This window comes from Cherax quadricarinatus, chromosome 82 (genome assembly GCF_038502225.1).
Source record: "Cherax quadricarinatus isolate ZL_2023a chromosome 82, ASM3850222v1, whole genome shotgun sequence".
NCBI lineage: Eukaryota > Metazoa > Arthropoda > Malacostraca > Decapoda > Parastacidae > Cherax > Cherax quadricarinatus.
This window is the reverse complement of record NC_091373.1, coordinates 3,783,662-3,848,576: the sequence shown is the minus strand read 5'-3', so window position 1 is coordinate 3,848,576 and position 64,915 is coordinate 3,783,662. Positions and strand designations below refer to the sequence as shown.

The 64,915-nt window shown below is 40.6% G+C and overlaps 2 protein-coding genes across 10 annotated transcripts in view; both read right to left on the bottom strand.

The window, feature by feature from the left end:
- Nucleotides 1-4,196: 4,196 nt before the first annotated feature.
- Nucleotides 4,197-35,886, bottom strand: LOC128702878 (metalloendopeptidase OMA1, mitochondrial). 8 transcript variants are annotated; one of them, XR_008409172.2, is made up of 11 exons: nucleotides 35,616-35,852; nucleotides 31,134-31,356; nucleotides 28,978-29,141; nucleotides 28,582-28,721; nucleotides 26,759-26,932; nucleotides 25,934-26,041; nucleotides 16,079-16,282; nucleotides 15,349-15,537; nucleotides 13,215-13,352; nucleotides 12,960-13,075; nucleotides 4,197-11,593 (listed from the first exon to the last, which is right to left on the bottom strand). XR_008409172.2 is itself a non-coding variant. In XM_053797358.2 (10 exons), exons 2-10 carry the CDS (start codon nucleotides 31,340-31,342, stop codon nucleotides 13,070-13,072), a joined length of 1,332 nt encoding a protein of 443 aa, XP_053653333.1. In that variant the 5' UTR covers nucleotides 31,343-31,356; nucleotides 35,616-35,852; the 3' UTR covers nucleotides 4,197-13,069. The 8 variants fall into 8 exon arrangements, 5 of the variants coding, with proteins under 5 accessions (XP_053653333.1, XP_053653331.1, XP_053653330.1 ...); XR_011394293.1 differs by having other exon boundaries at nucleotides 4,197-11,273; nucleotides 11,413-13,352; XR_008409171.2 differs by having other exon boundaries at nucleotides 12,960-13,352.
- Nucleotides 35,887-58,444: 22,558 nt separating this feature from the next.
- The window catches only part of LOC128702879 (carnitine O-palmitoyltransferase 1, liver isoform), a 115,461-nt gene continuing 108,990 nt past the window's right edge, over nucleotides 58,445-64,915 (bottom strand). For both annotated transcript variants that reach the window (XM_070102528.1, XM_070102527.1), the window contains exon 18: nucleotides 58,445-58,797. In XM_070102528.1, the coding sequence (XP_069958629.1) occupies nucleotides 58,597-58,797 (201 nt within the window). In that variant the 3' untranslated portion in view covers nucleotides 58,445-58,596. The remainder of the gene's footprint in view (nucleotides 58,798-64,915) is intronic.

Below are 64,915 nucleotides of genomic sequence, written 5' to 3'. Positions count from 1 at the left end.
TAATTTAGACTACTCGATGACGCACTGACTTTCTTGGGTTATCCTTGGTGGCTAACCCTCCGGGGTTAAAAATCCGAAGAAAATCTTATCTTAATGACACACTACTATTAGAAAGCCGCTTGTTATGCTGAACATTCCGGGCAAATTAGGTCAGTTTTGTCCCAGGATGCGACCCGCACCAGTCGATTGATGCCCAGGTACCCATTTTAAACTGATGGGTGAACAGGGACAGGGACAGCAAGTGTCTTATGGAAACACCTCCCTAAAGTTTTCCAGCCCGTACCGGAGGAGATTCGAACCCCGGACCTCAGTGTGTGAGCTGATTGCGCTAGCGATAGAGCTACGGGTCACCTATTTGCAGAACCAGGAGCAGGGCCAGATAAGAAGTCTCCGGGCCCTAGGCTATTCAGATTGGCGGGGCCCCTTTGAGTTAAGGGGAAGCGAAGCAACCCCTTCCAGCTTGGGGGTGGGGGGGGGGGGTAGGTGTGAGCCTTTTTAAGGTCTAATTAAATACATTCTGGCTATTTAGATTAAATTTAATAGGGAAAGTACATCAAGACAACCAAAACCATTTACCAACAGCCATTATAACTATCTTGTTAAATCATGCATTTTAAAGAGAATAAACTCAAGACAGCATAGTATTACTAGATTAGGCTATTAAAGTAGTGACATCATGTACCTATTATATTCAGCATAACCACTACAGCACTTTTATTCCCTTTATAAATCACTGACCATTGTTGTTATCATTGCATCATGCATAAGACTATCAAATCATATAAACTCAAAGTAAAGAATTGTTTATATTCACAGGCACTTCTTAAATAAACTTTTTTCTGGATTTCATATTGGCAAAACCATCAATTATATTCTGAAAATAAATATTTCTTGTTAGATCAGACTCAATGATCAACAAGGCTAGGTTACACAATTTGTCTTGGCTCATTGTTGAACGGAGCTGGATTTTCACTCTTTTCAAAACAGAAAATGAACGTTCTCCTTCACAGTTAGTAGCTGGAAGTGTTAGGTAAAGGCGATACACTATGTCAACATTAGGGAAGGTTTCTGAGATACCTGCATTTCTTAAATGTTTCAAAGCAGCTGAGGGCGCACATTTTTCAGGTGGAGCTTTAATCTGATTCATATACCCAGAAAAATGAACTATTTCTTCAACAAATGTGTCCTGAACATCTGCTGAAAGGTGTTGTTGCAACTTTAAGAACATAAGAATGTAGGAACACTGCAGAAGGCCTACTGGCCCATACGAGGCAGCTTCTCTCAATTCTGCATCTGGCATAGTAGTAATTTTGAACAGAAATCCAAACTTGTCATTGAAATTCTGGTAATTTCTTTTCTTTTCACCAATTCTGTAATCATTGAATCCAGAATGACAAAGTATGTAGCTGTCTTACATTTCTGCCTTGGTAGCAACACAATTTCATTGTCTGGCTCTTCAAAATTGCGTTTCCTCTTCCTTGACCCCTGATGATCAGCCTGGTAACTGTAGTCTTTCACCAGCAGTTTAGCTTTCTCTTCAAACATTTCAAAAGCTTCATTGCGAAGTGAGCTTACAAATTCCACTAAGCCTGCATAGAGGTTAGCACAAGTAGCCATTTCAATTTCAATTTTCTGAAGGTAGTGACCCCTTTGTACTTGCACCATGTGCACAGTCTTGGATGAGCCCCTGAACCCCTTGGACCGCGGGGCCCTAGGCAAATGCCTAGTTTGCCTATGCGGTAATCTGGCCCTGATCAGGAGACCCTAGTGGGTTTAGCTCTTGGTTTTAATAATAATAATAATGCAGAACTAGGCATGGGAGTCCACCTGACCTAATTGGCAACTGTTTGTTCCGGTGTCTTTTACAATGGGAAATCTTTTTTCTTTACCTTCTTGCCCATTATTATAATAAAAACCAAGCACTAAACCCATAAGGGTCATACAGCACCTTGCCCATTATTATTATAATCAAAACTAGTCGCTAAACACACCAAGGTTTTACAGCACTGCACCTTCTTGCCCGGCTTTGAGGACTTGTGTGTCAAGTTTGATCTTGCTCTTGCCTGGGATTGGTAGCAAATTTTCCCCGTTCTCTCTGGGACGCCAGTTCCCATCATATTCTGCCCACCAGGCACTTTAAAGGAGTGGTATCATTCATCAGCTCCATTTCTTCCACTCACAGATATTTCTTTAACGGTTTTGGATGGAAGCCAGTTAAGATAAGGTTTGTTGGGAATTTTAACCCGGGGTAGGTTGAATTAGTCACCCAGGATAACTCAAGAAAGCCAGTGTGACATGGAGAGCTGTCAGTCTTTTTTCCATTATCCTTCAATCTTGTCTCCCAGAATGCCACCCCCACCAATTGACTAACACCCAGGTACCTACTTACTGCTAGGTGAACAGGGACAGCAGGTGTAAGGAAACATGCCCTGTGTTTCTACCCTTGCTGGGATTGAGTCAGGGACACTCAATGGAAGGATAAGATGATGATTTATTTATTAATTATTATTATTATTATCGTAAAACAAGGGGACTAAACCTGCAAAGGTCATACCAGTTGGTGAGATTCATCAGTAAAACCTGAATTTGTGGTCACAGTGGGGCCCATGCTAACTATTCTAGTGTGTACAGAACTACATCTAGCTTAAATAACAAAAGAAGGCACAATACCATGACTGGAACAATACACAAATAACCCGAACATAGAAGAGAGGAGCTTAAGATGACGTTTCAGTCTGACTTGGACTTTGTAAATGGTTCAAGTTCGACTGAAACGTCATCATAAATTCCTCTCTTCTATGTGCGGGTTATGTATATATCTAGCTTGATTGAATCTTATTAGACCAATATTGTATAACAGTTAGCCACTATCAGGACTGACTTTCCATGGGTTTGAACTTTACCTGTTCTGCAAGTTGGTGAGTGAGACACGAATTGCAGAGGTGTTTTTATGGGTACGTTTCACCACAAATTTGCTTTATGAAGTGTCAGATCTTTGCCACTTCTCTGGTGTTCTGTAAGTTTCCAATTGTGTTATGATTAACTGAGTCATCTGTTAGGATCAAGGAGCATAAATATGCATGCAACAGGGATGACCAATGTAATATCTGCATGTTGCATAAAGACATCAAGGGACATTCTGATAAAATGGAATGAGACCAAGATGGTCATCTGGGAGCCAAATTTAAGATATCAGTGTTTAGAGTCATTTCTGGTGCAGAAAGATATAACACATCTGCCATGTTGGTACACAAGCTTATTGATTGATCGTCACCCCACCCACCTCAGGATACAGCTGTCAGGTGACCTTAACAATTAAGCTCGCCTTGCTTCACTAAAGTTCAGCTTACCTCAGATGTAACTTTTCTTATATAAAACTGTTTCAAATGCCCTACATATATTTGGTGCGAAGAAAATTCCAGGAACAAAACATATCCATACTAGCAGTGGCATTGCTAGGGTTGGTGTCACCCAGGGCTGCATCTTTGGTGTCACCCCCATGAAATCCAAGGGCAGGGGAATGGGGGGAGTAAACTCCAGTTACATCACTACAGCATGCCCAGTGACTAATGTTTAGCAATGAGAATGTTAAAGGGCCATTAACCGAACAGGAGAATACTTCTCAACTTTATTAATGGTAAAATAAATAGTCGTAGTAATATTGAGGAAACAAACTCAAATACCACTTTGAGTACAGGCAACAGATCCTACATTTATTAATTTTCAACAATGCAAAAAAAAAAAAAAAAAAAAAAAACTTGAAAAAATTAAGAAAAACATTGCAATATCAGTGAAACACTAGTTCTGATTTGACCTTGAGTACAGGTAACATCTCAGTGACTCTGATCTTACATTTCCTTGTCTTCAATCCTGCAAAATCATCTATCACATCATGAAAATAAATTATTTTCCCTATATAGGCCTATTTGTATTCTGTAATTATATAAGAGGCTCTACAAAAACGAAGGATTCTTCTCTTATGTTGCTGCAGCATTGTTTTGGGCATTAGTGTCACCTTCTCAATAGGCTCTATGATGTCACCCCTTGATGGTGTCACCCGGGGTGGCCTGCCCCCCCCCCCCCCCTCCACTGCATAACAGAATCTTCTAGGTGTTTGCTCATGTATCTTAAACCTCAACTTGTCAGTATCATATACCAGATTTTCAACATTCAAAGGTTTAATAAAAACTGCAAAATAAATTTTTGTGCATTTAATGGAAGGGCTAGAAATTTTACCTCTCTCTCTCCCTTCTTTTATATATAAAAAATAAATACTGTATTACCAGAGTGAAGGAAAGACACATTCAAGATTTTATTGGGGCAAAGTTTCATTATGTAGAGATTTAGCAAGTCATACAAAAGATGCAAAAACACACATATACTCGAGGTGAAGAGGTGAGGCAAGGCAAGTGGAATCATTGGTCTGTCAAAATGTAGGTCTGTAACTATTCAATTATGTTGAAATGTCTGTTTTCTGGCTGGCACATTCATCCCATTCCAGTACAACACTACTGTTAAAACTGGCCCTTTTATTATGATGTATGCCCATGGTTTGACTAAGCTAAAAATTCCTTGGTCCTGTTCAATGTTGTGTGTACTAATTAAAGCTGCTTCTAAACATTATCTTCTGAACCTCTTCCTATATTTGATAAAGTGTTTGGCATGTTGCTATACCATAAGGATTGAATATATACCCAGATGAACTATACATATGCACTGTTGGTATTATGAGTCTTAAAAATATATTGGCATTCCTGAATTCTGCTGTTTAGATTACCTGAAGCCCTGCCATTTATTGTATTCATAGGAAGTGCTAAACCTGTAGAGGTCATGCAGTACCAGGGAAACTGGAGGCAAGCTTGATCCATGAAAAGAGAGTGTAGGTCCAATTCCTTAGATCAAGAAGAGCTTTTCACCAACATAAGGAACCTCTCTTGAGAAGTCATCAAAGAGACAGAACAGAACACCACAGCCGGAACAGCACTAGTGCTGGAGTATATACAATACCCTGCAGTGGTTGTGACAGACAGTACACTGGTAAAATTTCATGCTATCTAAAGACTAGAACTCAGGAACAATAATGTGCTTCCAAGGACTCATAACACCAATAATGCATGTATAGTTCATCTGGACATTCACATCTCACAACATGTCAAAATACCACTCCTTGTCAAAAAAAAGGAACAGGTCCAGTTGTCTAGAAGCAGCTTTAATTATTACACAAACACTACTGAAAAGACTCAAAGCATGTTTAGATGAACCACCACTGGCATACATCATCAAAAGGACAGACATATTAAAGGCAACAGTTCAACATATATGAACAATTTACCTCCTCACCTAGCCTCAACTCTTCCTCACCTCACATGAGTTAATACTGTACATGCATGCGTGATATCTTCTGTATGACTGATTAACCTTTCAACAAGTGAAACATCACCCCAATAAAAGTTTGTTTAGCAACCTGTTTTTTTTTATTATTATTGTTGGTAGTATGACATCTGGATTCAAATATTACCTAAAAATATTTACCACATAAGACAATTATCAAATACAGTTCAACTCTTTGTACTAAAATTTAATATATTAAAATCCTTCATTTAACTAACAAAAATAGATGCTAAATTACCTATAATCTAAAAATCTTTTTTTTTTCTTTTTAACAAGTCGGCTGTCTCCCACTGAGGCAGGGTGACCCAAAAAGAAAGAAAACCCCCCAAAAAGAAAATACTTTCATCATTCAACACTTTCACCTCACTCACACATAATCACTGTTTTTGCAGAGGTGCTCAGAATACAACAGTTTAGAAGCATATACGTATAAAGATACACAACATATCCCTCCGAACTGCCAATATCCCAAACCCCTCCTTTAAAGTGCAGGCATTGTACTTCCCATTTCCAGGACTCAAGTCTGGCTACATAAAAATAAACGGTTTCTCTGAATCCCTTCACTAAATGTTACCCTGCTCACACTCCAACAGCTTGCCAGGTCCCAAATACCATTCGTCTCCATTCACTCCTAACACGCTCACACACGCTTGCTGGAAGTCCAAGCCCCTCTCCCACAAAACCTCCTTTACTTCCTCCCTCCAACCTTTTCAAGGACGACCCCTACCCCACCTTCCTTCCCCTACAGATTTATACGCTCTCCATGTCATTCTACTTTGATCCATTCTCTCTAAAGGACCAAACAACCTCAACAACCCCTCTTCAGCCCTCTGACTAATACTTTTATTAACTCCAAACCTTCTCCTAATTTCCACATTCCGAATTTTCTGCATAATATTTACACCACACATTGCCCTTAGACAGGACATCTCCAGTGCCTCCAACCGCCTCCTCGCTGCAGCATTTACAACCCAAGCTTCAAACCCATATAAGAGTGTTGGTACTACTATACTTCCATACATTCCCTTCTTTGCCTCCATAGATAACGTTTTTTGTCTCCACATATACCTCAATGCACCACTCGCCTTTTTTCCTTCATCAATTCTGTGATTAACCTCATCCTTCATAAATCCATCCGCTGACACGTCAACTCTCAAATACGTATCTGAAAACATTAACTTCTTCCATACTCCTCCCCAATTTGATATCCAATTTTTCTTTATCTAAATCATATGATACCCTCATCACCTTACTCTTTTCTATGTTCACTTTCAACTTTCTACCTTTACACACATTAAAGACAAGACTGTAGGTTGCAGCCATGCTTCTCTTGTTTACATTACCCAGGTGCTGTATGAACCCTATGGACTTAGCACTTCCCCCTGATTATAATAATAATTCCTTTATATAGTATTCCTGCAAGATTACTCTTCAAAATATTTTTTTTATAGTACTTTACTGTATGCATTCTGTTTAACTTCATTTTGCACATGACCTAAAGGTGTTTGAACAGGGAAAATTTCAAAATACTGTACTAGAAAATTCTGCCATTATGGCAATACCTCCAGGGGCATGAGTTTTATGACACATTGCCAAAAACAATTTTTTATATTCAAAACCTTTTTATTTTACCCTCATTATACACACAATGTGTCGGAAGAAGGTATGCAAACATGCTCATTTTCACAGTAATTTTTCCTTTAAGTGATCATTTGGGTTTGTACCTGCTAAGTTCTGAAAGTTCTGAGTATAGTACTGTACTGCTTATTGATAAACAAAAATAGTTGACCCCTGCAGGACATAATTTCAAGTAAAATTTTTTTAGAAGTCCAAAGGCTTTTCCATTTATATAATAACCTCTCATACTCACTTGCTAGGGTTGTTGCCTGCTTGCTAAGAATGCAAGGCTTGTTCTACAGCACTTGTTTGGATCTGTGCTCCAGTTCCCCAAATTAAGCCTGAATGCCTTCCACATCCCCCCCCCCCAGGCGCTGTATAATCCTCCGGGTTTAGCGCTTCCCCCTTGATTATAATAATAATAATACAGCACTTGTTACTGATTTTTTTTTTTTGCAAGAAACCAAGTGAAAGAAGCAAGACAATACATTTAATGTTTTTTTTTTTCCCATTTCACAATGCATTACAATTTACCCAGTACATGTATATACAAATCCAAAAGCAGCAAGTGATAACATTGCAGTGGTGCAAATAAAAGCATTACTGTAGATAAAGATGTCTTTGCTGTGTTGATACAGGTGGAAAAGAATGTGACATCACAAAACATCTTGGCCTTGCTAAATTAACAGTACAGTATACACTATCTTGTGTAAACAAAATATAATTACATTAAGTGTTGAGCATGCAAACCCTGTTGCTGCTGCTATAGTATTGGCAGACAAAATAAGTATTTAGAAGCTATGGAAAGGCTTTTCAGTATGTGGGTTGAGCACTAGACCCAATAATACATGACAGTTAACATAATGGTTATCCAGAGAAGGTCTCAAGTTTAAAAATTGAAAACAAAAAGTGAAACTACTCAACACACTACTATTAAGGAAGGGTTGACAGGTTCAAGACTTGGCAGTGTTCACAACCTCACACTGAGTGGTGAGGCTGCAGTAAAGCCTCACAGTCAACCACTTTGTAAACTCAAGAGTTATGAAGCACATTAAAAAAGATTTTGTTGTGACAAATGTGCATAATAACCAGCAATTTAATGGACTGATTTAAATCCTATTTTTGCCCTGCTATTAAAAATACTGTACTGAAAACACTTGCCCAAAAGGCATTACTGCTCACTGATAAGGCAACAATGCATCTAGTTAGGTGAATGACATTTGCAAACCTTATATCCTTAGCTTCAATTTGACTAATTTTTTTGTTAGGTCATTCAAGTAATCTATTTTTAGGAAAACGTCTCCAAACCTATAAGAGACATTTAATAAAGAGGTCAAGGCAACAATCAAGGAATTCTGGAGAAAATATATCACATACAACATCAGTATCAATGATGAATCCTGGAATGAAATCACGGTTCCCAAAGTGAACAAAAAATGTGACCTGCATCTCTTAATGATTTTGTCAATAAAATCCATTCCATAAAAGGCTACAATGAGGAGTTAATGTAGCTTAAAGAGCAAACAAAGTCAGAAAAGGATAAGAAGTCAAGGAAAACCTTGGTTTACTGTTGCAAATAATTTTAAAAAGGATTCAATGTTATAAAGATGATACAGGAATTCTAAAAATCATCCCATCTGCATACCACAGTACATACAGCCTTATCCGCAACACTCGCCCATGGCTTCAGCTGCTATAAGACAGTGTAGAAAAACAGTGCTGAGCGAAATAGCCATCACTCAAGACACACTTTAGGATTACACTGTCCAACAGTGATTACAGTTCACGTTTTAAAACTTATGTGTTTAATTAACTTTTAGTACCCTGAATTCAAGTCTTAGCTTAGCTTTGCTCCAGCACGTAGTTTCTGTAAAATAGAACCCCACAACGAATGATTTCATTAAAACAGCCATCACAGAGAAGGGATATCAGAGAAATCAGATTATGAGTTTGATGGTCACTGGACACTGATGTGGGAAAGTGGTACTGAACACAAGTGAAGAAGCCTGAAAACTGTGATGTAAATACGGTCGAATGACCGAATGGAAATTTCATTATTTTTGTTATGCATATACAGTATATACAATAAAGTGAATTTATATTAAGAAAGATTACTTCTGTCATTGCATGAATTATGCTTAATATCTATACATAATATGTATATATACAGTGTAACCTCAGTTGTCAAACTTAATTCATTCCAGATGTCGGTTCAACAACCAAAATGGATGACAACCAAAGCAATTTTTCCCATAAAGAATATTTTTATTTTTATTTTTTTTTTTTATTATCACACTGACCTATTCCCACCAAGGCAGGGTGGCCCAAAAAAGAAAAACTTTCACCATCATTCACTCTATCACTGTCTTGCCAGAAGGGTGGTTTACACTACAGTTTTTAAACTGCAACATTAACACCCCTCCTTCAGAGTGCAGGCACTGTACTTCCCATCTCCAGGACTCAAGTCCGGCCTGCCGGTTTCCCTGAACCCCTTCATAAATGTTACTTTGCTCACACTCCAACAGCACGTCAAGTATTAAAAACCATTTGTCTCCATTCACTCCTATCAAACACGCTCACGCATGCCTGCTGGAAGTCCAAGCCCCTCGCACACAAAACCTCCTTTACCCCCTCAATCCAACCTTTCCTAGGCCGACCCCTACCCCGCCTTCCTTCCACTACAGACTGATACACTCTTGAAGTCACTCTGTTTCGCTCCATTCTCTCTACATGTCCGAACCACCTCAACAACCCTTCCTCAGCCCTCTGGACAACAGTTTTGGTAATCCCGCACCTCCTCTTAACTTCCAAACTACGAATTCTCTGCATTATATTCACACCAAACATTGCCCTCAGACATGACATCTCCACTGCCTCCAGCTTTCTCCTCGCTGCAACATTCATCACCCATGCTTCACACCCATATAAGAGCGTTGGTAAAACTATACTCTCATACATTCCCCTCTTTGCCTCCAAGGACAAGGTTCTTTGTCTCCACAGACTCCTAAGTGCACCACTCACCCTTTTCCCCTCATCAATTCTATGATTCACCTCATCTTTCGTAGACCCATCCGCTGACACGTCCACTCCCAAATATCTGAATACATTCACCTCCTCCATACTCTCTCCCTCCAATCTGATATCCAATCTTTCATCACCTAATCTTTTTGTTATCCTCATTACCTTACTCTTTCCTGTATTCACTTTTAATTTTCTTCTTTTGCACACCCTACCAAATTCATCCACCAACCTCTGCAGCTTCTCTTCAGAATCTCCCAAGAGCACAGTGTCATCAGCAAAGAGCAACTGTGACAACTCCCACTTTGTGTGTGATTCTTTATCTTTTAACTCCATGCCTCTTGCCAAGACCCTCACATTTACTTCTCTTACAACCCCATCTATAAATATATTAAATAACCACGGTGACATCACACATCCTTGTCTAAGGCCTACTTTTACTGGGAAATAATTTCCCTCTTTCCTACATACTCTAACTTGAGCCTCACTATCCTCGTAAAAACTCTTCACTGCTTTCAGTAACCTACCTCCTACACCATACACCTGCAACATCTGCCACATTGCCCCCCTATCCACCCTGTCATACGCCTTTTCCAAATCCATAAATGCCACAAAGGCCTCTTTAGCCTTATCTAAATACTGTTCACTTATATGTTTCACTGTAAACACCTGGTCCACACATCCCCTACCTTTCCTAAAGCCTCCTTGTTCATCTGCTATCCTATTCTCCGTCTTACTCTTAATTCTTTCAATAATAACTCTACCATACACTTTACCAGGTATACTCAACAGACTTATCCCCCTATAATTTTTGCACTCTCTTTTGTCCCCTTTGCCTTTATACAAAGAATAATGTAAATAAAATTAATCCGTTCCAGACCCCAAATGACAATATAATAATTTATTAAAAATATACTAAATACTACATAAAGACTGTAAAAATGAATACTAAAAGAAACTTTAACTGAAATACTGTACAGTAAATGAAAATTTAACTGCCTCTTACCTGTCAGAGGAAAGCTAATGGCATACTGGAAGGAGGAGGTGAAGGAGAGGAGGGAGGCATGTTACTGCTTGGAAGGACAGTCACCTGTCTTTCATTGGCTTGTGTCCTGGCATTGACTTTTCCTCTTCAGTCATGCAGGTCCTCTTGGGCATTTTCTCTCTTGTTGTGGGAGAAATCCCTCAACATCTATGCATGCAGGAGTCTCAGTAAAAAGTGCTGAGTCAGCAAGACGTAGGCGGCTCTATAAAATGTTGTATAATTATGCTATTATTAGGAAGAAAGTATACCTACCTATCACATTTATTTGAAAATTATATCAACTATAAGAGAAATAACATAGAAGCATAATAAAGACAGGCAAATTAATAAAAAAAACATACAAAGGTGGGTAGTGGAGCAGTGAAGCACGGAGGGATATTTACCACACTCACGTATCGTTCTCTCTTGTCCCTCTGGGTCCTTTACTATTACAGAAAACATATACAGCCTCTCCTCACTTAGCGATGTACTTGTTTACCAACGCCTCGGACTTACGATGGGCTCTCTGACCAGTATTCATACCTAAATTATGTACATACATGTATATCAGAGATGATTTCCTCTATTCTGTTTATTTCAATATACAGTACACTACTGTATAAGCATTTAAAAATATACCACAAATGTTTATAAATGGTGCAAAGGTGACATTAAAATAATATCAAAGATGGTTGACAGAAACTCACTACTATTATAGTATGCTCCTCACTTAGCGACGAATTCGTTTAACGACATGGTCTTAGGAATGGAACTCTGTTGTTAAGTGAGGAGAGGCTGTATAGCACTGGGGTAACTATGTTAGATCACCTACATCGTATGTAGAGACTGAAAAACCGCAATTTTGTTGATTTTTTTCCCCCCAAGTAATCAGCTATGTGTGCGTTTCCTAGAATATCTCTGAAGTTACTGCCCTATTTCTTGTTGTACTACCGTTAATAATGAATGAACTGAAAGAATTTCCACAACAAACATAAAACAATAAATATTTTACAACTTTTCTTTTTGTTTTCATCTTTCTATCCTTTTTTGGATCCATGATGGCTTATCTCCCAATAAAAAAAATTGCACCAAAACCACAAAATAACAAAAAATTCACAAGATTCACAGCAAGAGCTGAAGAGATGCTCACAGCACATGCATTAGTTGCTAACTTACCGAGACCCACGCTGTGGACTCTTTGTCTGGTGATCACGTGATCTGAGCATTGACAGTCGACAACCAAGTGCACGCAGGAAAACCAGGACATTTTTTTCTCAAATTCCTTGTTCAAAGACCGATTTGTTCGACGAGTAGTGCATTAGACAACCGAGGTTCTGCTGTATATACTATATATTTTATGTATAGAGCTGTCTTTTTTTTCAACAAACCAGCCGTATCCCACCAAGGCAGGGTGGCCCGAAAAGAAAAACAAAAGTTTCTCTTCATAACTTTAGTAATGTAGTATACAGGAGAAGGGGTCACTAGCCCCTTGCTCCCGGCATTTTAATCGCCTCTTACAACACACATGGCTTACAGTGGAAGAATTCTGTTCCACTTCACCATGGAGAATTATGTATAGATATATTAATATATATCATGTGGTTTTTCAACCTTAAATAGCTGAAATACTGATCATAAGACTTCAAAAAACTTTACACGATAGAGACTAAACAAGCTCAGATTTACAATCAATGCGTAAGAGTAGCTTAAAACAACCAATTTGGTTTCTGAACTGGATAAAAAGTTAAAATTTTGCTAGATAATGTTATTAGTCTACATTCATGATACATCCAGTTAGCAAAGAGGAACCCTTTACAAGTCATATATAATTTCTGTGTCCCCAGCAACATTCTCTCCTCATCTGATTACCCTTCTCACTAATTCTCTCTTTAAATTTTGTTGAACCTACCTCAATCTCTTTCCTCAATTAATTCTTACCCAACTTTCTTCCTCCCACATATGTATACATATATGTACTGCTGCTGGCTTCACTGAACACCAGTACATCTCTCTTAAACATCAAACCTAAAAAAAAAGAGCACACTATATAAACAATGTTCAATTTGAAATATGCAATTACGAGGGTTTTACAAAGGCACCTTGATGATGTAACTTATTTCAGCTACTGTCTAATAACAGTTTTTGCATTTTAAATGGGGCTTACTATGCTTTCTGTGCTGATTTTCTGATCATTATTACCAGGTGATTCTTTAAGTTGCATCCCTTTTGAAGAAGGTTGTACTAACTGCTTTTGAAGCATCCATACTGAATGTCTTGGATCTTTTGATTTTAGCCGTGGACACTGGAAAGTAGTAAAAAGAATAAAAAATATGACTAAAATACATTGCAATATTTCATTTTTGTACCCTGCAGTAAAAACAAAATACAGTGGAACCTCGGCTTATGAGTTTAATCTGTTCCATGACCTAGCTCGTAACTCAATTTGCTTGTATGTCAAATCGATTTTCCTCATTTAAATTAAATGAAATGCCATTAATCTGTTCCAGTGGAATTCCTGCTCTCGGGAGGCAGGACAAAATGCTTCAATACAACGCTAATATCAACTCTACGGCTTATTTATCTATTACAATTCATGTAATATGACATAATAAACAATATAAATAACATAGAAACATGATACATACTCTAGAATGAATAAAATACAGGTGCACATCCCTTTATCTGAAACCCATGGGGCCTGTACTGTTTCAAACTTGAGACTTTTTCGAATTTCAGAATGATTTTCAATGCCGCCAAGTGGTGGCGTGACCCAGCACAGAGATGACTGACACTCCACACTCAATGAAAGAACTTCAGTTTTCAGAACTTGTCAAATTTCAGAATTTTCAGATAAAGGGATGTGGACCTGTATGTCATTATGTGACTAGTGGTGGCGGCCATTCCCGCTCCTGCTCTGACCACATCTTCCCATGCTCTTATTATAAGAGAAAATGGAGTGTTTGCGAGGCTAACTGCACTAGGTCACTAGTTTCATAAGGAAAACACTGAAACAATGTATTTATAAATAAAAAATATTGTATAAAGACATAATAAAACATAATAGAGAATGTAAAGAAATAAACTGGTTAAAGTGTACGTACACACTAGTGGTGGCGTTCTGAAGCTCGCTCGTTATTATTATTATTATTATTATTATTAATATTATTATTATTATTATTATTAGGTTTCTTGATGCTGGTGAGGGGCTCTTGATCTATGGAATTGGATCTGTGCTCCAGTTCCCTAAATTAATAATAATATTAATAATAATGAGCAAGCTTCAGTTCCCTTTATAATAATAATAATAATAATAATAATAATAATAAGGAGCTTCAGAATGCCGCCAACTCAGTGCACTGTTTACCTTGCCATGGAAGCATTTCTCTTATGTTTTGCTTGCATTTTGTGCAGTTATTTTGCCAAATTCTTTTTTTTTAACCATGGGTTCTAAGAAAGTAAGTGCAGAGGACAGTGCTGAGAACAAAAAGAGGATGATGTCCGTGGAATTAAAGCATAAAATCACAGATAAACAATTGTGGTGTGCGGGTTGAGGGGGAAGCGGGGAAAGCTCACTCATAACTCAGAACAAAATATTGACCGAGCGACTGCTCGTATCTCGAAAAACTCGTATGTTGGGACACTCGTAAGTCGAGGTTCCACTGTACTAAAAAATTAACACATGACTGACAGTAACCTTAAGCACACAGCACAAGTATGAGAAATTTTGGACAAGTGTAAAGTCTGTTAAAGGTCTACAAATCTTACATAAAGAAGAAACGAATATAAATGGCAGTTTACATGTGAATGTGTATAGTATACAGGCATAGTAGATCACTTAACCTTGATTGCCCTCTGAAGTACTACCATTGCTGGAGCAGGACAGCCTATGCAAAATTGGATAAAATCAACTAATCTACCACCTTGAGTGAGTTATTGTAGCATTTATACAATACTCCACAGTTAACATCAATCAGAATGTCAGACCAGGGATTAAATTATTGTAATTAATATAACAAGTATTACACTTGCTGAATGACCTATGTGTTTAGTGCTGTTTGTAAGCATAATTATAAAAATGGGAGCAAGGGGATAGTAACTACTTCTCCTGTATAAATTACTACTAGATATAAAAAGAAGAAAAACTTTCATTTCTTCTTTTTCAGGTCACCCTGCCTTGGTGGGAGATGGCTGGTGTGTTAAAAAGAATTATAATATGAATAAGTACAGTACAGTGTGTCTGTATATCAAATTACGTAAGTCCATTATATCCAATTACAATACAGTACCACAAAACATACCTGACAAGCATCTCGAAGCATAATAGCCTCAGACATCTGTAAATCTATCATCTCTTGGCGGTCAGTGTGTGATGGGTGTGTCGATAACCATGCAGGTTCCTTTACTGCTTCACCACGTGCTTCCCGTAGTTTATCTATTATGGACATCTTACCCCAGAATGCACTGGCTTCTCGTACATCATAGCAAGCCTAAGAGAAAATTCTCTTGCTCACTACTGGGTGAAAATTATTCATAAAATAACAGCATTTAAAGTAAGTTCATTTGATCAAGGTAGGATAACCCAGAGGTTAACATTTTCACCATCACTCATTCTCTAGCTATCTTTCTAACAATGCTTGGCCATCACACCAAATAACCCTCTAAACTCCAACATTCCCACCCCATCCTTTAGAGTGCAAGTACAGTATTCTTTCCCTAGAGAATCAAATGAGTCAAGCTCATGTCTTAAGTTCCCAGGAAAATAGCAACGAATTGCCTAAGTTTCAACTTGATCAGTGATTGTTTCTCTTCTAAATGTGTAGAAATAACTGTTGTCCAACACCTGAAACACTTAGCTGCACTCCTTAAAGAAAGCCTTTTTTATGCAAATACTGTACTGCACTGTAGTACGTACAATGTATACCTGGAAGTGATATGGAATAATTTTTGTTTTCTAAGATGTGTTAATACCTTTCTTTCTATGCTGCCTTTCAAATAAAAGGTATTGGAAAACAAAATTTGTGACCTTACCTTGGCAGCTACTTGTAATCCAACAAAATCAGCTTCATTTTCTAAAATTCTTGAGTAGGGCAGCTGAAGCAAAACTTGGATGACTTGATTTAAAAACCAGTGTGTAACTACTGCCAGGCCATCACTAGGAATAAAAGCCCAAATTACTGCCAGGGGTACAAGAATCAGCATGTCTAGAAGGTACCCATGACTAAGTAGTTCTGCCTGTAGAAGTAAATAATAAAAAAATTATTAAATATATACATGTATAAGTATATATGTGAAAACTGTCTTAAATGAACTCAGGTAAGATTAAAAGCTCCAGTCTAGAGAATATTTGGTTTATGGAGTGACTTTGTATGAATTTTTTTAATATTAACTAGGCACATAAATCATATTACAGTATAGGGGTTATTTTGATACCAACTATCAACACAATCTGAGAACAATTAATTCAATTCAATTCAATTCAATTCAAAGTTTATTCTCTGTAAGGATTACAATGCTGAGTTCCCAGACTAATTAAAGAGTCTACCACATGTTCATTATATAACCATATACCAAAAAATAGATGCATTTGATAACAGAATGCCTGCAGATTAAAATGAACATGAATCATGAAAAATATTCAGCATTTATACTTATCTTAGCCAGGATGAAATTTTATTGCACAGTAACCCTTTCTTTTGTGGCAAAGAAATTTAGTTGCAAGGTTTTTACATACTGTACTGTGTATTTTCTTTTTATTAACACATTGGCTGTTTCCCACCAAGATAGGGTGACCCGAAAAAGAAGAATCACTTTCATCATCATTCATTCCATCACTGTATTACCATAATAATTCTATATAGTAAATACATAAACCCTTTCACTGCCTCTCACATAGATCTACATTACTGAGGCCAGTGGGGCTCACACAGATTTACATTTTAATCATAAAATCCTCAAAAGAGCTGAGCAATAAATTTTAACCTAGACATGACAGAATGGGTCTGTGTGGTGATTATTTTTATTATTATCACACCGGCCGATTCCCACCAAGGCAGGGTGGCCCGAAAAAGAAAAACTTTCACCATCATTCACTCCATCACTGTCTTGCCAGAAGGGTGCTTTACACTACAGTTTTTAAACTGCAACATTAACACCCCTCCTTCAGAGTGCAGGCACTGTACTTCCCATCTCCAGGACTCAAGTCCGGCCTGCCGGTTTCCCTGAATCCCTTCATAAATGTTACTTTGCTCACACTCCAACAGCACGTCAAGTATTAAAAACCATTTGTCTCCATTCACTCCTATCAAACACGCTCACGCATGCCTGCTGGAAGTCCAAGCCCCTCGCACACAAAACCTCCTTTACCCCCTCCCTCCAACCCTTCCTAGGCCGACCCCTACCCCGCCTTCCTTCCACTACAGACTGATACACTCTTGAAGTCATTCTGTTTCGCTCCATTCTCTCTACATGTCCGAACCACCTCAACAACCCTTCCTCAGCCCTCTGGACAACAGTTTTGGTAATCCCGCACCTCCTCCTAACTTCCAAACTACGAATTCTCTGCATTATATTCACACCACACATTGCCCTCAGACATGACATCTCCACTGCCTCCAGCCTTCTCCTCGCTGCAACATTCATCACCCACGCTTCACACCCATATAAGAGCGTTGGTAAAACTATACTCTCATACATTCCCCTCTTTGCCTCCAAGTACAAAGTTCTTTGTCTCCACAGACTCCTAAGTGCACCACTCACTCTTTTTCCCTCATCAATTCTATGATTCACCTCATCTTTCATAGACCCATCCGCTGACACGTCCACTCCCAAATATCTGAATACGTTCACCTCCTCCATACTCTCTCCCTCCAATCTGATATTCAATCTTTCATCACCTAATCTTTTTGTTATCCTCATAACCTTACTCTTTCCTGTATTCACCTTTAATTTTCTTCTTTTGCACACCCTACCAAATTCATCCACCAATCTCTGCAACTTCTCTTCAGAATCTCCCAAGAGCACAGTGTCATCAGCAAAGAGCAGCTGTGACAACTCCCACTTTGTGTGTGATTCTTTATCTTTTAACTCCACGCCTCTTGCCAAGACCCTCGCATTTACTTCTCTTACAACCCCATCTATAAATATATTAAACAACCACGGTGACATCACACATCCTTGTCTAAGGCCTACTTTTACTGGGAAAAAATTTCCCTCTTTCCTACATACTCTAACTTGAGCCTCACTATCCTCGTAAAAACTCTTCACTGCTTTCAGTAACCTACCTCCTACACCATACACTTGCAACATCTGCCACATTGCCCCCCTATCCACCCTGTCATACGCCTTTTCCAAATCCATAAATGCCACAAAGACCTCTTTAGCCTTATCTAAATACTGTTCACTTATATGTTTCACTGTAAACACCTGGTCCACACACCCCCTACCTTTCCTAAAGCCTCCTTGTTCATCTGCTATCCTATTCTCCGTCTTACTCTTAATTCTTTCAATTATAACTCTACCATACACTTTACCAGGTACACTCAACAGACTTTTTTTTTTTTTTTTTTTTTTTTAAACAAATCGGCCGTCTCCCACCGAGGCAGGGTGACCCAAAAAAGAAAGAAAATCCCCAAAAAGAAAATACTTTCATCATCATTCAACACTTTCACCACACTCGCACATTATCACTGTTTTTGCAGAGGTGCTCAGAATACAACAGTCTAGAAGCATAAACATATAAAGATACACAACATATCCCTCCAAACTGCCAATATCCCAAACCCCTCCTTTAAAGTGCAGGCATTGTACTTCCCATTTCCAGGACTCAAGTCCGACTATATGAAAATAACCGGTTTCCCTGAATCCCTTCACTAAATATTACCCTGCTCACACTCCAACAGATCGTCAGGTCCCAAGTACCATTCGTCTCCATTCACTCCTATCTAACACGCTCACGCACGCTTGCTGGAAGTCCAAGCCCCTTACCCACAAAACCTCCTTTACCCCCTCTCTCCAACCCTTTCGAGGACGACCCCTACCCCGCCTTCCTTCCCCTATAGATTTATATGCTTTCCATGTCATTCTACTGTGATCCATTCTCTCTAAATGACCAAACCACCTCAACAACCCCTCTTCTGCCCTCTGACTAATACTTTTATTAACTCCACACCTTCTCCTAATTTCCACACTCCGAATTTTCTGCATAATATTTACACCACACATTGCCCTTAAACAGGACATCTCCACTGCCTCCAACCGTCTCCTCGCTGCTGCATTTACCACCCAAGCTTCACACCCATATAAGAGTGTTGGTACTACTATACTTTCATACATTCCCTTCTTTGCCTCCATAGATAACGTTTTTTGACTCCACATATACCTCAACGCACCACTCACCTTTTTTCCCTCATCAATTCTATGATTAACCTCATCCTTCATAAATCCATCCGCCGACACGTCAACTCCCAAGTATCTGAAAACATTCACTTCTTCCATACTCCTCCTCCCCAATTTGATATCCAATTTTTCTTTATCTAAATCATTTGACACCCTCATCACCTTACTCTTTTCTATGTTCACTTTCAACTTTCTACCTTTACACACATTCCCAAACTCATCCACTAACCTTTGCAATTTTTCTTTAGAATCTCCCATAAGCACAGTATCATCAGCAAAAAGTAACTGTGTCAATTCCCATTTTGAATTTGATTCCCCATAATTTAATCCCACCCCTCTCCCAAACACCCTAGCATTTACTTCCTTTACAACCCCATCTATAAATATATTAAACAACCATGGTGACATTACACATCCCTGTCTAAGACCTACTTTTACCGGGAAGTAGTCTCCCTCTCTTCTACACACCCTAACCTGAGCCTCACTATCCTCATAAAAACTCTTTACAGCATTTAATAACTTACCACCTATTCCATATACTTGCAACATCTGCCACATTGCTCCTCTATCCACTCTATCATATGCCTTTTCTAAATCCATAAATGCAATAAAAACTTCCCTATCTTTATCTAAATACTGTTCACATATATGCTTCAATGTAAACACCTGATCTACACATCCCCTACCCACTCTAAAACCTCCTTGCTCATCCGCAATCCTACATTCTGTCTTACCTCTAATTCTTTCAATTATAACCCTACCGTACACTTTTCCTGGTATACTCAGTAAGCTTATTCCTCTATAATTTTTACAGTCTCTTTTGTCCCCTTTCCCTTTATATAAAGGGACTATACATGCTCTCTGCCAATCCCTAGGTACCTTCCCCTCTTTCATACATTTATTAAACAAAAGTACCAACCACTCCAACACTATATCCCCCCCTGCTTTTAACATTTCTGTCATGATCCCATCAGTTCCAGCTGCTTTACCCCCTTTCATTTTACGTAATGCCTCACGTACCTCCCCCACACTTACATTCTGCTCTTCTTCACTCCTAAAAGATGGTATACCTCCCTGACCAGTGCATGAAATTACTGCCTCTGTTTCTTCCTTAACATTTAAAAGTTCCTCAAAATATTCTCGCCATCTTCCCAATACCTCCATCTCCCCATCTACTAACTCCCCTACTCTGTTTTTAACTGACAAATCCATATTTTCCCTAGGCTTTCTTAACTTGTTTAACTCACTCCAAAATTTTTTCTTATTTTCATTAAAATTTCTTGACAGTGCCTCTCCCACTCTATCATCTGCTCTCCTTTTGCACTCTCTCACCACTCTCTTTACCTTTCTTTTACTCTCCATATACTCTGCTCTTCTTATAACACTTCTGCTTTGTAAAAACCTCTCATAAGCTACCTTTTTCTCTTTTATCACACCCTTTACTTCATCATTCCACCAATCACTCCTCTTTCCTCCTGCCCCCACCCTCCTATAACCACAAACTTCTGCCCCACATTCTAATACTGCATTTTTAAAACTATTCCAACCCTCTTCAACCCCCCCACTACTCATCTTTGCACTAGCCCACCTTTCTGCCAATAGTCGCTTATATCTCACCCGAACTTCCTCCTCCCTTAGTTTATACACTTTCACCTCCCTCTTACTTGTTGTTGCCACCTTCCTCTTTTCCCATCTACCTCTTACTCTAACTGTAGCTACAACTAAATAATGATCCGATATATCAGTTGCCCCTCTATAAACATGTACATCCTGGAGCCTACTCATCAACCTTTTATCCACCAATACATAATCTAATAAACTACTTTCATTACGTGCTACATCATACCTTGTATATTTATTTATCCTCTTTTTCATAAAATATGTATTACTTATTACCAAATTTCTTTCTACACATAGCTCAATTAAAGGCTCCCCATTTACATTTACCCCTGGCACCCCAAATTTACCTACTACTCCCTCCATAACATTTTTACCCACTTTAGCATTAAAATCCCCAACCACCATTACTCTCACACTTGATTCAAAACTCCCCACGCATTCACTCAACATTTCCCAAAATCTCTCTCTCTCCTCTACACTTCTCTCTTCTCCAGGTGCATACACGCTTATTATAACCCACTTTTCACATCCAATCTTTATTTTACTCCACATAATCCTTGAATTAATACATTTATAGTCCCTCTTTTCCTGCCATAGCTTATCCTTCAACATTATTGCTACTCCTTCTTTAGCTCTAACTCTATTTGAAACCCCTGACTTATCCCCCTATAATTTTTGCACTCTCTTTTATCCCCTTTGCCTTTATACAAAGGAACTATGCATGCTCTCTGCCAATCCCTAGGTACCTTACCCTCTTCCATACATTTATTAAATAATTGCACCAACCACTCCAAAACTATATCCCCACCTGCTTTTAACATTTCTATCTTTATCCCATCAATCCCGGCTGCCTTACCCCCTTTCATTTTACCTACTGCCTCACGAACTTCCCACACACTCACAACTGGCTCTTCCTCACTCCTACAAGATGTTATTCCTCCTTGCCCTATACACGAAATCACAGCTTCCCTATCTTCATCAACATTTAACAATTCCTCAAAATATTCCTTCCATCTTCCCAATACCTCTAACTCTCCATTTAATAACTCTCCTCTCCTATTTTTAACTGACAAATCCATTTGTTCTCTAGGCTTTCTTAACTTGTTAATCTCACTCCAAAACTTTTTCTTATTTTCAACAAAATTTGTTGATAACATCTCACCCACTCTCTCATTTGCTCTCTTTTTACATTGCTTCACCACTCTCTTAACTTCTCTCTTTTTCTCCATATACTCTTCCCTCCTTGCATCACTTCTACTTTGTAAAAACTTCTCATATGCTAACTTTTTCTCCCTTACTACTCTCTTTACATCATCATTCCACCAATCGCTCCTCTTCCCTCCTGCACCCACTTTCCTGTAACCACAAACTTCTGCTGAACACTCTAACACTACATTTTTAAACCTACCCCATACCTCTTCGACCCCATTGCCTATGCTCTCATTAGCCCATCTATCCTCCAATAGCTGTTTATATCTTACCCTAACTGCCTCCTCTTTTAGTTTATAAACCTTCACCTCTCTCTTCCCTGATGCTTCTATTCTCCTTGTATCCCATCTACCTTTTACTCTCAGTGTAGCTACAACTAGAAAGTGATCTGATATATCTGTGGCCCCTCTATAAACATGTACATCCTGAAGTCTACTCAACAGTCTTTTATCTACCAATACATAATCCAACAAACTACTGTCATTTCGCCCTACATCATATCGTGTATACTTATTTATCCTCTTTTTCTTAAAATATGTATTACCTATAACTAAACCCCTTTCTATACAAAGTTCAATCAAAGGGCTCCCATTATCATTTACACCTGGCACCCCAAACTTACCTACCACACCCTCTCTAAAAGTTTCTCCTACTTTAGCATTCAAGTCCCCTACCACAATTACTCTCTCACTTGGTTCAAAGGCTCCTATACATTCACTTAACATCTCCCAAAATCTCTCTCTCTCCTCTGCATTCCTCTCTTCTCCAGGTGCATACACGCTTATTATGACCCACTTCTCGCATCCAACCTTTACTTTAATCCACATAATTCTTGAATTTACACATTCATATTCTCTTTTCTCCTTCCATAACTGATCATTTAACATTACTGCTACCCCTTCCTTTGCTCTAACTCTCTCAGATACTCCAGATTTAATCCCATTTATTTCCCCCCACTGAAACTCTCCTACCCCCTTCAGCTTTGTTTCGCTTAGGGCCAGGACATCCAACTTCTTTTCATTCATAACATCAGCAATCATCTGTTTCTTGTCATCCGCACTACATCCACGCACATTTAAGCAACCCAGTTTTATAAAGTTTTTCTTCTTCTCTTTTTTAGTAATTGTATACAGGAGAAGGGGTTACTAGCCCATTGCTCCCGGCATTTTAGTCGCCTCATACGACACGCATGGCTTACGGAGGAAAGATTCTTTTCCACTTCCCCATGGACAATAGAAGAAATAAAAAAGAACAAGAGCTATTTAGAAAAAGGAGAAAAACCTAGATGTATGTATATATATATATGCATGTGCGTGTCTGTGAAGTGTGACCAAAGTGTAAGTAGGAGTAGCAAGATATCCCTGTTATCTTAGCGTGTTTATGAGACAGAAAAAGAAACCAGCAATCCTACCATCATGCAAAACAGTTACAGGTTTTTGTTTCACAGTCATCTGGCAGGACGGTAGTACTTCCCTGGGTGGTTGCTGTCTACCAACCTACTACCTACTACCTGTGTGGTGATTGTGCATAGCAAAATCCTGCCTCATGTAGTGCATAATGGTAACAGTTAACCTATGACCCCATACTTGGGTTAAAATAGCAAATTTGAGGTAATTTCTATAGTAGTTTTCATGATTTTATTGGCTGTCTTCATACCAACTGATAGGCTAAAAGACATATTAGTGAAATGGAGATGATTTTGGTCAGTTTCAGATCAGAAGTCTGAAATTGGCTTCAAAATGGCAGAGGTATTCAATTTTGGGTAATTTTTCTGAGGAAGGACAGGCATTCCCTTTCCAAACCCATCCCCCATCCCTCTCCCTGGTCTGTTTTATTGTTTTACTGGGCCTACTTCATTATCTGGATGGCCTAAGCCACCACCAGACATTCTTGGCTATTTTATTAGCCGAGAAACAAAGAAAAATTCAATTTTTTGTGTGATGATGGACTCAAAATGGTAGGCAAGTGTTATATAAGAGAGGCTTTGAGACATAATTAATGAACAGAGGAAGGGTTGCTTTAGTGGCCAAAATACCTAGTTTGTTTTTAAATTGAAATTTATTGAATTTTGTGTAAAACCGTCCACATTACCAAATTCTGGGTGCTTCATAAGATAGTTTTTAATAGTTGAATAGGTTATTTCTTGCACTGAATCAATAGTAAAGAAGCCATTCTAGCAAAATAGCTAGAAATTGAGTTGGTTTATGCACTTGAATTGGCCAAAAATAGGCCTCAAAGTGGGTGAAATCGTGTGTAAAGTGCTCCCCCAACCTCCAATTTTGCATATGTGTAATTCCATAAATTTTTAATCATTTTTTTAATTTTTGATGCCATTACCTTTAGAAAAAATATTCTCCACCATTTTAGAAGCTTAATCTTTTTTTTTTTTAAATTATGGCACTGACAGGACTTAATTTTTCAGGGTCATGACAGTGAAAGGTTAAGGAAGAAAATATAAAATATATTGTTTGAGGTAACATACTTCAGAAGTCATAAAATTTAGGCAACAGTAAAATTAAATTAATCTTAAAAACATCTTGTCTTCCACAGGCAGTCATTGCTGGACTGCCTACTTGAAATTCTAACCATTATTTATCCATTTTCATTCATCTATGAGCTTTACTATCATAGTCATCAGTTAGAGAAATCATATAGTATTTGTAAGGGTATGGAATTGTGTGTTTTAAACCAGGTTCAAAAGAAATGTCATCATCCACATCATAAGTCTATTCCACATCTACAAAGAGCTCATGTTGAATATCAATTATGACATTACATAAAAACTAGATTTTCTAATATGCTATAAAATTGTTGGTTAGAAAATTATACATTTTTTAAATTAAAAAACTATACAATTTTTTTAAAATTTAAAAATCATACAATTTTTATACCTTTTTAACTAATGATGGTATTTTTTATGTTTCTTAATTATTTATGGCCAGGGATCTCAAAACCTGGAAGTGGCCCAGACCACTAAGCTCTCCTATGTACAGGTTATTAGTGTATTGCTCTGAGAGAGCCTGTGTAACATTATCCCAATACAGGAGGTAGAAGACCAACTTGTAAGACTATCCTGTTGTTGTTAAAAAGCAAGTACTGTAGTCTAGTAAAATCTTGATATATTGAGCCCTCGTGTAAATGATTTCAGATATAACAGACAAAAAATTATGTAAATGATTTCAGATAAAACAGACAAAAATATTTCATTGGAAATATGTTTGATACAACAGATTAAGTCTTCTACATAGAGACTTTGTCTATTAGAGATAGTGTGTGTCCAGCAGGCTCCCCATTCAACAGGCCAAGTCTGTTACCAGTAGTGTGTCTTGTATGCTCTCCATACAATGGACCAAGTCCACTGCATTGAGATTTTGTCCAGTAGCACTGGACAATGGACTATGTCCAGTGCACAAGGCATTCTGATATGGCAGATTTTCGTTTAAGTGGACAGCTCCTTCCCTCTTTTAGTGCATTATATCAAGATTTAATTGACAAATTTTTTTGCACTACATGTGACTTAGCTTCTAATATTTTACTCACTTAATCCCAGTTAAGGTGAACACTAACAAAAAATTGAATGGCAAAGCTTCTGATAACCTAAAAATAAAGAGAAATGTATATGGTCTTCACAACCTAGATGGTTGACATCCTGATACTTACTGCATGCTCCAGGATAGCATGGCTCATTTCATGTGCAAGGACAACAGCCACCTGGTCATCATTCTCAAGAACATCCATCATCCCTCGAAACATGACAATGTCACCACTCTAAACAAAATACAGTATTAAACATCAGTTATTTAAGATTACTATATTTACTCTTAAGTCTAATTAAAATCATTAATTAAAATGTACTTTTTAGGTAGATCTTGCAGTCTTGCTTGTAAAGCAATGACTATTTTGCCAAGCAAGCTGAATGTAAATTCATTATTGCAATGACTCTACAAAAGTTAGTGTAAACATCACAAAATTAATATATTTCATTGATATTAAAAAATGCTACTAAATTTATGTTGACCTAAGATAGGTTAAGTAGGATTTGATTAAATTATATTAGTAGATTAATTTTACCAAAGATATGTTTCCATGAATCCCTTCACAAAATGTTACCCTGCTCACACTCCAACAGCTAGACTCTGGAACTAGACTATTTAATTCAAGTAGGAATGGTTTATAACTGTATTATTGGGCATTAAGCATAGAACATCATCCACATATCTGTACCATTTAGCTTTACCAGGAATAATTCTATTAAATAGTACAGATATGTGTGGACAATGTTCTATACTCAAAAGTCCTTCAACAGCATCAAGCTACCCCCTTGAAAAGTAAAAAGGAGAGATAAAATCCTATCAGAAACAGGGTACTTAAAGAACAATACAATAAAAACGAAGGTAACATAAAAAACTGAGTTATGTTTAAATATTACACAATGTTCTGTGTGTTTAGTGGTAACTAGATGATCACAGAATTAGTATGACCTACCGGCAGGACAAAGCAGTTGACCATGGGATCATCAATAACAGTAACAGTCCATTCTTTAGTGTATAGTTGGGGAATGGTATTGTTTGCCTGCAATATTCGGTTACCAACCCTTCTTACTTGCTCAACCAGTGGGTGATTTTGTGGGAGCATTAGATGACTAAACTGTGCTATTTCCTGCCAAAATTTGTGATTAAATAATAAAAATATTGTAATGTGTTAATTACTCAGACAATTTTATATGAAAGTAATTTTAAAACAATTTGCATGTATTAATATTCTGATATGAAAAACAGCATATACAATACTGTAATTGAAAAAATAAAATGTTAATCTCTTAGGGTGATGTTTATAAACTTCCTCCAAGTATCAGCAAGGGATTCCCAAAATAATGATGCAAGTCTAATAATAAAAAGGGAATAAGAATGAAGAATGGTAATCAAAAAGCAATACATATTGAAATCTAACATTTTAACCTTTTTTTTTTTTTCAACAAGTCGGCCGTCTCCCACCGAAGCAGGGTAACCCAAAAAGAAAGAAAATTCCCCAAAAAAGAAAATACTTTCATCATCATTCATACGTAATTATTGTTTTTGCAGAGGCGCTCAGATACGACAGTTTAGAAGTCCCTCTAAAGTGCAGGCATTGTACTTCCCATTAACAGGACTCAAGTCTGGCTAACCAACCGGTTTCTCTGAATTCCTTTACAAAATATTACCCTGCTCACACTCCAACAGCTTGTCAGGACCCAAAAACCATTCGCCTCCATTCACTCACACACGCCTGCTGGAAGTCCAAGCCCCTCGCCCACAAAAACCTCCTTTACCCCCTCCCTCCAACCTTTTCAGGGACGACCCCTACCCTGCCTTCCTTCTCCTACAGATTTATACACTCTCCAAGTCATTTTACTTTGTTTCATTCTCTCTAAATGACCAAACCACCTCAACAGCCCCTCTTCAGCCCTCTAACTAATACTTTTACTGTGGATTGATATTTACCACCAGTAAATTGTATTTCAAATGTAAACAGTTAATTAAATTGAAAACTGCCAAGGTTGCAGAAGGTTGAGGTGAAGTTAGATCACCAGGGCTCACACCTACCATGACTTATTCTTGTTAATTTTCACCATCAAACTTTGATGAACTAGATAATAAGCTGAGTGAGTTTCTTCAAGTACTTTACAGTCATGAGTGTAGATTTATTTTGGGAAGTGTGTGAATGATTTTAGTTTGTTGCATATTTAGCTTAACAAACTTGTAACTATTTAAGACAATGTTGTGTGATAAATGTTGTAATGCCACTGAAAACTTGGGGTGTCATTCAGAAACTGACCCAAGATCTGACCCTGGTGTATCTGGGAAATTAGAGAGTGCACTATCCTGGATTATGTACTAATCACTCTGAAACATTTCTTGACAATCCTATATTATACAGTTTAAATTTTATGAATGAGAATGCTGTAATAAGTTAAAATTTACTGTGTAGCACTTGCATTCATATTAAAATGATAAATCAAAGAATTTCAACTCTCATAATAACTAATAATATTCATTCTCATTATAAGAAGCAGGTGCCTATACACCACAACTAGGACAGTAAACAAGAAAATGCAAACCATTTCAATCACATGAGATGAAGAATAAATTAAGATTTTGGTCACATCTGACTTAAAATTATCATGAAAAGTATCTGAACTATTTTATTAAGTGACAATTTCATAAAATTCATGAAATTTCCATTATGAATAAACTATTACTTTGTGATGGGTACAAAAATATAGAAAGGAGTATAAAATACAAGAAAATTACTAAAATTAGTTTGATTACCATTTCATAAGTGTGTTGAGCAATAGTGAAAAGTTGATCTGATGTAAATATCATAAATCTTCGACGTCCGCTAAAAGGAGTAGTGGTCATGTGACTCTCATAATAAGTGTAACCCATAAAACCAAGCAAAGTTGATCCACCTGTAGAAAATTAATGTTAATTAAATGAAAAGTAAAACAAAGTGAAATGTGATATACCCTATTATTTATATATTTACCATCAAAGGTACCACTAAGTAATAAGAGAATATTTGACCATGTATACAATACTGTTTGTACAAATTCCATGAAGAAAATAAGTTAAAACAGTTAAAACAGTACAGTATTTTATTACATTACGTATTTCCCTTTGTAAGGTTGAGCTCATACAGTATCAAAATAAATATAATCTACTTACCTATATAGCGAATTTTATTGCGGATAAAATGTTGGATAAATATCTCTCTCTTCTGCTTTGGTAAAGCCTGCCACCATTTTCTGAAACCACGACCCACCAAGACCGCTAGCATTTTGCTTATAGGTCGTAGAATTGCCACTAATACAGGATTTACATACCGAGGTCTGGAAACAAATAATAGTCACTTTCATGAGCAAAGATGACAAACAATAAGTCTACATTTGTTAAAGCTGTAGCATTAAAACATATAAGCAACACTTATGCAATAACACCAAAAAATGTTGAATTTATAAACACCACAATTTTCCCTCCAACATATTTGATGTTGAGCATTATCAGTACTGTATAAAATTTAGAAGTTGAGATGAAGTTCATGTAATTTTGCAGTGGAGAAACATTAGTTCCATGAAGATTGACTGGCACCAATTTTTTTGTCAAAATTAAACTCTGTAAGAATAAATAATTCACATCTTTCAGAAATAAGCTCCCTTGAATAATTTTCCAATTTTTTTTAAAGTTAAAGGTCAGAATGAATATCCACCATTTGGCAAGTATAGTATTTTATAATTCCCCCTCCTGAAATATGTAGGTACAGTTGTTATATTTTTTATAACACTTTATAAAAAATAAACACTTTATTAATATGTATACATCAAAGAAAGAGGGTTTGGTTATTTTTCATTAAAATAAAAGCATGATACCATACGTAAAGTACTGTATTAGGGAAATATTCTGTAAAACACAATTAAATTATATAAGGAATATGTATTATTGTTTGGGAACATTCAGTGTGTCCAATTATAACTTGGGCGTCTTTTCAAATTACAAGTGATTTGCAAAAGCGCATCTAGCTCATTAGTTGGGGACTACCTATACTGCATTCATTTCAATTATTCCTTTTTCACAACCCATTCTACAATTAGAAATTCAGTACATAAGGTTCTCGCTAATTTCTTCATGGAGTCAATGGATGCAAGCTCATTTGTTAACATCCATACCACTAGCACTTGGCTGAGCAACTATTATTGCCTTCAGATGATTCAAATTAAAGCACTTAATGATGGTGAAAGTATTTCTTTTTCAGGTCACCTGCCTCAGTAGAAGACAGCCAGAGTGTTAAAAAAAATAATAATGTCATAGGTTAGAACAAGATAAAATAATAATCAGAAAGACACAGACATGGAAGAAAATGCTTAATGGTTGTATTAATTCAGATTTTGTAATACAGAAAGTAACCAAGGAGCATTTAACATCACTAATACCTTGCAAAATTGCTACTGTCTGTCCAGAGCCAAACTATCTAGTAGTAAACTTAATGCAACAAAGCCCAAGTAAATATGCACATTATCTACTTAATCCTCCACCACCTAATCCTCTTCAATCCATTTATTCCTCTCCATAAATGATATGGCAATACGTGCTCGTATTTTGCAGTTGCTTCTGCCAACTCGATGAAACTCCTTATGAGCAAAATGTTGTCTATAATACATGTAAAAGCTCATCCTCATGTGGTTCTTTTATTTCATAATGTACTCCCACCATATTTACCAATTTTGGGTTTATGGATTTTTACCTTTCATGAGATATACATTCAGTATTATTTTCCTTTAACAATAGCTGGATTTCAGATCTGTAACTCATTTTTAACATTATGGCATCAACTGCAGGCTAGTCTACTATAACAGTTTACATTATTATTATTATAATCAAGGGGGAAGCGCTAAACCCGGAGGATTATACAGCGCCTGGGAGAGGGGATGTGGAAGGCATTCAGGCTTAATTCGGGGAACTGGAGCACAGATCCAATTCCCTAAATCAAGAGCCCCTCACCAACATCAAGGAACCTTCCTTGAGGGGATAACAGTTTACAAATAAAAATTCCGTATCTGCAATTCGAAATCCTCGTGCATTTGTAGGGAGATGGAGTATTATCATTTTACACTGCATCTTGAGAAACATACCCTGAATTCAAACATAGTAAGGTTTAAGCCACAGACCTCAAAATATATCTCACAATTTGCAAGCAACAATTCAAATTATTCAGACAATGAAACTAGTCCAAAAATAAAATATTACATGACAAATGTAAACGAACTACTACTGTATATGTACGTATACTAGACATAATGAAATAATTAATGAGTTTGGAATATTACCTTGTTGTGTGTAATTTTCTTATAGGTTGTAATAAACCCACATTGCCTTGCTGTTGCAAAAGTGTTGGCCATTTTGACTTTCTGCAAACACTTAATACAGATTTACTATAAAATAAAGCATATTTATTTATATGTAAATTACAGACCCAGAGTTGTTTCAAGTTTGATTTCACTATGACTCCACATCTTGCTGACCAGGATAACAGCATTTCATTAGTAAGACCTGCAATAGAAATTATACAGAATGTTAGAATGAACTAATCTACAGTATCTAAGACAGAAAAAAACAGACAGCATAAAATCACTGACTATTTTATTAAAGTGATTACTTCCATAGCAGCTAGTAATATTGCCATAGCTGTGGGTGGTGGGTGGAGCCTGTCTTTATACTGAATTTAACATATAGCAGCAGTTACAACCTTATATGTCGAGGTTTCAGTTTGAGGTGAAAGTGTTGTGATACAAGCCACAATGTTCTCATGGGAAAATATCACAGGTACAGCACCTCATGGATTAGTACAGGCAGGCCCTGTTTTACAGTGCTTTGCTTCACAGCATTTCACTAATATGTACAGCAGTTTTCAACTATACTCATTCTTCATTTATTCAGACTTCTACAATAAATATATCCATCACTCACTATAAGCTAAGGACAAAAATATTTTAAGGTAAGTAATGTGTGTACTGTATGTGCATTTTTTAGGTCTAGCTATCTTGCTCACTTAATATATGATAGTGTAAACATGTTATCATGCTTTTATAGGCATTTGAAAGTGATAAAAGCTGATTCACTTTACAGCAATTTTTTTCTTTACAGCGGCAGTCCGGAACCTAAACTGCTGTATAAGCAGGGCCATCCTGTACAATTCTTTGTCACTTACAGTAAGCTAACCTTAGTTACATTTATGAATTATATACAGCATTAACACTGTTACCTTGAGTTTCGGCCACCCCGGGTTTCAGCCATTTTGAGTTTCGGTCATTTTTTTTCGGCTAAATTATGTCTTGAGTTTCAAACAGTAACTTGAGTTTCAGCTGTTGTACCAGGCCTGTATTTATAATTGTTTTGTTTGTAAAACTATAGTTATTCTTTAAAAATGTATTTTTTTTAATATTTTTGGGTGTCTGGAACGGATTAATTGGATTTACACATTATTTCTTATGGGTAATATTGCTTTGACTTTCGAACAATTTGAGTTTCGACTGAGTTTCTGGAACAGATTACGGCCGAAACTCGAGTAACACTGTATAAGATGTTGTTGAATATTACACACTGTGGTATCAATGTTAATAAATAAAACACACTGTGTAAATGAGATACCTAAGTCTTTATTTTGATAAGTATTATACAAACTGGTATAACATTTGCATTGGTGAATGCCAAGATAGAACATACTTTCAGTTAATACAAATATTAAAACAGATATGCAATAATCAGAACATCAATAAGAATGTTAATATTTAAATCAACAGGGTTGCTATTATGACTCAAAATCATAATAACCAAATTCAACTGAGCAGCTGCTCTCTATACAGTTTTCTAGTACCTATAGTAAGTGGTCAGGCCTCAAACACGTTTCATCATACAGCAAAAAAGGAGAGGAACGAATTGCTTAAACATGTCAAGGCCAGTCATAACATGAACCAGTTCAGGAAGAGAACTAAATGGTTCCTAATAAATGAAGCTGCTACAGAAAGGGAAGCGAGTGATTTCTTGTATAGTTAACATTCATGTATCTATTGTCAGGGGTGGATCTAGTATGAAACTAATGAAGCTTAAGCTTCAGGGCCCCTAATCCTGGAGGACCCCAGATTGCTTAAAAATTCTGGGTCTACTGTATGAGAAGGGATTGCAAAGGGGCCCCCATAACAGTTCAAGCTCCAGGGCCCTGAAAATGTAGGTCCTCCACTGCCTGTTGTATTATTATTATTATTATAATCAAAAAGAAGCGCTAAGCCACAAGGGCTATACAGCGACTGCCTGTTGTAGTAAGCTGATTTTTCTCTATTTAATTTTCATGCAAACATCTCAGTTCACCTTATTCCTATTGTATCTCTCTTTAATGTGGTTGATTTTCTTTCAGTTGAGTTACTCAATTGTTTAATGTTTAAAGAGAGCCCAATGGGAATATCCTACATTGATTGGCTTTACTGGATTATCTTGGGTTACAAACCCTTTGTGGTTATAATCTGAATTTAGATGATGTTATAAGCACAGCAAACAGCACATGTATATATTTAATCTAGGATTAACCAACAAAGTCAGTGTGACTTATTTCTGTTGGGAGGAAAAGTAACTAAATAAACTGCACGTAAAAGGAAGAATTATTATTGCATTTAAGGATAACACTAAAAACATGGAGGTCTACACAACACTTTGGGCCATCAGTTTCGATCCGAGGAAAGGGAGGTCAAGTCTTACACCTGGATCAAGAGCCTCATACCAGCATCAAGCAACCTTCCTTGAGGGGTATAGGTAAGGTTATTTAAGTACAGGTACACTCTTCATAGAATTGATGAGGGAAAAAAGGTGAGTGGTGCGTTGAGGTATATGTGGAGTCAAAAAACGTTATCTATGGAGGCAAAGAAGGGAATGTATGAAAGTATAGTAGTACCAACACTCTTATATGGGTGTGAAGCTTGGGTGGTAAATGCAGCAGCGAGGAGACGGTTGGAGGCAGCGGAGATGTCCTGTTTAAGGGCAATGTGTGGTGTAAATATTATGCAGAAAATTCGGAGTGTGGAAATTAGGAGAAGGTGTGGAGTTAATAAAAGTATTAGTCAGAGGGCAGAAGAGGGGTTGTTGAGGTGGTTTGGTCATTTAGAGAGAATGGATCACAGTAGAATGACATGGAAAGCATATAAATCTATAGGGGAAGGAAGGCGGGGTAGGGGTCGTCCTCGAAAGGGTTGGAGAGAGGGGGTAAAGGAGGTTTTGTGGGTAAGGGGCTTGGACTTCCAGCAAGCGTGCGTGAGCGTGTTAGATAGGAGTGAATGGAGACGAATGGTACTTGGGACCTGACGATCTGTTGGAGTGTGAGCAGGGTAATATTTAGTGAAGGGATTCAGGGAAACCGGTTATTTTCATATAGTCGGACTTGAGTCCTGGAAATGGGAAGTACAATGCCTGCACTTTAAAGGAGGGGTTTGGGATATTGGCAGTTTGGAGGGATATGTTGTGTATCTTTATATGTTTATGCTTCTAGACTGTTGTATTCTGAGCACCTCTGCAAAAACAGTGATAATGTGCGAGTGTGGTGAAAGTGTTGAATGATGATGAAAGTATTTTCTTTTTGGGGATTTTCTTTCTTTTTTGGGTCACCCTGCCTCGGTGGGAGACGGCCGACTTGTTGAAAAAAAAAAAAAAAAAAAAAAAAAAAAACACTCTTCAGGTCACTTGTTCTATCTAGGCTGGAATATTGCTGCACACTAACAGCACCTTTCAAGGCAGGTGAAATTGCCGACCTAGAAAATGTACAGAGAACTTTCACGGCGCGCATAACGGAGATAAAACACCTCAATTATTGGGAGCGCTTGAGGTTCCTAAACCTGTATTCCCTGGAATGCAGGAGGGAGAGATACATGATTATATACACCTGGAAAATCCTAGAGGGACTAGTACCGAACTTGCACACGAAAATCACCCACTACGAAAGCAAAAGACTTGGCAGACGATGCACCATCCCCCCAATGAAAAGCAGGGGTGTCACTAGCACGTTAAGAGACCATACAATAAGTGTCAGGGGCCCGAGACTGTTCAACTGCCTCCCAGCACACATAAGGGGGATTACCAACAGACCCCTGGCAGTCTTCAAGCTGGCACTGGACAAGCACCTAAAGTCAGTTCCGGATCAGCCGGGCTGTGGCTCGTATGTTGGTTTGCGTGCAGCCAGCAGCAACAGCCTGGTTGATCAGGCTCTGATCCACCAGGAGGCCTGGTCTCAGACCGGGCCGCGGGGGCGTTGACCCCCGGAACTCTCTCCAGGTAAACTCCAGGTAAACACAAGTACATTTATACAAATTTAGGTGACTACAATTACCATACATAGTAACATGTATAAATTACCTAGAACCCCGGTGGCTAAAGCTCCCGCTTCACACACGGAGGGCCCGGGTTCGATTCCCGGCGGGTGGAAACATTCGACACGTTTCCTTACACCTGTTGTCCTGTTCACCTAGCAGCAAATAGGTACCTGGGTGTTAGTCGACTGGTGTGGGTCGCATCCTGGGGGACAAGATTAAGGACCCCAATGGAAATAAGTTACAGTCCTCGATGACGCACTGACTTTCTTGGGTTATCCTGGGTGGCTAACCCACCGGGGTTAAAAATCCGAACGAAATCTCTCTTAATTGAAATGTCCTGATTTTTTTTTTTTTTTTGGGGGGGGGGGTTTATCCTAGGTAATTTATACAAATGTAACTATGTATGATAATCTGTGTAACTGTATTTATGTATACCTGTACCTAAATAAACTTACTTACCTAAACAAAGTTACTGAAACCCAGAAAAAAAGCCAGACGAAGTGTGGTAAGTAATCATCTAAGCCTAAGAAAACTTCTGATTAATGCAGTCTTTGTCACAAGATACTGCTATTATTAAAGGCTGTTGAAAAATAATATAATTGCCTGAATGCTCTGTATTAAAAGAAAAGACGTTGCACTAGAACACACAAGTGTTGCTGTGGGTTGTTAAGGGCCACAAAGTCTCCAGCTTATTGAATCCTGCTTCCCGGGAGTCCAGGGAAAATTTTACTCAAATCTGGGAGAGGAATAATAGAATTATAAAGGAAAAAGTTTCTTCTGGAAAGAGAAACAATATATTCTCATTTAGGTGATTAGTTTATACAGGATTATTATTATTATAATCAAAAAGAAGCGCTAAGCCACAAGGGCTATACAGCAGGAAATCTACAAATGATTTGTACAGCATTTTTTTTTTTTTTTAAGCTGTTAGTTTAATGTTTATTATGTACCCCAGAAGGGGCACTAAGGGCTGTGCGTCAAAGTTCGTACAGTAAAGCAGTTGCTGACACAGTGATTGTAAGTCAAAAGCAGGACCGTCTGGAAGAAGAAAAAGAAGAAAAAGATGATGATGATGATGATGATGATGATGATATCAATAATAATCTTTATTTACTACAAGTACATGTACAAGGTATACAGGCCTAGCTGACAATACTATATAGAAAGCCCCTTATGCTCCGCATGTCGGGCAAATCAGGTCAGTGTCCCAGGATGCGACCCACACCAGTCGACTAACACCCAGGTACCCATTTTACTGATGGGGAACATAAACAGGTGGAAAGAAACACGCCCAATGTTTCTACTCTGGCTGGGAATCGAACCCAGGCCCTCACCGTGTGAAGCGAGAGCGTTAACCACCCGGCCACCATTATTATTATAATAAAGAAGCGCTAAGCCACAAGGGTTATACAGCACCAGGCCACCAGATTGGTAGGATGGCGGTGACGTTGGAGATAAAACCTTCGAGCTCTCTGGTAAACCGGGCAATTGACAAGAAAGTAAAGAACTGAAATAGGGACCCGACAAACTTCATGGAGTGGAATAGGGTGTTGTTCCACGAGATACCCATGGGTAAGGCGAGTATGGCCAATGCAGAGCCAGAAGATCGCAGTCTCCCGAGTACGGCAACGGTGGTAAGATGGCCACAAACCTAAAAGTGGTTTAATAGTGTGCAATTTGTTATGGTGCATGTCCGACCACCGTTGTTGCCATTATTATAATCAAAAAGAAGCGCTAGGCCACAATAGCTATACAGCGCCGTTGTTGTCAACGGCTGCGAAGACGGGCCGAGATGACTGGAAAATCATCTCGAACGGAATACCTCTAAGAGGGAAGATTAATTATTATAATAAAAAAGAAGCTCTAAGCCACAAGGGCTATACAACGAGGGAAGATTAAGGGTGTTGGATTGTTATTATTAAAATCAAGGGGGAAGCGCTAAACCCGGAGGATTATACAGCGCCTGAGGGGGGGGATGTGGAAGGCATTCAGGCTTAATTCGGGGAACTGGAGCACAGATCCAATTCCCTAAATCAAGAGCCCCTCACCAACATCAAGGAACCTTCCTTGAGGGGGACGTGTTGGATTATTATTATTATAATCAAAAAGAAGCGCTAAGCCACAAGGACTATACAGCAATGGGGGGGGGACGTGTTGGAGGTAAATTATACATGCTCATTGATAAAACTACTTAGGGGGACATGCTAAACCCATAGGATTATTATAATCAAAAAGAAGCGCTAAGCCACAAGGGCTATATTATTATTATAATCAAGGGGGAAGCGCTGAACCCGGAGGATTATACAGCGCCTGGGGGGGGGGGGATATGGAAGGCATTCAGGCTTAATTTGGGGAACTGGAGCACAGATCCAATTCCCTAAATCAAGAGCCCCTCACCAACATCAAGGAACCTTCCTTGAGGGGCACAAGGGCTATAAAAGCTGTTGTTATTATAATCAAAAAAAAAGGGCCGAGCCACAAGGGCTATACAGCTAAATCCATAGGAATCACACAGTTTCTGGGATATGGGATAGAGTTCAATTGAAGGAAGTGGAAGAAAAGTCCAATTTCTTAGGTCAAGATCTCCCTCACCAGCATGGAGGAACCTTCCTCGAGGGATGGTGTGGAGACAACTTTACTCTTTATCAGCCCGGTCAGCAACATTAACTCATGATGTGCATACCAATGCAAGTCATGAATTCTTGCACAAATATGCAGTCACATATATGCATCAAGATTCATTGTTCTAAGCAAGTTTATTCAGGTACAGTTACACACAGTTACATAAACTATCATACATAGCATGTGTAACTACCTAGGATAACCCAATTAGTATAATCAACATGAAACACTAAACCCACAAGGGTCATACAGTGCTGCAGAGTAGGGTGTGCTGTGTAATATGCCTGATCTGAAAGTAGCAAGAGTGGAGAGTATAAGAGAGTTAGTAAGGGTGGTGAAGAGTGCTAAAGGAAGTATAATCAAAGGTGTAATAAATCTGTTGCTGTCTAAAAGTCAAAGAGGAATCTGTGTCAAAGGTGGGGCCATCAGCTAGGAGGGAAGAAAAAGTAAGGACGTCAGAACAATGAAGTCGTCAGAGGTAAATTCTGCTTGCTCGCTGATAGACAGGACAGTCCAATAGAATATGGCAAACTGATATTATAATCATAATCAAGCACTAAATCCTTGGATTAAGACCCCCCTCACTGGCAGCAAAGAACCTCCCTTGAGGAGCATAGTAGTAGTAGTATAATCAAAAAGCACTAAACCTACAAGGGTCATACAGCACAGCACAGAAGGGGATAATGCAGAATTATAAAGTAGCATGGGTAGAGTGGACAACAGAGGGAGAGTTACAAAGGGCTGCGTGGAGTGCTAGAGGAAGGATCATCAAAGTTTGTGTAGTAAATTGGTTGCTGTCAAAAAGTCAATGGGGGAGTCAGAGTCCAAGGTAGGTCCGTCAGCAAGGAGGAAAGAAAAAGCAAGAGCATTAGAGCAGTGACATCGTTGGAGGTAAATTCTGCATGCCCGCTGATAGACTGGGCAGTCCAACAGAATATGGCGAACCAAAACAGGAACCTGACAAGTCTCGCAGAATGGGATAGGGTGCCCCTCTATGAGATACCAGTGAGTAAGACTAGTATCCGATGCAAAGACGGGAGAGTGTAGTCTCCTAACCTCAGCATCGATGACAAGAAGATGGCCAGAAACCTAAACTTGGTTTAATAGAATATAATTTATGTATATTAACAGACTAACATTGTTGCCATAGTAGTAGTACATTATTATTATTATAATCAAAAAGAAGCGCTAAGCCACAAGGACTATACAGCGCTGCAGGGCAGGAAGGAAGCGAGGGCATCAGGTGGCAAAAGGGAGATGAATGAGTAATAGGTTACGGATAACAGCGGGGCAGTGGATGGTGAAAGGGTAAAGGGCAGCAAGAGACTGAACTAGAAAGGGCTGAGGGGAGTGCGAAAAGTATCATCAGAGTTTGTGGAGTAAATCAGTCGTTGTCAAGAAGTCAATGAGAGAGTCAGGATTAAAGGAGGGTCCATCAGCAAGAAGGGAAGGTAAAGAGAGAGTAGTAGAACGAAGACGACGTTGGAGGTAAATTCTGCGTGCTCGTTGATAGAGAGGGCAGTCTAACAGAATGTGGCTAATCGATACTGGAACTTGACACTGCTCACAGAGAGGAGCAGGGTGCCTTTCCATGAGATACCCATGAGTAAGACGAGTGTGGCCAATGCGAAGGCGGGAGAGAGTGGTCTCCCAACCTCGGCACTGATGACAAGAAGACGGCCAGTAACCTATGCTCGGTTTAATAGAATGAAGTTTGTTACCGAGCAGAGTTGACCAACGTTGTTGCCAACGGGTGCGAAGGTGGGTAGCTATTGTAGCAAAATAGTCAAGAAATGGGACACCTCGATAGGAAATTGGTAGGTCATGTACTGCTGACCGCGCAGCAGTGTCTGCCTGTTCATTGCCCTGTATGTCGACATGACCAGGGACCCAACAAAAAACAATATCTTTATGTTTGGTAGAGATACGGCGTAGCCAAAGTTGGATACGGAGAACTAGGGGATGAGATGTATCAAATTTTCGTATAGCCTGTAGAGCACTAAGGGAGTCTGAGACTACTACAAATGATGACATAGGCATAGACGCGATACGAATAAGTGCTGCAAGAATGGCATACAGTTCAGCAGTAAAAATGCTAGCTGAAGATAGTAAATGTCCCCGCACGACGCTGTCCGGAAACACTGCTGCGAATCCGACGCCGTCTGAAGACTTAGAGCCATCTGTGTACACAGCAGTGGCATGAGAATGGGAATGGAAGTGATCAAGAAAAAGAGAGCGGGAAGCCACCGTAGGCAGTTGAGCTTTCGAGCAAGGGAGTGAGAAAGAACAGACCCGAACAGCTGGAACTTCCCAGGGGGGTAGGGAAAAGTGAGATGCTACATGAACATATAAAGGTGGTAACTGAAGGGAAGACAAGAGTGAATGTAGGCGAAGAGAAAAGGGACGGAGCAAACAGGGGCGGCGAACGAATAAAGAATGTCTACTAATATCGGTGACGATTCTATAAATGGAAGGATTGTGTAGATCGTGAGAGCGTACATAGTAGCGAAGGCAATGGGCATCACGGCGATCAGACAAGGATGGAACATTCGCTTCTGCATAGAGGCTCTCAACAGGGGAAGAGCGAAAAGCACCAAGGCACAAACGTAAACCTTGGTGATGGATAGAGTTAAGGCTAGAGAGAGTAGCAGGAGAGGCCGCGGAATAAATCTGGTCACCATAATCGAGTTTCGATAAAACGAGGGCTGAATGTAGGCGAAGCAGAGTTCGACGATCAGCTCCCCAGGAAAGATGAGCAAGGGTTTTAAGAAGGTTTAGCCGGCTGTGACAAATTGCCTTCAGAGAGGTTATGTGAGGTTTCCAGGATAACCGACGGTCAAAGAGAAGGCCTAGAAACCTGACTGTATCACGTTCGGGGATACGGGAGCCATAGAGGTACAAAGGATGATCGGAGATAACAGAGCGTCTAGTGAAAGTAATTTGGTGAGTTTTGGTACTTGAAAATTTAAACCCATGCGTGGTGGCCCAAGTGGAAACACGGTCGACCGCATGCTGGAGAGAAACTGCAATAAGATGACAGTCAGCGCCTGCACAAGCAATAGCGAAGTCATCAACATAGAGTGATGACCAAACATTGGGTGGAAGAACAGAGGCCAAATCATTTATAGCAAGGAGAAAAAGTGTTGTGCTTAGAACACATCCCTGAGGGACACCTTCAGCTTGGACGAAGTCCGGGGAAAGAACATTATTGACTCGAACACGGAAATGTCTGTCAGTTAAAAAGTTCTTAAGGAAGGATGGTAGATTGCCTCGGAGGCCTAAGGAATGGGCCTGGGCCAAAATATTATACCTCCAAGTTGTGTCATATGCCTTCTCAAGGTCAAAAAATATGGCAATAACTGAGTGATTATTCGCAAAGGCATTACGAACATACGTATCCAAGCGAAGTAAGGGGTCTATGGTAGAACGACCCTTACGAAAGCCATATTGACTAGCGGAGAGACTGTTGTGTGTCTCTAAATACCACATTAAACGTCGATTTACGAGACGTTCCATCACTTTGCAAACTGCACTAGTAAGAGCGATGGGGCGATAGTGGGAGGCATCATGTCCAGTAGTACCCGGTTTGCGGAAAGGAAGAACAATGGCAGATTTCCACAGCTGGGGAAGAACTCCTTGTGCCCAAATAAGATTGAAGAGGTGTAAGAGGACTACAAGGGCTGACCGATGTAAATGTTGTAACATACGAATATGAATGTCGTCAGGCCCAGCTGCCGATGATCGGCAAGCTGAGAGCGTTGCCTCCAGTTCTTGAAGTGTAAAAGGCACATTATACTGTTCTTCTCTGAGAGAAGAAAAGTCCAAGGGCACTAACTCTCTGGCAGACTTTGAGGAAAGAAACGAGGGGCATAGATGGAGCCCTCGGGAAATACGGACCAGATGTGTGCCAAGTTCAATGGCAACGTCGAGAGGGTTTGCTACATCAACACCAGCGACCCGTAGAACAGGAGCTGGGTCAGGAGAGTATTTACCACTCAATTTCCTCACTTTCTTCCAGACTGCACTCATAGAAGAAGCAGAGGTGATGGTGGAAACATAGTCTCGCCAACAAGTGCGTTTAGCTTCACGGATGACACGGCGAGCGATCGCACGCTTCTGCTTAAAATCAAGAAGTCTCTCAGCAGTTCTATTGTACCGGTACCTGCCCCATGCAGCACGCTTCAAACGTACTGCACGAGCACAAGCGGGAGACCACCAAGGCACGCACTTCTGAGAATGCCTGCCTGAGGTTTGGGGTATAGAATGAGAAGCTGCGGTATAAACTGACGTCGAGAAGATGTGTAGGAGCTCATCAATGGAGGATGAAGAAGGAACCTCACTAAAAGCAGTGAGGTGTGAGTAAAGATCCCAATTTGCCCGATCAAACTGCCAGCGAGGGCTACGGAAAGGTGGCGAATAGGAAGGAGAAGTAAGAATGATCGGAAAATGATCGCTGTCATGTAAGTCTGGTAGAACAGACCAGGTGAAGTCTAGTGCAGTGGAGGAAGAGCAGACTGATAGATCGATGCAAGAGAGAGTATGAGTACGAGGATCAAAATGGGTGGGAGTACCCGTATTTAAAACATGGAGGGGGTGAGAGGCAAGAAAAGCCTCCAACTGAATGCCACGTGAGTCACAATGAGACCCCCCCCAGAGGAAATGGTGGGCATTAAAATCACCAAGTAACAGAAGTGGTGGTGGTAAGGATGAAACAAGAAAGGCAAAGTCTGGGATAGAAAATGCTCGAGAAGGAGAGAGATATAAAGAACATATTGTAAACCACTTATTCAAGTGGATACGGGCTGCAGTGTAATGCAGCGATGTATGGACAAATAGTTGACAGTACGGAATATCATTGCGTAGAAGAAGGGCACTTTCATTAAAGGTCCCATCTGAGAAAGGATCCGAAGAATACAATAAATTATAGCCTGAGATAGGTTGGAAAACAGCCGAGTTTAATTTTGGTTCTTGTAAGCAAGCACCAACAGGGGAAAACCTGGAAAGCAACATCTGAAGCTCACCCCGATTACCCCTGAGGCCGCGGATATTCCACTGTAAATAGGCCATGATTGGCTATGAAGAAAATATCAGGAATCTGTAGGTAAAGGCACCTACGGACTAGAGGGGTTAGAAAAGTCAACGTGTGGTGGCATTGGAAGATGTTCAAGTAGCGAAGGAACGGAGCGTTGCGAAGAATGGGGTTGTGAAGATGGAGGAGAGGGAAGAGAAGGAACAGGAAGTGAATCAGTGTCCATTGAAGGTTTAGTCTCTGCAATATATTCTGAAATGGCTTCAAGTGTTTCTGAATTCAAAGATGTATGGGAGACCATATTGGAGATAGGAGGAGGAGGGTGAGTAAAGATTGGGACAGTAATGGACTGTACCAAAGTAGAGGGGGAGGGAAAAGTGTAAGGGACTGGAGATGAAGTGTGGGGGGGGACAGAAGAGGCAGAAACCTGGGAGGTGACAGAAGAGGGAGAAACTTGGGAGGGGACGGGGGTGGAAGGCATAGTACGAGGAGGAGGGTGAATCTCCACACTTGTAATAGAGCCAGAGAGAGGGGAAGAACTAGGTACAGAGACTGGAAAGGTAAAGTGTGGAGGCGGAAGAAGGGAAGGAAGGGGCAAAGAAGATTTGAGCAATGTGGATTTTTTGGACTTCTGAGTAGAGGGGCGATTGGTATTAGGTGTCGTACGAGGTCTTGTCGATACTGGGGCTTGTGAGGAAGGACGCGAAGATGTGAGAACAGACTGAGTTGTAGTCGGGACGTCAGAGCCAAGGACAGCAAAAGGATTAGATGCCGTAGTGGCTATGGGAGGGGTAACAACAGAGGAGGCTGCAGAAGATGGGACCCCAGAAGTGGGGGGACGTTTGGAAACACGAGAATAAGAAACACGGGGTAGTCTCCCTTGGAGGCGGAGATGAGTAACTGCCATAGCATAAGGGAGACCTTCTGCCTCTTTGAGGCAACGGATTTCACGTTCATTTAAGTAGACCTGGCAACGGCGGGAGTACGAAGGGTGAGCTTCATTACAATTAAGGCAAGATGGAGGTTGACTGCAAGATGTATTAGAATGGTCGTCGGCACCACAGACTGGGCATTCGGCCATAGATCTGCAATATTTCGCTGGGTGACCAAAACGCCAGCAATTTCTACATTGTTGCGGTGTAGGTATCACCTTTCGAACTTGTAACCGATGTCCCGCGACATATACAGAGGACGGGAGTTCTCGGCTGTCAAAAGTTAAACGAGCCACATTGCAAGGGTAACGTCTCCGCCCCCGGGCAGGAAGGACATAAGTGTCTACTTTGAGGATTGGGAGATCCTGGAGTTCCAGCTGTTCAAAAATGTCATTGCCACATGACTGGAAATTCTGTTGGACTATGGTATGGGGCAGAATGACAGTACCACTACAAGAATTGAGAGAAAGATGTTTTTCAATAGTGATAGGAGTAGTATCGATATTCGAAAGGAGAGAAAGATCATGAGCTTGGGTAGCATTCTGGACAGTGACGATGCGCGTACCGCTCTTGAGAGCGTGAAATGAAATATCTCTGCCAACATGACGCAGGAGCGCTTTGGCAATACTATGGTCAGAAAGGTAGGCAGAAGAAGAAGTTGGTCTTAAAGTAAAGAATTTAGTCCATTGTGTGGTTCGAAACTGAGCGTGGAGAGGGAGTGCTTGACGTGTCGGTCGTTTCCGAGTAGAATGGGAAGGTAACGACGGAGCATCATCAGGAGATTGACGTTGGCGTTTAGGAGTAGGACCGGAGTTGGTCCGGCATGAAATGGGTGGGCGATTCGAAAATTGCCGTACCGTAGAGGGAGAAGCCGGAAGCATAGTCAAAGGAGAGCGGAGTTCAGACAAATCGAAGGAGTCAGTCGAAGCCCCGGTACCTGAAGCGGGTGAGGAAACAGCACCAGCAAGAGGTACAGGGGCATCAGGAGTGTCCGAAGAGTGGTCTAAACACAAGGCAGGGTCAGAATGGGGTGCGGTATCAAGAAGGGGCCCGGGGGTAGTGGTTTCATGGACTAGGGCTGCCATGGTTAGGTTACTCCTTTGCTTTTTGTTTTTAAGAAAAAAAAAGAAAGAAGAAAAGAAAATAAAAACAAAAAAAAGAATAAAAAAAGGGGGGAGCGGGGAGGAATAGTTCCCAGGAGGAATGAAAGGGCCGGAAATCTCCCTCCGCGCCCAAGAGGACTCGACACCGCTAGTAGCGCAGATGCAGCATGGAACCCGTGCCATACCCTACCCTTCATGCCAGTAAACCAGCAATCCGGGATAGCAACCTCACATCTGCCGAGCTACCTCGGTGGACAAAAGAGAGGGCGGCCGGATATCCGCCACAAAGCATACCTCCTTCAGCCACCACCCCCGGAATCCGAAAGGTGGCTTCCAGAGATACACCCGTCGCCCAAAAGACACCCAAAGCTACTCCGGGATACCGGAGAGGGATCGGGACATCCCTAGGCAATCCAGATTCCACGGCAAACTACGCCACCGCCAAGAAACCTCAACGGAATGGGATCGACCCCGGTGTCCTTTCCCCTACCTAGGAACTAGCGCGCCTGTGGGAGAAATCACGAAGGCTAAAAAGAGGAAGGGCAAAAGGGAGGGGTGAGGAGGAGGAGGAGGAATGGAAAAAGGGGAGGATGGGGAGGATGGGATAGGGGAGGGGAGAATGGGGGGTAATTAGGTTCGGTCCGAGGAAGAAGACCGACAGGGCTAATTCCTCAGACCAAGAGCCTCTTCACCACGCCAAGGAGCCCCCCTTGAAGAGGAGTAGTAGTACAGTATTATAATAAAGAATGCAGTAATACAGTAGCCAGTGGGAAGTACAGTGCCTGCATTCTAAAGGTGCTGGGGCTATTTACCGTTTGCAGAATCATCTGAACGTAATTTTCACATACGTCTGGCAAGAAACTGAATGATGGTGAAAGTGTTTCTTTTTCAGGTCACTGTCTCAGTGGGAGACAACCAGTTCATAAAAAAAATACATTAAGCGACAAGACAGACATACAAGACACAATATTATTATTATTATTATAATCAAAAAGAAGCGCTAAGCCACAAGGGCTATACAGCGCTGCAGGGTAGGGAAGGAAGCAAGGGAATTGGATGGCAGAAGGGAGGGGGGATGATCAGCAGGTTACAGAAAACAGCGGGGCAGGGGATAGTACGGGGGTAGAGGGTAGCAAGAGATACAAGTAGAAAGGGCTGAACGTATCAAAATTTGTGGAGTAAGTCAGTCGTTGTCAAAAAGTCAATGAGAGAGTCCGGATGAAAGGTGGGTCCATCAGCGAGAAGGGAAGGTAAAGAGAGAGCAGCGGGGCGAAGACGACGACAGAGGTAAATTCTGCGTGCTCGTTGATAAAGTGGGCAGTCCAACAGAATGTGGCTGACTGATAATGGAGCTTGGCAATTCTCACAGAGAGGAGCAAGACGCCTCTCCATGAGATATCCATGAGTAAGACGAGTATGGCCAATGCGAAGACGGGAGAGAGTAGTCTCCCAACCTCGACACTGGTGATAAGAAGACGGCCAGTAACCTATACTCGGTTTAATAGACTGAAGTTTGTTGCCGAGCATAGTAGACCAACGTTGTTGCCAACGGGTGTGAAGGTGGGAAGATATTACAGCAAAATAGTCCGTACATGGAATACCTCTATAAGAAACTGGTAGGTCATGTACTGCTGACCGCGCAGCAGTGTCTGCCTGTTCATTGCCCTGTACGTCAACATGACCAGGGACCCAACAAAAAACAATATCTTTATGCTTAGTAAAGATGCGGCGTAGCCAAAGTTGGATACGGAGGACTAAGGGGTGAGGTGTATCAAATTTTTGTATAGCCTGTAAAGCACTAAGGGAGTCTGAGACAACCACAAATGATGACACAGGCATAGATGCAATACGGATAAGTGCTGTAAGGATGGCATATAATTCAGCAGTAAAAATACTAGCTGAAGATAGTAAATGCCCTTGTACGACGCTGTCCGGAAACACTGCTGCGAATCCTACGCCGTCAGAAGACTTAGAGCCATCTGTGTACACAGCAATGGCATGAGAATGAGAGTGAAAGTGGTCAAGAAAAAGAGAGCGGGAAGCGACCGTAGACAGTTGGGCTTTCGAGCAAGGGAGGGAGAAAGAACAGACTCGAACAGCTGGAACTTCCCAGGGGGGTAGGGAAAAGTGTGATGCTACATGTACATAGAAAGGTGGTAGTTGAAGAGAAGACAAGAGCGAATGAAGGCGAAGAGAGAAGGGACGGAGTAAGCAGGGGCGGCGAACAAATAAAGAATGTCTACTAATATCAGTGACCATTCTATAAATGGAAGGATTGCGGAGATCATGAGAGCGTACATAGTAGCGCAGGCAATGGGCATCACGGCGATCGGATAAGGATGGAACGTTCGCTTCTGCATAGAGGCTTTCGACAGGGGAAGAGCGAAAAGCACCAAGGCATAAACGTAATCCTTGGTGATGAATGGGGTTAAGGCTAGAGAGAGTAGCAGGAGATGCCGCTGAATAGATCTGGTCACCATAATCAAGTTTCGATAAAATAAGGGTGGAATGTAGGTGAAGGAGGGTTCGACGATCAGCTCCCCACGAAAGATGAGCAAGGGTTTTAAGAAGGTTCAGCCGGCTGTGACAAGTTGCCTTCAGAGAGGTAATGTGAGGTTTCCAGGATAACCTACGATCAAAGAGGAGGCCCAGAAACTTGACTGTATCACGTTCAGGGATACGTGAGCCATAGAGGTACAAAGGATGATCAGAGATGACAGAGCGTCTAGTGAAAGTGATTTGGTGGGTTTTAGTGCTGGAAAATTTAAACCCATGTGTGGTGGCCCAATTGGAAACACGGTCGACTGCATGCTGGAGAGAAACTGTAAGGAGGTGACAGTCAGCGCCTGCACAGGCAATAGCGAAGTCATCAACATAGAGTGATGACCAAATATTTGATGGAAGACTAGAGGCCAAATCATTAATAGCAAGGAGAAAAAGTGTTGTGCTCAGAACACATCCCTGGGGGACACCTTCAGCTTGGATAAAGTCCGGGGAGAGCACATTATTAACCCGAACACGGAAATGCCTGTCAGTTAAAAAGTTCTTAAGGAAGGATGGTAGATTGCCTCGAAGGCCTAAGGAGTGGGCTTGGGCTAAAATATTATACCTCCAAGTTGTGTCATATGCCTTCTCAAGATCAAAAAATATGGCAATAACTGAGTGGTTATTCGCAAAGGCATTACGAACATACGTATCCAAGCGCAGTAAGGGGTCTATGGTAGAACGTCCCTTACGAAAGCCATATTGACGAGTGGAGAGACTGTTGTGTGTCTCTAAATACCACACTAAACGTCTATTTACTAGACGTTCCATTACTTTGCAAACTGCACTGGTAAGAGCAATGGGACGATAGTGGGAGGTTTCATGTCCCGTAGTGCCTGGTTTGCGGAAAGGGAGAACAATGGCGGATTTCCACAGCTGTGGAAGAACTCCTTGTGACCAAATAAGATTGTAAAGGCGTAATAGGACTGCAAGGGCTGACTGATGTAAATGTTGTAGCATACGAATATGAATGTCGTCGGGCCCAGCTGCCGATGATCGACAAGCTGAGAGTGTTGCCTCCAGTTCTTGAAGTGTAAAAGGCACATTATACTGTTCTTCTCTGAGAGAAGAAAAGTCCAAGGGTGCTAACTCTCTGGCAGACTTTGAGGAAAGAAATGAGGGGCATAGATGGAGTCCCTGAGAAATACGGACCAGATGATTGCCAATTTCATTGGCAACATCTAGTGGGTTTGCTATATCAACACCGGCAACCCGCAGAACAGGAGCCGGGTCAGGAGAATATTTACCACTCAGTTTTCGTACTTTTTTCCAGACTGCACTCATAGAGGAAGCAGAGGTGATGGTGGAGACATAATCTCGCCAGCAAGTGCGTTTAGCGTCACGGATGACACGGCGAGCGATCGCACGCTTCTGTTTAAAATCAAGGAGTCGCTCTGTGGTTCTATTGTACCGGTACCTGCCCCATGCAGCGCGTTTCAAACGTACTGCACGAGCACAAGCAGGAGACCACCAAGGCACGCATTTCTGAGAATGCCTGCTCGAAGTTTGGGGTATAGAATGAGAAGCTGCGGTGAAAACGGAGGATGAGAAGAGGTGTAAAAGCTCATCGATGGAGGACGAAGAAGGAACCTCTTTAAAAACAGTCAGGTGTGAGTAAAGGTTCCAATTTGCCCGATTAAATTGCCAGCGTGGGGTGCGAAGAGGTGGCGAATATGAAGGGGAAGTAAGAATGATTGGGAAATGATCACTGTCATGTAAGTCCGGGAGAACAGACCAAGTAAAGTCTAATGCGGCGGAGGAAGAGCAAACTGAGAGATCGATGCAAGAGAGAGTATGAGTCCGAGGATCAAAATGGGTGTGAGTACCTATATTTAAAACATGGAGGGGGTGGGTGGCAAGAAAAGCCTCTAACTGAATTCCACGGGAATCACAGTGAGACCCTCCCCAGAGGAAATGGTGGGCATTAAAATCACCAAGTAACAGAATTGGTGGCGGTAATGACGAAACAAGGAAGGCAAAATCCGGAATAGATAATGCCCGAGAAGGAGAGAGATATAAAGAACAGAGCGTATACCACCTATGTAAGTGGATACGGGCTGCTGTGTAATGCAGCGAAGTATGAACAAATAGCTGATGGTACGGAATATCAGTGCGGAGAAGAAGGGCACTTTCATTAAAGGTCCCATCAGGAAAAGGATCTGAAGAATACAATAAATTATAGCCTGAGATGTGAGAAATAACAGCAGAGTGTAATTTTTGTTCCTGTAAGCAAACACCAACAGGGGCAAACTGGGAGAGTAACATCTGAAGCTCACCCCGATTACCCCTGAGGCCACGTATATTCCACTGTAAAAAGGCCATGAATGGCAATGATAAAGATACTTGAAATCCGCAGGTAAGGGTTCCTACGGACTAGGAGGGTTAGAAAAGTCCACATGCGGAGGCAGTGGAAAATGTTCAAGCAGCGAAGGAACGGTGCGCTGTGAAGAAAGGAGTTGCGCAGATGGAGCAGAGGAGAGAGAAAGAGCGGAAGGTGGATCAGTGTCCATTGATGGTTTGGTCTCTGCAATATATTCAGAGATTGCTTCAAGTGTTTCAGAATTCAGAGATGTTGTATGGGAGACAATATTGGGAATGGTAGGGGGAGGATGAGTAAAGATTGGAACTGTATTGGACTGTACCAAGGTAGGGGGGGGCGAAAGGGTGGAGGGAACTGGAGAAGCGTGGCAGGGGACAGAAGAGACAGGAACCTGGGAGGTAGCAGAAGAGGAAGAAACTTGGGAGGGAACAGGGGAGGAAGGTACATTACGAGGAGGAGGGTGAACCTCTGCACTTATAACTGAGCCAGTGAGAGGGGAAGAACTAGGGACAGAGACAGGGAGGGTAAAATGAGGAGGTGGAAGATGGGTAGGAGGTGTTACCGGACCTTTTTTTGACTTTTGAGAAGTAGAGGGACGATTGGGAAGAGGTGTCGTACGAGGTCTCGTCGATACTGAGGCTTGTAAGAGAGAACTCGAAGAAGCGAGATTAGACTGAGGCGTTGAAGTAGGGACGTCTGAGCCGAGGACAGCAAAAGGATTAGATACAGGAGTGATTATGGGAGAGGTAACCACAGAGGTGGGTGTAGAAGATGGGATACCAGAAGTGGGGGGACGTTTTGAAACACGGGAATAAGAAACACGTGGGAGTCTCCCTTGGAGGCGGAGATGAGAAACTGCCATGGCATAAGGGAGACCTTCTGTCTCTTTGAGGTAACGGATTTCCCGCTCGTTTAAATAGACCTGACAACGGCGAGAGTACGAAGGGTGAGCCTCATGACAGTTAAGGCAAGAGAGAGATCGATTGCAAGACGTATTAGAATGGTCATCGGCACCACAGACTGGGCATTCGGCGATAGATCTGCAATATTTCGCTGGATGGCCAAATCGCCAGCAATTTCTACACTGTTGTGGTGTAGGGATCACCTTTCGAACTTGTAACCGATGTCCTGCTATATAAACTGAGGATGGGAGTTCTCGGCTGTCAAAAGTTAAACGAGCCACATTGCTAGGGTATCGTCTCCGCCCACGGGCAGGAAGAACGTAAGTGTCTACCTTGAGGATTGGGAGATCTTGGAGTTCCAGCTGTTCTAGAATGTCGGTGCCACATGTCTGGAAATTTTGTTGAACTATGGTATGGGGCAGAATAACGGTACCACTACAAGAATTGAGGGAATGATGTTTTTCAAGGGTGACAGGAACAGTATCTATATGGGAAAGACGAGAGAGCTCACGAGCCTGGGTAGCATTCTGTACGGTAATGATGCGCGTACCGCTCTTAAGAGCATGAAAAGAAATATCTTTACCAACATGGCGTAGGAGTGCCTTGCCAATACTATGGTCAGAAAGATAGGCAGTAGAGGAAGTTGGTCGTAAAGTGAAGAATTTAGTCCACTGTTCAGTCTGAAACTGAGCGTGGAAAGGTAGTGAAGGACGTGTCGATCTTTTCTGAGAAGAACGAGAAGGTGAAGGTGGAGAAGTATCATCAGCAGGTAATTGTCGTTGACGTTTAGGCGTGGGACCAGAGTTGGTCCGACGTGGAACGGGTCGGCGATTTGAAAATTGCCGCACCGTAGAGGGAGAGGCCGGAAGCATAGTCAGAGGAGAGCGAAGGTCTGGTAAATCGAAGGAGTCAGTCGAGGCCTCAGTACCTGAAGCAGGTGAGGAAACAGCACCGGCAATAGGTACAGAGGCATGAGGAATGTCTGAAGAGTGGTCCAAAGACGAGGCGGGGTCAGAACGGGGTGCGGTATCAAGAAGGGGCCCGGGGGTACCAGGTTCATGGACTAGGGCTGCCATGGTTAGGTTACTTCTTTCTTTTTGTTTTTAAGAAAAAAAAAGAAAGAAGAAAAGAAAATAAAAATAAAAAAAAGAAAAAAAAAGGGGGGACCGGGGAGGGATAGTTCCTAGGAGGAATGAAAGGGCCAGAAATCTCCCTCCGCGCCCAAGAGGACTCGACACCGCTAGTAGCGCAGATGCAGCATGGAACCCGTGCCATACCCTACCCTTCATGCCAGTAAACCAGCAATCTGGGATAGCAACCTCACATCTGCCGAGCTACCTCGGTGGACAAAAGAGAGGGCGGCCGGATATCCGCCACAAAGCATACCTCCTTCAGCCACCACCCCCGGAATCCGAAAGGTGGCTTCCAGAGATACACCCGTCGCCCAAAAGACACCCAAAGCTACTCCGGGATACCGGAGAGGGATCGGGACATCCCTAGGCAATCCAGATTCCACGGCAAACTACGCCACCGCCAAGAAACCTCAACGGAATGGGATCGACCCCGGTGTCCTTTCCTCTACCTAGGAACTAGCGTGCCTGTGGGAGAAATCCCAAAGGACAAAAAGAGGAAGGGCAAAAGGGAGGAGTGGGGAGGAGGAGGAGGAAAGGAAAAAGGGGAGGATGGGGAGGATGGGATAGGGGAGGGGAGATTGGGGGGTAATTAGGTTCGGTCTGAGGAAGAAGACCGATAGGTCTAATTCCTCAGACCAAGAGCCTCTTCACCACGCCAAGGAGCCCCCCTTGAAGAGGCAAGACACAATATTACATACATAACTCATATATTTATCTATTAATTCCAAACTTAGTTCAGTAAAAATACTGAAGAAGTCAGGCAAAGCCCAAGAAGCACGTTACCAGAAAGAGTTGACCCAAGGAAAAGGAATAATTATATTAAAAATAAGCACTCAACTCGTACAAGCCAGCTGGCTCAAGGAAAAGAAGCTCCAATTCCTTTAGATCAAGTGTCAGGGATTTATGTAAATGTAGTGCTCAGTAATGTAATTATGGGTGCCCTTGTATGTTACTGACAACTACATCTGTGAATGCGGTATTCAATCAATCGTTGGCATCAACACCTGAAGGTACAGCTCAATTCATATCGGTTCAAATCTCGGAGTCTGAGAGTGTGTGCATGCGTCTCTGTGGTTCTGCTGCTCACTGTATCCACATGCTCCTGTACAATAAAGGTACACCTAGAATCATATATTCACTGTCATGCTGGATGAAAACCATAGGGGTTATACTGTGCCTAGGGAAAAAAAAAAAAAAAAAAAAAAAAAAAAAAAAAAAAAAAAAAAAAAAAAAAAAAAAAAAAAAAAAAAAGTATTCAGGTTTGATCCTAGGAAGAGGAGAGCAGGGCCAATTCCTTTAATCAAGAGCCCCTCACTGGCATCAAGGAACCTCTGAGGGTAAGAGCCCTATAGTATCATGGTTCCCTCTCACCACCTGAACCACTGAAGTTGTAACAGACTGGCAACACTAAAATAGGCAATTGCTGATTTGCAGTCATTCTGGCTGAAACTGGCTGTGGTGAGGCTGTATGACATTCACTTGAAGCTACAAAGTAGCAGTCCTTTATATACACAAAGATAAAAGATGGTTGTTTAATATATTTAAAGATGGGATTATAAAAGAAGTAAATGCTAGGGTATTGGGGAGAGGGGTGGGATTAAATTATGGGGAATCAAATACAAAATGGGAGTCGAGTTACTTTTTGCTGATGATACTGTACTTTTGGGAGATTCTAAAGAAAAGTTGCAAAGGTTAGTGGACAAGTTTGGGAGTGTGTGCAAAGGTAGAAAGTTGAAAGTAAACATAGAAAAGAGTAAGGTGATGAGGGTATCAAATGAATTACAAAGAAAAATTGGATATCAAATTGGAGGAGTATGGAAGAAGTGAATGTTTTCAGATATTTGGGAGATGACGTGTCAACTGATGGCTTTATGAAGGATGAGGTTAATCATGGAATTGATGAAGGAAAAAAAGCTAGTGGTGCATTGAGGTATATGTGGAGACAAAAAACGTTATCTATGGAGGCAAAGAAGGGAATATATGAAAGTATAATGGTACCAACACACTCATATGGATGTGAAGCTTGGATTGTAAATGCTGCAGCGAGGCGATGGTTGGAGGCAGTGGAGATATCCTGTCTAAGGGCAATGTGTGGTGTAAAGATTATGCAGAAAATTCGGAGTGTGGAAATTAGGAGAAGGAGTGGCATTAATAAAAGTGTGTCAGAGGGCTGAAGAGGGGTTTTGAGGTGGTTTGGTCATTTAGAGAGAATGGATCAAAGTAGAATGACATGGAGAGCGCATAAATCTGTGGGGAAAGGAAGGCGGGGTAGGGGTCGTCCTCAAAAAGGTCGGAGGGAGGGGGTAAAGGAGATTTTGTGGGCGAGGGGCTTGGACTTTCCAGCAAGCATGTGTGAGCACGTTAGATAAGAGTGAATGAGACGAATGGTATTTGGGACCGCATGAGCTGTTGGTACTACAAAACTAAAATATTAATAAACTAGATAAACAAAACCGGTTATTTTTATACAGCTGGACTTGAATCCTGGAAATGGGAAGTACAATGCCTGCACGTTTAAGGAGGGGTTTGGGATACTAGCAGTTTGGAGGGATATGTTATATCTTCATATACGCTTCTAAACTGTTTGTATCAGGGCTCCTCTGCAAAAGCAGTGATTATGTATGAGTGAGGTGAAATTGTTGAATGATGATGAAAGTATTTTCTTTTTGGGGATTTTTTCTTTCTTTTTGGGTCACCCTGCCTCGGTGGGAGACGGCCAACTTGTTAAAAAAAAAAAATTCTAGACAAACTAGTCAGGCTGACTGGACACTAGGCATATCAGTCAGAAATGGGATAGTAGTTGTCAAAGAGTAATTGGACTAACATTTCTCAACTTCCAAAAAACAAAACTTTCATGTTTGGTCACCTGCCTCGTATGTCTCTAAAGAGATTATATCCATGAAGGAGCACTAAACCCATAGGGGTCATACAACACCTGTATATTCATATATGTATAGTATGTACTTATTTATGCATAAGCATATGTGAATGGGTATACCTGTGTACTGTAAATGTATCATTTGGTCTACAATTTTACATGAAGGATTCATAAAAACTAGTTTCTCTTAGTTACTATTACCATACCCAGTAAAAGTCAACACTATAAAACAGTAATATATACATGAATATATATACAGTACATCAGTTCATATTTTAAGTACATACAACAATATTATATAAAAATATCACATTTACCTTTTCATTACTGCTATTTTATTTCTAGCAGATTTATTTTTTTTATATTTAATACCTGAACCAACATTTTGATTAGCCAAAAAATTGAATATATAATTATGTGTTATACAATATTTGGTATAGAAGAGATGGTGGTAAAACTTCCCTGAAACATACAAAAAGTGACACCATTAAAAATGGAATTCCTTTAACTACTTCTCATACTATTAATAGTAATCCAGAAAAGCCTAGTACATGGTGGGTTGGTTAAAATAAATACACTTATTGTGCCAAACATTCTAAAATATTTTGTTACCACACCCATCATTTGAAAATATTTGTGAATACTCAAATTTCCAGACCAGAACTCATTACACAAATTATCAAAACATTCTATACAGTACATGTAATGAATCTTGAATATGCCTATGCATCTTTTAGCATGCAAGCAGTTGCCTACATTACCGAATAATAATGTACCCATTAAATCTAGCTGGGAAAGCCAACTGGTTCTCTAGATTGATACTGAATTCAAGTTCTTAGATTTTGGTACAACATTTCGAATCCCCCCCCCCCCCCATTTTAAAAATTATTGGCGTGTAAAATAACAAATCTCCTTATGCATCAATCCATGATATCCAGAATCCTTTAAGAAAAATTATTTATATAATGCAATGACATCTTAGCATCATATTGGAGGGGTCTGATGCTACAGGCGTCAAGTTGAAAATACACTAGCTACTGGGAAAGGATATACGTATTCCTATCATATGTCATGCACTGGCAATTCCATGGGATAGTTCCTGATGATTTCTCATCCACCATCCTTGGAACGACTCCAGTAGTGTAATAAAATTCCATAGACTACTGTGACAAGTGAAGCTAGGCGGACTTGAAGAAATCTCTCTTGGGAACATGCATTTGGAGTGACAACTTTCTAGAACTGTCGACTTGCCCTGCCCAAGAAAAAAATAAAGTCCCCTGATTTTCCTAACTTCTTAAAACAGGTAAGTGATGTACTGTGGTTAGATGAAGCTCACATTGATATACCATAACACTGGCAGTTTAAGCAGTGTTAAGTGGTAAACAAAATCAACACATGGTGAGCCTAATTGTGTTTCATTTTACAGTATACTGCATATTTTTCATACATGCTTTAGCAACCAATCACTTTGTTAGGCAATTACTTTTTAATTACAGTTTAAAGAAATTCTGTATAATTCACACATGTGATTACTATTAATTGTTTGTAATCTAGATAATGTAACTATCTTTTATGCACTGTAATATATAATTAGTTTGCACCCATAAAATCATGTGCTAATACTCAGTCTTGCATGTGGAAATTATAGAAAAAAAAAAGTGTCAGAGGGCTGATGGGGATACACACCTTGATGGGGAGGGGGGGGGGGAGAGAACCCATCTGTGAATGAATCTTTGATATTAAATTTTATCCATACAATATATTCCACAATGCTTTTTATAATTAGGGAGTAGTTTATATTATGAATATGGTACAGAACTTAATACCCAAGTATGGTACTGTTTACCGTAATCATTAACACTACGAGTTAGTTGAAATAACACTAATTAGCAGAGACTTTAGTCTTCAATACATTATACTAAATACTGTATCACATTTCATAATAATTTGTCATATGATATACCAGTAATTAAGAATTACTAATAACTATGCAAGAGGATAATTAAAAATCCTGGTGAATATTTTAAAATTGTGTATAAAATTAAAAAACTATGCAAGTCAATATAAAAGTCTAAATTAAAAAAATTTTAAAATATAGATACAATTTAAGGGGTGCGAACAGCTTTCATTGATGCTTTGTCTGCTGTAGATTGATTTTTACTATAATTTTCTTACTTCACACAGTGCTACTAAGTATAGCCATAAATACAATTAAATTCCACCTGAAAATTCGAGATCATAATCCCTGTACAATTATGCATATGCTATCTGGATAACCCTACCCTTAACAGGGAAGTATGAATAGAGTAACATAAGATCTGCATGTTTGAGAATAAAACTAAAAATACCTATTTCATCATAAAGATAAATATTTCTCACATTGAAAGGGATACACCTTGACTGCAACCTGAAACTTCAACACTTCCATCAAACACATATCTAAGAAAATTTCCATAACTGTGGGCATTCTATCAAAAATGCATTACTTTGTTCGCCAATCAATATTATTCACTCTGTATTGCTCTCTAATCTAACCTTACTTCACTTACGGCATTTGTGCTTAGGGATATTTTTTTTTTTCTTCAACAAGTCAGCCATCTCCCACCAAGGCAGGGTGACCCAAAAAAGAAAAAATCCCCAAAAAGAAAATGCTTTCATCATCATTCAACACTTTCATCACACTCACACATTATCACTGTTTTTGCAGAGGTGCTCAGAATACAACAGTTTAGAAGCATATACGTATAAAGATACACAACGTATCCCTCCAAACTGCCAATATCCCAAACCCCTCCTTTAAAGTGCAGGCATTGTACTTCCCATTTCCAGGACTCAAGTCCGACTATATGAAAATAACCGGTTTCCCTGAATCCCTTCACTAAATATTACCCTGCTCACATTCCAACAGATCATCAGGTCAGCAAATTGCACAAAACCAATTGTTACCCAACAGAAATCAACTGAGAGTAAGCATCCTTCAAGCACCAGAAAACACACATCCCTGCTATTCAAAAACCTGTTTACCGAACATACCACACAACCACACTTACCTCTGTGCACTATATATACAGAACATAGTGGAAATTAAACACACTATCTCCAGGCTGAGGGACTGAGTACCTCAAACTATTCTTCCACCACTCTTCTTTTTGTATTGGACTGAAGAAGCCACTGGCTGGCGAAACGTTTCCATGATAAGAATTCCCAAATGCCACCCAAATATCTCATTCTTTGACTTATCACCTCAACAAAGTACATACTGCTAGGTAAAACAAACCAGAGGTGCTTTACAGAATACATGAGCACCCCAACACTGCTATCAACTACTGACAACTCTGTACATCAACATAAGAACCACAGCCATCCACCACAGCCATCCACCACAGCCATCCACCACAGCCCAGTAGGGCTACAAACCTTCACACCTCCTGTCAACAAGCATTGACAAATAGAATGTAAAGTAAGATAAATTAGAGTAATTTTTACCTAGTAGAATACTGTATTAAAAGAAAGTTTGTTTGGCAAATTTGGAGGGTATAGAACATAACCCTATTTTTTCCTCATGCTGTTCTCTTCACATCACTAATTTCCATAAAGTGCTAATTTTTAGGAACATATCCCTCACATAAGGGTTTACTGTGCATGTTGCCAAGTTTTGAAATGAAGATTGAATTTTTTCAGTTTTACAATTAAATGCATTAATGTCAAAGTAATCAAAATCTTCATGAAGGGGTGTTTTACATAAATGTAAACTCAGAATTTTGCATATCTAGTGAATGAACTGAAAATTAAGTTATAATTTATTTTAGTTCTTTTTACTGAACCTAAGCATAAATGACTGATGAAGAAAATAACTAACTTTTTTTTTTTTTAATCTTTCAACAACTAAAGGCTTGATCGCACCCCCTTTCATGTCAATCAAGAAACAATACAAATATCTATCACATTTGTCTCAAGTTACCATATATAATCTACACTTATTCTAGTTGTGGAGTGTCAAATAAGAGACGCATATCATCCATGCTCTTGAACAGTATGTCAGAAAATTTTCTAGAATCAGTTGTAGGGCATGATTTTTTGGAAGATACATGAAAGAAAATGTTATACTCTGTGGGAAGCATGTAGGAAACTCCATAGCCCTCATCTGACACTGGGCCAAATCCTCCACCAGGTGAACACTGTTGAAGAGCAATAATTCTTATCATTAGTATGTACATACAATGCCCAAAAACCTAAGTCACGTTATATAAGCCTTTAATGAATAATCACATTTCGGGTTTAAATTTAATATTTTTTGATTCACTAGGTATGCAAAATATAACTCTTAGATGTACAGGCAAAGAAAGATGATATTTATTAAGAAAACCAAATCATTTTTACTTTAAATACTAAAATAATTGCTACAGTTGTCATGCTCCTATGGTTAACCTTTCTTTAATATTACATTGCGGTTATTTCCTTTAATAGCTAAATTGGAAATGAACGTCCTTGTATTATTAAGGCTAATTCTTATTAACAATTACGTATTATAATTTATGTAACATGGCCATGATAAGTTTAACTGGAGGCATAGTAATATGCCTGCCGCCCGGTGTGCCGGTGTATGGTTAGCCGTGATGTTCGATGGTTATACCCCCCCCTTTCCCCCCCCTTTATGTTCAACTACTCTGAGTGTTGGTGAGTCACGTCACGTGACCCACCTGACCTGTATGCTCAAGGTTGAGGGACGAGAGTGAAGAAGTAGCAGAGAACGAGAACACTCCTGCTCGTCTCTGGTAACTGGCCAAGGTTTATTATCCGGCCTGGACATATTCTGTTTTATTCTGACTGCTTCCAATTGGGAAATAAGACGTTATACATTAAAGTAATCTCTGTATATATATGTTATATCTAGGATCTCCTCCTAATCATGTGTTATGAAAGCCTTATATATTTTGGACAATATAGAACAAACATGCATTCTTAACTTGTATACGATAATTCGTATATTATTATTTCTGGCTTTTTGTTGTATCATAAATATACTTAATTAAAATTAGTCATTCCGGAGGATCACTATTATTACCCTAACCTCTCTGACCAAAGTTGTTACACTCTAACCAGAAGGAAATAGTGGTTACAATACTTGGAGTGTAACACAGTACTGTATTTTAAAATTTCCTTAACCCTTTGACTGTTTCAGTCAAATATATGTCTTACGAGCCAGTGTTTCAGACGTATTAATACGCCAAAATTCTCCCGCTTCAAGTCAAGCGGGAGATTATTATTATTATAATAAAAAAGAAGCGCTAAGCCACAAGGGCTATACAGCACTGCAGGGTAGGGAAGGAAGGGAGGGTATTGGGCGGCAGAAGGGAGGAGGGATGATCAGTAGGTTACAGAAAACAGCGGGGCAGGGGATAGTATGGGGGTAGAGGGTAGCAAGAGATTGAGGTAGAAAGTGCTGAAGGTATCAGAATTTGTGAAGTCAGTCAGTTGTTGTCAAAAAGTCAATGAGAGAGTCCGGATGAAAGGTGGGTCCATCAGCGAGAAGGGAAGGTAAAGAGAGAGCAGCGGAGCTAAGACGACGACGGAGGTAAATTCTGCGTGCTCGTTGATAAAGTGGGCAGTCCAACAGAATGTGGCTGACTGATAATGGAGCCTGGCAATTTTCACAGAGAGGAGCAGGGCGCCTCTCCATGAGATATCCATGAGTAAGACGAGTATGGCCAATGCGAAGACGGGAGAGATTAGTCTCCCAACCTCGGCACTGGTGATAAGACGATGGCCAGTAACCTATACTCGGTTTAATAGATTGAAGTTTGTTACCGAGCATAGTAGACCAACGTTGTTGCCAACGGGTGTGAAGGTGGGAAGATATTGCAGCAAAATAGTCCGTAAATGGAATACCTCTATATGAAACTGGTAGGTCATGTACTGCTGACCGCGCAGCAGTGTCTGCCTGTTCATTGCCCTGTACGTCAACATGACCAGGGACCCAACAAAAAACTATCTTTATGCTTGGTAAAGATGCGGCGTAGCCAAAGTTGGATACGGAGGACTAAGGGGTGAGGTGTATCAAATTTCTGTATAGCCTGTAAAGCACTAAGGGAGTCTGAGACAACCACAAATGATGACACAGGCATAGATGCAATACGGATAAGTGCTGCAAGGATGGCATATAATTCAGCAGTAAAAATACTAGCCGAAGACAGTAAATGTCCTCATACAACGCTGTCCGGAAACACTGCTGCGAATCCTATGCCGTCAGAAGACTTAGAGCCATCTGGGTACACAGCAATGGCATGAGAATGAGAATGGAAGTGGTCAAGAAAAAGAGAGCGGGAAGCGACCGTAGACAGTTGGGCTTTCGAGCAAGGGAGAGACAAAGAACAGACTCGAACAGCTGGAACTTCCCAGGGGGGGTAGGGAAAAGTGAGATGCTACATGAACATATAAAGGTGGTAATTGAAGAGAAGACAAGAGCGAATGAAGGTGAAGAGAGAAGGGACGGAGTAAACAGGGGCGGAGAACAAATAAAGAATGTCTACTAATATCAGTGACCATTCTATAAATGGAAGGATTGCGGAGATCATGAGAGCGTACATAGTAGCGAAGGCAATGGGCATCACAGCGATCGGATAAGGATGGAACGTTCGCTTCTGCATAGAGGCTCTCAACAGGGGAAGAGCAAAAAGCACCAAGGCATAAACGTAATCCTCGGTGATGAATGGGGTTAAGGCTAGAGAGTAGCAGGAGATGCCGCTGAATAGATCTGGTCACCATAATCAAGTTTCGATAAAATGAGGCTGGAATGTAGGCGAAGGAGGGATTGACGATCAGCTCCCCATGAAAGATGACCAAGGGTTTTAAGAAGGTTCAGCCGGCTGTGACAAGTTGCCTTCAGAGAGGTAATGTGAGGTTTCCAGGATAACCTACGGTCAAAGAGGAGGCCCAGAAACTTGACTATCATGTTCAGGGATACAGGAGCCATAGAGGTACAAAGGATGATCGGAGATGACAGAGCGTCTAGTGAAAGTAATTTGGTGAGTTTTAGTGCTGGAAAATTTAAACCCGTGTGTGGTGGCCCAATTGGAAACACGGTCGACCGCATGCTGGAGAGAAACTGTAATGAGGTGACAGTCAGTGCCTGCACAGGCAATAGCGAAGCCATCAACATAGTGATGATCAAATATTTGAAGGAGGACTAGAGGCTAAATCATTAATAGCAAGGAGAAAAAGTGTTGTGCTCAGAACACATCCCTGGGGGACACCTTCAGCTTGGATAAAGTCCGGGAAGAGCACATTATTAACCTGAACACAGAAATGTCTATCAGTTAAAAAGTTCTTAAGGAAGGATGGTAGACTGCCTCGGAGGCCTAAGGAGTGGGCTTGGGCTAAAATATTATACCTCCAAGTTGTGTCATATGCCTTCTCACGGTCAAAAAATATGGCAATAACCGAGTGGTTATTCGCAAAGGCATTACGAACATACGCATCCAAGCGTAGTAAGGGGTCTATGGTAGAACGTCCCTTACGAAAGCCATATTGACGAGTGGAGAGACTGTTGTGTCTCTAAATACCACACTAAATGTCTATTTACCAGGCGTTCCATCACTTTGCAAACTGCACTGGTAAGAGCAATGGGACGATAGTGGGAGGCTTCATGTCCCATAGTGCCTGGTTTGTGGAAAGGGAGAACAATGGCAGATTTCCACAGCTGTGGAAGAACTCCTTGTGACCAAATAAGATTGAAAAGGCATAATAGGACTGCAAGGGCTGACTGATGTAAATGTTGCAGCATACGAATATGAATGTCGTCGGGCCTAGCTGCCGATGATCGGCAAGCTGAGTGTGTTGCCTCCAGTTCTTGGAGTGGAAAAGGCACATTATACTGTTCTTCTCTGAGAGAAGAAAAGTCCAAGGGTGCTAACTCTCTGGTAGACTTTGAGGAAAGAAACGAGGGGGCATAGATGGAGCCCCTGAGAAATACGAACCAGATGACTGCCAATTTCATTGGCAACATCTAGTGGGTTTGTTACATCAACACCGGCAACCCGCAGAACAGGAGCCGGGTCAGGAGAATATTTACCACTCAAGTTTTCGTACTTTTTTCCAGACTACACTCAGAGGAAGCAGAGGTGATGGTGGAGACAATCTCGCCAGCAAGTGCGTTTAGCGTCATGGATGACATGGCGAGCGATCGCACGCTTCTGTGTAAAATCAAGAAGTCTCTCCGTGGTTCTATTGTACCGGTACCTGCCCCATGCAGCACGTTTCAAACGTACTGCACGAACACAAGCAGGAGACCACCAAGGCCCGCATTTCTGAGAATGCCTGCCCGAAGTTTGGGGTATAGAATGAGAAGCTGCGGTTAAAACGGAGGAAGAGAAGAGGTGTAAAAGCTCATCAATGGAGGACGAAGAAGGAACCTCACTAAAAACAGTTAGTTGTGAGTAAAGGTTCCAAGTTGCTTGATCAAACTGCCAGTGTGGGATACGAAGAGGTGGTGAATATGAAGGGGAAGTAAGAATGATTGGGAAATGATAGCTGTCATGTAAATCCGGGAGAAAAGACCAGGTGAAGTCTAATGTGGCGGAGGAAGAGCAGACAGATCGATGCAAGAGAGAGTGTGAATCCGAGGATCAAAATGGGTGCGAGTACCTGCATTTAAAACATGGAGGGGATGGGTGGCAAGAAAAGCCTCTAACTGAATGCCACGGGAATCACAGCGAGACCCCCCCCCCCAGAGGAAATGATGGACATTAAAATCACCAAGTAACAGAATCGGTGGTGGTAATGACGAAACAAGAAAGGCAATATCCAGAATAGATAATGCCCGAGAAGGAGAGAGATTAAGATCAGAGCGTATACCACCTATGCAAGTGGATACAGGCTGCTGTGTAATGCAGCAAAGTACGAACAAATAGCTGATGGTATGGAATATCAGTGCATAGAAGAAGGGCACTTTCATTGAAGGTCCCATCAGGAAAAGGATCTGAAGAATACAATAAATTATAGCCTGAGATGGGAGAGATAACAGCAGAGTGTAATTTTGGTTCCTGTAAGCAAACACCAACAGGGGAAAACTGGGAGAGTAACATCTGAAGCTCACCCCGATTACCCCTGAGGCCGCGTATATTCCACTGTAAATAGGCCATGATTGGCAATGATAAAGATACTTGAAATCCGCAGGTAAGGGTTCCTACGGACTAGAGAGGTTAGAAAAGTCCACATGCGGAGGCAGAGGAAAACGTTCAAGCAGCGAAGGAACGGTGCGCTGTGAAGAAAGGAGCTGCACAGATGGAGGAGAGGAGAGAGAAGGAACAGAGGGTGGATCAGTGTCCATTGATGGTTTGGTCTCTGGAATATATTCAGAGATTTCTTCAAGTGTTTCGGAATTCAGAGACGTCGTATGGGAGACAATATTGGAGATGGTAGGGGGAGGATGAGTAAAGATTGGAACTGTAATGGACTGTACCAAGGTAGGGGGGGGGGCGAAAGGGTGGAGGGAACTGGAGAAGAAGCGTGGAAGGGGACAGAAGAGGCAGAAACCTGGGAGGTGGCAGAAGAGGAAGAAATTTGGGAGGGAACAGGGGAGGTAGGTATAGTACGAAGAGGAGGGTGAGCCTCTACACTTTTAACAGAGCTAGTGAGAGGGGAAGAACCCGGTACAGAGACAGGGAAGGTAAAATGAGGAGGTGGAAGAAGGGAAGGAGGGGTTAAAGGACCTTTTTTTGACTTCTGAGAAGTAGAGGGACAATTGGGAGGAGGTGTCATACGAGTTTTCGTTGATACTGAGTCTTGTGAGGGAGAACACGAAGAAGCGAGAACAGACTGAGGCGTTGAAGTAGGGACATCTGAGCCTAGGACAGCAAAAGAATTAGATACAGGAGTGACTATGGGAGAGGTAACCACAGAGGAGGCTGCAGAAGAAGGGACCCCAGAAGTGAGGGGACGTTTTGAAACACGGGAATAAGAAACACGAGGTAGTCTCCCTTGGAGGCGGAGATGAGAAACTGCCATGGCATAAGGGAGACCTTCTGCCTCTTTGAGGTAACGGATTTCCCGCTCATTTAAGTAGACTTGGCAACGGCGAGAGTACGAAGGGTGAGCCTCATGACAATTAAGGCAAGAGGGAGGTCGATTGCAAGACGTATTAGAATGGTCATCGGCACCACAGACTGGGCATTCTGCTATGGATCTGCAATATTTCGCTGGATGGCCAAATCGCCAGCAATTTCTACACTGTTGCGATGTAGGGATCACCTTTCGAACTTGTAACCCATGTCCTGCTATATAAACTGAGGATGGGAG

What these genes read in the sequence shown, in the direction of transcription:
- LOC128702878 (XM_053797356.2), bottom strand. Translation starts at nt 31,342, where the DNA reads ATGCTGTTATCCTGGTCAGCAAGATGTGGAGTCATAGTGAAATCAAAC. An exon ending in CAATAAAATTCGCTATATAG is followed by an intron (nt 28,722 to 28,977) that starts GTAAGTAGATTA and finishes AATTTTCTACAG; the next exon opens with GTGGATCAACTTTGCTTGGT. An exon ending in TCAACTGCTTTGTCCTGCCG is followed by an intron (nt 26,042 to 26,758) that starts GTAGGTCATACT and finishes TATTTTGTTTAG; the next exon opens with AGTGGTGACATTGTCATGTT.